At 38.5% G+C, this 60948-nt stretch overlaps 1 protein-coding gene across 1 annotated transcript; it reads left to right on the top strand.

The window, feature by feature from the left end:
• Positions 1-22044: 22044 nt before the first annotated feature.
• LOC107760444 (uncharacterized) lies at positions 22045-22785 on the top strand. Its single transcript, XM_016578489.2, has 2 exons — positions 22045-22395; positions 22477-22785. Exons 1-2 carry the CDS (start codon positions 22045-22047, stop codon positions 22783-22785), a joined length of 660 nt encoding a protein of 219 aa, XP_016433975.2.
• Positions 22786-60948: the final 38163 nt, after the last annotated feature.

Genomic DNA, 60948 nt, shown 5'->3' with positions numbered 1-60948 from the left:
TTTTTATCGATTCGATTTTTGTCGATTTTCGATTTTTTCGGTTATTTATCGTTTTTTAAAAATATGAGACATACTTTTCCAAACACATATTCTAGCGACTAGATTTTCAATGTAATACTATCAAACCAATTGATATTTGAAAAATCTATCATTTACCAAGATATATTGATGATAATTGAATTAAATAGTGATGAATAATTTAATTACTCAATTAAAAATTGATTATTTTTAACATGAAATAAATTCTTATACTTAGCAAATATACATACATACATACACACACACACACACACACACACACACACACACACATATATATATATATATATATATATATATATATATATATATATAAATTTAAATAGCTACTTTTATAGTCGGTTTGGTTCGGTTTTTTTCGATTATTTTTTGATTAAAACCAAAATCAAACCAAAATCAAACCAAACGTAAAAATATCAATTTTTTTGATCGGTTTGATTCGTTTTTTCGAATTTTTATGAACACCCATGTCCATAGAAAACTTGACATGAATTCCCTATCAGATATTATCTGCTAATGCAGTCACACCAAAAAGAAATTATTTTTTCTTTTCTTTTCTTTTATCGTTAGAAGACAAACCAAAATTATTTAACATGTTAAGTGGAGAGGGCAGTGCCAATTCAGCAAAACGAGTCTGTTGGTAGAAGTACAAGCAAAGAGGACAGTACTATAGTTATGTAAAAAACAATATTTAATTGCTTTTCACGTGGGAATTAACAGTTTTCAAAATTATTCAGTAAAATTACTGCTTATTAAAAAAAGACAAGTAGGCCATGATAACAATCTGTCACTCACTTATCTTTTACTTTTAGAAAAATATATTAATGGCTGGGGCATTGAATTAAGACACTCATTTTTAAGGTCTCCGGACAAATATGTCCCTTAATTTATATTTTCTTAATATATTTCAATTAAAAGGAAAATCCTTCTCAAATTTAAATGGATTTATCTTTTGCTGTGGAAACATATATTTTTTTAAAAAAATCTTCAGCATTCTGTTATGTCTCCCTTCTTATTTTTACCTTCACTTGCAAGAAAATGAAAGAGATGTGACAGAATGGAGATATTTACACGTGTTGTCCAAGAGATAATTAATTAGTAATTTAATAAATATATATATAATAATTAATCTAATATTACATATTAAAGTAAAAAGAATTTTTATAACTTTAAGTTCAATCTTTATAGCCCATGCATTAGCTTGATTCGATTTGACTTGAAAGCGGTCACACTTGCAATATTTTATTGTAAGCAATGCCTTCGCACTAGGCCATGGCCTCCACTTTCAGTAGTCAAACTTCCTTTCAAACTGACCACTATTTTTTCAAATTCACCATTATTCCATTAAATAATCTATACAACTTTTAAAAATCTTTTCGTGCTAATTTACATGTACTACACTAAAGAAGGGGTAATTCAATCAAATAACCCATATATTTTATATTGTTAAATGATTTTCTTTATGTGTGCTAAAACTTAAATAACATTTATTTTGGACTGGAGGTAATATCGAAGCAAAATTGTTTACACAAAATAGATAAACGAAGAAATATTGTATTTCCTTCATTTTCGTTTATACGATACACTTTCCATTTTGAGATATTTTAAAATATTTGATATAATTCCATTTTCAACATGCACAAATTTCATGAATTAAAATTTATAAAACTAATCAACTTCTAAACTTTGATTTTATGCTTTTTAATCAAATCAACTTACCAATTAAATATCTCTTCACTATCATTAATTGTATACGGTCGAAATAGATTTCGGCCTTCGTACGTTTGATCGAGTTCGAATGGCAAGCGATCTAAGTGAGAGCTCGAGACGAGTTCCGAGGATAGTACAAACAAGCCTCGAGCTCCAAGACTGATCGAGGAATCGACTCGGTATCATTATCGAGCCCATGACCAAATCGAACCGCAAGGCAACATGAAGGTTGTTGGAGATGCACAGACCGATTGACACTCACCTCAAATGTCGAACTCGAACCAAGGCCGAGGGCTCGACCCAATACCAAGCTCGAGCCAGTATCGAGCTCGCAGACAAGAGTCATTGCAACCGCACTAGGGGAGAGAATCTTGGTAGGAATCGAGGAAGAGACAATTTATCATGAGTTCTCTACTATATATTTTTATTATAAATAAAGTAAGATCCCTCTACTATAAAGGGGGAATCCTTGTAAGCACATGGGAGGTTCACACATTGTAAGAAAAAGGCTACTTCTATTTATTGAAGAATAAATCTCTTGAGCTTGTTTTACTCAGCATACTCACTCTTCTTGTTGAATAATTTATATCTCGTTTTTATAGCCAAGAATATAAACATCTCCACTTCTACGTACGATTTATGTCAACCTATATCACATATCCTTATAACTACTTATAAATTCATTTATATCCGACTTTTCGGGTAAACAGTTTGGCGCCCACTGTGGGGCTAAGGATAACAGTGGTTGTTTGATACAAATCCACAATACGCACCAGTTTACAACTCCGAATCAGCAATGGCAAACCCTCAATTGATGGCTTTACCTATCGACCACGAAGCCGCCCTTCAGGATGAAACCAAAAACTTAATACCCAGGGTCGGAAGGCCACTTAACTATGCCACTGAAGCTCGAGTCGAAGTACCTGAAATCTGAGCCAAAGTACCGCTAGATGTCAATTCACAAGTGGCTCTTGAGGCGAACCAACGTTCCAAACTAGAAAAAAACATTTAGGTCGGTACTCGATCGTAGCTCGAGACACCCATAACGTGGAGGAGATCAGAGTTAGCTTACGGATGATTTTCGAGATGTTATAGGCCCAACAAATAGAGATAGCTTAGTTGCAGAGCCAAACTCAGGTACAAAGCAGGTTGGAGCCCGATCCGCTTCGAGAAATCACCCACAGAACGGAGCCAACCATAGTGAAGTCAAACGAGCAAGAATCGGGGACTACTCCCGAAATTACTAAATTGCTCGAGGAACTCACAAAATGAGTCGAAGCCAACGATAAAAAAATAGAAACATATAATTCCAGGGTTGATAAGATCCCGGGAGCTCCACCAATGATAAAAGGGATGGATTCGAAAAAATTCATTCAAAAGCCTTTTCCCTCGAGTGCAGCCCCAAAACCAATCCCCAAAAAATTCCGTATGCCCAAAATTCCCAAATATAATGGTACGATCGATCCCAACGAACACGTCACCTCTTACACATGTGCCATCAAGGGTAACGATTTGGAAGACGATGAGATCAAATCCGTGTTATTGAAAAAATTCGGAGAGACCCTCTCGAAGGGAGCGATGATTTGGTATCATAATTTGCCACCAAATTCCTTCGATTCTTTTGCCATGTTAGTAGATTCATTTGTAAAGGCACATGTTGGTGCCATAAAGGTTGTAACAAGGAAATCAGACCTCTTCAAAGTAAAGCAAATGGGTAATGAAATGCTGAGGGAGTTCGTGTCCCGATTTCAAATGGAACGCATGGAATTGCCACCGGTCCTAGACGACTGAGCCGTCCAAGCTTTCACCCAAGGGTTGAACGAGCAAAGTTCAATAGCATCACGTCGGCTGAAGCAAAATTTGATCGAGTATCCAGCAGTAACTTGGGCGGATGTACACAACCGATATCAGTCAAACATTAGGGTTGAAGACGACCAGTTGGGAGCTTTTTCCGGATCCATGCATTAGAACATGACAACTATTAAAAACCAGAGGGACATCGACAGAGAGCAAAGGCCGAACAGAGACCGATATCAACCGTACGTCGCAGATCAAATGAACAACGGTTCAACGCGCAATGCCGTTCGAAATAATCGAAGGAGTGATCGAGGACAAAAATCTCGGGGGCTTATGAGCAAGAGTGGTTTTGATAAATATGCCGATCCTATAGAGGCACCTCGGCTATCGGAGTACAATTTCAGCGTCGACGCATCGGGTATTGTATCGACGATCGGAAGAATCAAAGATACTAGGTGGCCCAGACCCATGCTAACCGACCCTTCCCAAAGGAACCCGAATTCGATGTGCAAGTACCATGGTACGCATGGCCACAAGACCGAGGATTGCAGACAATTAAGAGAAGAGGTAGCCCGTCTATTCAATGAGGGCCACCTTCGAGAGTTCCTCAGTGACCGAGCCAAGAATCACTTCAGAAAAAGGGACGCCAGCAAAAAAGATAAACAAGAGGAACCTCTGCATATCATTCATATGATCATCGATGGGGTCGATACTCCACAGGGACCCGAGCTCAAATACGGCAAGATACCGGCCACAGGGGAAAAACGAACTCGAGGCTATATACCTGAGGGCACTTTATCATTCGGAATTGAAGAAGCCGAGGTATCTCTCAACCTCACAACGACGCTCTGGTAATTTATATCCTATTAAATAAAGTTCAAGTTAAGCGTGTCTTAGTAGATCTAGGTAGCTCTGCGAATATCATCCGATCTTGGGTAGTAGAGCAACTCGATTTGCAGAATCAAGTCATGCTCACAACTCGGTTTTTGAATGGCTTCAATATGGCCAGTGAAACGACTAAAGGGGAGATTACTCTACCAATGAATGTAGCTGGAACCATCCAAAATATCAAATTCCATGTAATCGAAGAAGATATGAGGTACAATGCCCTACTCGGAAGGCCTTGGATCCACAATATGAAGGCAGTACCTTCGACTCCCTACCAAGTAATGAAAATCCCTACGTCAGACGGCATGAGAATAGTATACGGGGAGCAATATGCTGCGAAGGAAATGTTTGCGGTCGATGAGGTAACATCGATACTAATGCTATCGGACTCGAAAAGATCGAGCACTAAAGATAGACGAGAAACCAAATAGCAATCACAGCTACCAGTCTCGACCGAATCGGTGGAACAGGAAATAGGACGAGGAAGAGTTTCTGACACCTCGAGCTTTCATCGTCCCCGATGACTCCGATGCCACAAGATCTACGATCGAAGAACTGGAGCAGGTTATATTAATCGAATATCTACCCGAGAGAAAGGTATACATTGGAACGAGATTGACCCCCGAACTGAAGAAAAAACTTATTCAATTTCTTATCGATAACATAGATTGTTTTGCTTGGTCCCATTGGCAGGGATCCCACCGTCGATAATAACGCACCAGCTGAGCTTGGACCCTAGGTTCAAACCGGTAAAGCGAAAAAAAGACCTCAGTCCGAGGTAAAACACACATTTGTAAAGGATGAGGTAACTAAACTTCTCAAAATAGGGTCAATTCGGGAAGTAAAATATCATGAGTGGTTAGCCAACATAGTTGTAGTCCATAAAAAGGGGAACAAACTTAGAATGTGCATAGATTATAAAGATCTAAACAAAGCATGCCCCAAAGATTCTTTTCCACTGCCTAGCATCGATCGCATGATCGATGCCACATCCGGCCACAAGATCCTTACTTTTCTCGACGCCTACTCTGGGTACAATCAAATTCGAATGAACTCGGAGGACTGGGAAAATACTTTATTTATCACCAAGTACAAAACCTATTGCTATAATGTAATGTCATTCGGGCTAAAAAATGCAGGAGCTACTTACCAACGCCTAGTGAATAAAATGTTCGAAGAACAAATATGTAAGTCGATGAAAGTTTACATTGATGACATGCTGGTTAAGTCCCTACGCATAGAGGATCATTTGACTCATTTGCAGGAAACGTTCAAGATCTTGAGGAAATACAACATGAAGCTCAACCCCGATAAATGTGCTTTCAGGGTTGGATCGGGCAAGTTCCTTGGTTTCATGGTATCGAATAGGGGAATCGAGATCAACCCTGACAAAATTAAGGCCATCGAAGACATCACCGTCGTGGATAGTGTGAAAGCAGTGCAAAGGCTAACCGGACGGATAACTGCCTTAGGCCGATTCATTTCGAGGTCATTAGATCGAAGTCACAAATTCTTCTCTCTACTCAAAAGGAAGAACGATTTTGCCTAGACCCCAGAATGCTAACAGGTACTAGAACAATTGAAGTGGTACCTATCGAGCCTACCACTACTTCACACTCCGTGGGCAGATGAGAATCTTTACTTATACTTGGAGGTATCGGAAATCGCGCTAAGTGGCGTCCTAATTCGAGAAGAGCAAGGTACACAGTTTCCTATTTATTATGTAAGTCGGACTTTAGGAGAAGCAGAGACTAGATACCCTCACTTAGAGAAATTAGCACGTGCACTAATAAGAGCCTCTAGAAAGTTAAGACCATACTTTCAATGTCACCCCATATGCGTTTTAACCACTTACCCACTTCGTAATATTTTGCACAAGCCCGAATTATCGGGTCAATTGGCCAAATAGGCCGTCAAACTCAATGGGTAAGATATCGCATATCAACCCCGTATGACCATCAAGTCCCAAATTTTAGAGGACTTCGTGGCCAATTTCATGCCAACCCTCGTACACCGAAGTTGAAAAGGAAGTCTTGTTAAAATCGGGTACGTCATCGGGGGTTTGGGCTCTATAAACAGATGGTGCTTCAAATGTGAAGGGATCCGGTATTGGCATCGTAGTGAAACCTCCCACATGTGGCATTATTAGGCAATCCATCAAAACCACAAAATTAACTAAAAATGAGGCCGAGTACGAGGCCATGATTGCAGGTCTTGAGCTAGCTAAAAGCCTGGGAGCAGAAGTCATTGACACCAAATGTGACTATTTACTAATGGTGAACCAAGTAAACAAAACTTTCGAGGTTCGAGAAGATAGGATGCAAAGGTATTTGGACAAATTACAGGTAACTCTACACCGTTTCAAAGAATGGACCCTACAACATGTGCCTCGAGAACAAAACTGTGAGGCCGACACACTCACAAATTTGGGGTCGTCGATCGAGGAAGATAAGATCAACTCGGGGACTATTGTTCAACTCTCGAGATCTGTAATCGAGGAGGGGCATGCCGAAATAAATTCCACGAGCTTAACCTGGATTGGAGGAATACGTATATTGAATACTTAAAGAACGAAAAACTCCCATCGAACCTTAAAGAATCGAGGGTTCTACGAACCAAGGCTGCTCGATTCACGCTGGTTGAAGATGGAACATTATACAGAATGAAGTTTGACGGACCACTGGTGGTATCTTTGGGACCAGGAGACACTGATTATGTTTTACGAGAGGTCCATGAAGGCACTTGTGGAAACCACTCTGGCGCCGAACCATTAATTCGCAAAATCATCAGAGCAGGGTACTACTGGGATAACATGGAGAAGGACACTAAGGAGTTCGTTCGAAAATATGATAAATGTCAAAGGTTTGCACCGATGATCCATCAACCCGGAGAGCAGCTTCATTCGGTCATTTCTCTATTGCCATTCATGAAATGGGGAATGGATATCGTCGTCCCTCTACCATCGGCCCTAGATAAAGCTAAATTCATTTTGTTTATGACTGACTATTTCTCTAAATGGGTTAAAGCACATGCGTTCGAAAAAGTGAGAGAAAAAGAGGTTATAAATTTCATCTGGGACCACATCGTGTGTCGATTTGGGATACCAACAGAAATAGCATGCGACAATGGTAAACAATTTATCGGCGGTAAAGTGAAAAAATTCCTCGATGATCATAAAATAAAAAGAATACTGTCCACACCATATCATCCTAGCGGGAACAGACAAGCCGAATCAACGAACAAGATTATCATCCAAAACATAAAGAAAATATTGAACGAAGCTAAAGGAAAGTGGAGAGAAATTTTGCCCGAAGTCCTTTGGGCATATCGGACAACATCTAAATCCAGTATATTAGCGACCCCATTTTCCTTAGTGTATGGCTCCGAAGCTTTAATTCTGGTCAAAGTCGGGGAACCAAGCACAAGGTTCCGACATATATCGGAAGAATCGAACTACGAGGTAATGAATACTAGCCTCGAATTATTAGATGAAAAACGAGAAGCGGCACTGGTTCGAATGGCTGCACAAAAACAACGAATCGAAAGGTTCTACAACAGAAGAAACAACCTCTGCCATTTCAAGACCGGGGACTTGGTCCTAAGGAATGTCACCGTCAACACTCGAGATCCTAATGAAGGGAAGCTCGGCCCAAATTGGAAAGGACCCTATCAAGTCCTCGATATAGTCGGAAAAAGGTCTTATAAACTTGGAGCAATGGATGGAAAACCATTACCAAATAATTGGAACATATCGCTTCTCAAACGATATTACTGTTAAGGTATGATTTTCTCTTCTCTATCGTCTATATACATATATTCGACACTAACTCATTGCAGGAATTCGAAAAAAACATCAAGACCTCTGGTTTCAAAGCACGCGTAAGTTCGGCTTTTATCCCAAACGGATTTTCCGACAAGGTTTTTAACGAGACAACAACTATGTGCTACCCAGGGACAAATTAATAGTATCCGAGGCTCCTTCGTAATCAACCTCGAATACTTGGGGGCTAACAATCGAATAAATCAAATTCGGCACAAGAAAGTTATTTCATATCAAACTCATGTCGAGCAGGGTCTCGATAGAGAAACGTATAAGGGCCAAATGGTCAAAACGAACTATGCCCACATAGTTTTGCTCGAACTCTGGCACATGATACAAACACATGTATAATGATTTATAAAGGAGAACTTCTTTTTTCAGATATCTCGCACTTTGAAAAGATCTTCCTACTTCATGATTCAAACAGGCTTAAAGGCCAACCACCATCAAAAGGATTTTTTGATGCAAACGATCATAAAAGGCCTGCGGGCTAAGATATTTTGAGTTCGAGTTCGAAACAATCACTCACTCAATTATTAAAGCCTAAGGGCTATCTTACTTCGAGTTCGAGCAATCACTCACTCTATCATAAAAAGCATACGAGCAAATATATTTTGAGTTCGAGTTCAAAACAATCACTCACTCAATTATTAAAGCCTAAGGGCTATCTTACTTCGAGTTCGAGCAATCATTCACTCGATCATAAAAGGCCTACGGGCTTAGATATTCTTAGTTCAAGTTCGAAACAATCACTCACTCAATTATTAAAGCCTAAGGGCTATCTTACTTCGAGTTTGAGCAATCACTCACTCGATCATAAAAATCCTACGGGCTAAGATATTTTGAGTACGAGTTCGAAACAATCACTCACTCAATTATTAAAGCCTAAGGGCTATCTTACTTCAAGTTCTAGCAATCACTCACTCGATCATAAAAGGCCTACGTGCTTAGATATTCTGAGTTCGAGTTCGAAACAATCACTCACTCAATTATTAAAGCCTAAGGGATATCTTACTTCGAGTTTGAGTAATCACTCACTCGATCATAAAAGGCCTACAGGCTTAGATATTTTGAGTTCGAGTTCGAAACAATCACTCACAATTATTAAAGCCTAAGGGCTATCTTACTTCGAGTTCGAGCAATCACTCACTCGATCATAAAAGGCCTACGGGCTTAGATATTCTGAGTTCGAGTTCAAAACAATCACTCACAATTATTAAAGCCTAAGGGCTATCTTACTTCGAGTTCGAGCAATCACTCACTCGATCATAAAAGGCCTACGGGCTTAGATATTCTGAGTTCGAGTTCAAAACAATCACTCACTCAATTATTAAAGCCTAAGGGCTATCTTACTTCGAGTTCGAGCAATCACTCACTTGATCATAAAAGGCCTACGAGCTTAGATATTCTGAGTTCAAGTTCGAAACAGTCACTCGCTCAATTATTAACGCCTAAGGGCTATCTTACTTCGAGTTCGAGCAATCACTCACTCTATCATAAAAAGCATACGAGCAAATATATTTTGAGTTCGAGTTCAAAACAATCACTCACTCAATTATTAAAGCCTAAGGGCTATCTTACTTCGAGTTCGAGCAATCATTCACTCGATCATAAAAGGCCTACGGGCTTAGATATTCTTAGTTCAAGTTCGAAACAATCACTCACTCAATTATTAAAGCCTAAGGGCTATCTTACTTCGAGTTTGAGCAATCACTCACTCGATCATAAAAATCCTACGGGCTAAGATATTTTGAGTACGAGTTCGAAACAATCACTCACTCAATTATTAAAGCCTAAGGGCTATCTTACTTCAAGTTCTAGCAATCACTCACTCGATCATAAAAGGCCTACGTGCTTAGATATTCTGAGTTCGAGTTCGAAACAATCACTCACTCAATTATTAAAGCCTAAGGGATATCTTACTTCGAGTTTGAGTAATCACTCACTCGATCATTAAAGGCCTACAGGCTTAGATATTTTGAGTTCGAGTTCGAAACAATCACTCACTCAATTATTAAAGCCTAAGGGATATCTTACTTCGAGTTTGAGTAATCACTCACTCGATCATAAAAGGCCTACATGCTTAGATATTTTGAGTTCGAGTTCGAAACAATCACTCACAATTATTAAAGCCTAAGGGCTATCTTACTTCGAGTTCGAGCAATCACTCACTCGATCATAAAAGGCCTACGGGCTTAGATATTCTAAGTTCAAGTTCAAAACAATCACTCACTAACGAGTTCTTTAGCCCTCGAGCGTGTATCTCCTCGAGGGTCTCCCTCCGAGACCGACACTTAGCATGTTCGGCAATCCAATATGCTCGAGTGTCGGCAGTATCCGCTGCCTCTCTTGCCTCCATTTGAGAAGCCTCGGCATCAGCCCGATACACGGCAATGGACTTGTCCTCCATGACTTTCGACGACTCAATCTCTGCCTTGGCCTCAACAAGCTTTATTTCAAGCTCCTCGATCCTCTTGGCCTGAGCCAAACCTTTTTGCTTGACGCTTCGAAGCTGAACATCGGCTGATAATAATTTGGCCAAGATGGTTTCTTTTTCTGCAGCCAGGCGGTCGATAGTCTCCTTCCACCGGTCACATTCGACCTTGATTTGATCGACTTTTTCCCAAAGAAACCCGCTCTTTTCAACCTTTTGCTGCAGCTGAGATAACAAAGGGTTAGCTTCCACAGTTGGGTCAAACCCATGCTCTAACAGAATGAGGCTCACCTGCTTATCTAGTTCGGCCTCTTCTTCACGAGCCTTAGCCAAATCTGCCTGGAGGTCCTTTATAACCTCGTCCTTTTGGCTGCAAAGAAGCCGCAGAGCATCTCTCTCCCCCGAGGCCTTCTGAAGCTCGACCTCACACTGGCTGAGGTCGACTCGAAACTTGCTAATGGCCTGCATAGTAGGAAAAAAACACAATTCAAGTTTAGAAAAGAACGAAGAAAACAAGCACAGTAAAATCATTACCCGAGAAATGAAACGTTGGGCCTCTTTTAGGAGAAGAGAAACGTCACTAATATCGGAGTCATCATCGACTCTAGTGAAGCAATCCCGAAAAGGGTCCCTTACACTAGAGCCTCCGCCCATATCGAGGGTCTTCAATTCTCGAGCTTCATTTAACGCCTCCTCAGAAAAGGTCGGAAGAGAAGGCAAATGACTCACTATCATAGTCCCGAGCGAATCGCTCGGGACGCTCTGATCAAGACTCAGGGTATCGGAACCGACCCCGACCGGTATAGCCGTCATCGGCTCAGAAGGTCTGGCGACCTCGATAGCTTTCGCAGATGGGATCACCAAAGCCGATTCATCATCATCATCATCATCATCATCATCATCTTCTTCTTCTTCTTCTTCTTCTTCTTCTTCATCATCATCATCTTCTTCTTCTTCTTCTTCTTCTTCTTCTTCTTCTTCTTCTTCTTCTTCTTCTTCTTCTTCTTCTTCTTCTTTCTCATCGTAGACATAATTATTTTATACCTTTTTTGCCATTCTAGTTTTGGGCTTGGGGTCCTCTGATCGAGAGATAACTTTTCGCTTTTTATCTTTCCCCGGTTCTGGGATCGGGGACTTAGTTCCTTCCTCACCACTCGAAAGCCTCAAAACGGCACCCTTGGTTACACCTGCATGAAAGGAAGCCGGTGATGAATGGAGAATAAAAAACATTTCGAAGAACATAAGAAGTGACCCTTACCGTGATTCTTGGCCTTCCATATACCTTTTACCAAATAACGCCAAGCGCGTTCGGCATAAGAGGAAGTCGAGGCTAACTTCTGAACCCAATCCTCGAGGTCGGGTACCGCTTGTGGCATCCAAGGGGCAGCTATATATCAGAGAAAGATATAAGATAGAATCAGAGAAAGATACGAAAAGCAACGCCTTATGAAAATCACTTACAGTCGAAATTTCATTCCTCGTGGAACAACATCTTCTCTTCCGGGATAAGGTCACGGGTCCTCATCCGAATATAACGGCACATCCAACCCCGATCCTTGTCTTCGTCGATGCTCGACATTAAAGCTTTCGATGCCCGACGATTAAGCCTGACTAGTCCTCGAAAGATTTGAGGCTGATACAATCATATGAGGTGATTTAGGGTGAAATCCAGCCCCCCGGCCTTGTTGGAGAAGAAGCGAAGTAAGGTTACTATGCATCATAGAGAAGGATGAATTTGACCGAGGGTGACCTAATATCTTTTGCAAAAATCAATGATCACTGGGTCGACGGGACCCAACGTGAAGGGGTAAGTATAAACACTTAAAACCCCTCCACATGAGTGATGACGCTCTCTTCGGGAGAGGGAATTTGCAATACAACCTCGGGACCCCAGTTGCAGTCTTTCTTCACAGCCTCAAGATGGCCCTCTGTTGTAGAGCACATGTACATCGACACATGCTCACCTTAACCCAGAACCGACGAAGGATTTTCAACCTTAAAATCGATCTTTAGAGTACACAGGCTAGGAATATATTCGTGGGGAGGCGGCTCCACTGGCGCCTTGTCACCGGACGACCGTGAAGAGGAAGCTTTCTCCTTCTGAGGAACGGTTTTTGAAAATTTTGCCATTGATGTAAGAGAAAGAAAAGCAAAGGAAGATGAAAGGTTGATGGTGCCAAATGTTGATGAAGATGGCTCTACAAGCGGCGAAATAGAGGGAGAAAGAGTAAGAAAATTTGAGAGATTGAAGATGTAAAAGTGGTAAATGATAAATGGAAAGGTTATTTATAGGTTTATACCATGGCGGTTCAGTATCAGCGGTGGCCGACCACCGTCTGACGTGCATTAAATACCTTGAAAGACTAAATCGACGGGACATCTATCACGTACGTCATGATCGAGCCCAGTAAAAACGTCAGCTTATAATCCGATCGAGCCGTCGAAAATCATATCGCTTCTCACCACATTCTTTCTGAGAAACGAGGGGACTATTTGTATACGGTCGAAATAGATTTCGGCCTCCGTACGTTTGATCGAGTTCGAATGGTAAGCGATCGAAGTGAGAGCTCGAGACGAGTTCCGAGGATAGTACAAACAAGCCTCGAGCTCCAAGGCCGATCGATGAATCGGCTCGGTATCATTATCGAGCCCATGACCAAATCGAACCGCAAGGCAATATGAAGGTTGTCGGAGATACACAGACCGATTGACACTCACCCCGAATGTCGAACTCGAATCAAGGCCGAGGGTTCGACCCAATACCGAGCTCGAGCCAGTATCGAGCTCGAAGACAAGAGTCGTTGCAACCGCACTAGGGGAGAGAATCTTGTCAAGAATCGAGGAAGAGACAATTTATCATGGGTTCTCCACTATATATTTTTTATTATAAATAAAGTAGATCCATCTACTATAAAGGGGGAATCCTTGTAAGCACATGGGAGGTTCACACATTGTAAGAAAAGACTACTTGTATTTATTGAAGAATAAATTTCTTGAGCTTGTTTTACTCAGCATACTCACTCTTCTTGTTCAATAATTTATATCCCGTTTTTATAGCCAAGAATCTAAATATCTCCACTTCTACGTACAATTTATGTCAAGCTATATCACATATTCTTAGAACTACTTATAAATTTAACTATATCCGGCTTTTCGGGTAAACAGTTTGGCGCCCACCGTGGGGCTAAGGGTAACAATGGTTGTTTGATACAAATCTGCAATACACACCAGTTTACAACTTCAAATCAACAATGGCAAACCCTCGATTGATGGCTTTACCTATCGACCATGAAGCCGGCCTTCAAGATGAAACTAACAACTTGATACCCAGGGCCGGAAGGCCACTTAACGATGTCACTGAAGCTCGAGTCGAAGTACCGCTAGATGTCAATTCACAAGTGGCTCTTGAGGCGAACCAACGTTCTGAACCGAAAAAAAGCATTCAGGGCTGTACTCGATCCGTAGCTCGAGACGCCCATAACGTGGAGGATATCGGAGTCAGCTTACGGATGATCTTCAAGATGTTACAAGCCCAACAAATAGCGATAGCTCAGTTGCAGAGCCAAACTCAGGTACAAAGCAGGCCGGAGCCCAATCCGTTTCGAGAAATCACCCACAGAACAGAGCCAGCCATATTGAAGTCAAACGAGTAAGAATCGGGGACTACTCCCGAAATTACTAAATTGCTCGAGGAACTCACAAAACGAGTCGATACCTATAATAAATTTTAAAATAAATGTGATTGCAGCCTTTTTCATAGAAAATTATCTCAAACACATAGTTCTGAAATACATGTCCAATGAGGATTATCAATAGTATAAAACCTATCATGATTCAACTGTCCATATAATAATACTAGTATAGATCGCAGGCAAAACCGACCGGGAGATCATCAAATCTCAAATATGCAGTACCTTGTGATATCCTGTCTGTTTCATTCGAAGAAATAAACACAATAATTAAAATGAATCATCTCAGAATAAACATAAAAATTACTTTATATGTTCCAATTTATATGGCAGAGCTCGGATTTCAAGAGTCAAAACTCTTAATTTTGACTGTGAATTCAAGCATAAAATCTTTAAATTTTTTGAAATAAACTATGTAAAAAATACTATAAGTCACAATAATTAACAATTCAGAATATCTAAAAATATATATGAAAACATCGTTATCAAAGAAAAACTCATTTGACTCTCAAAATCCAAACTCCGCCGTATAAATATGGATGGAGGGAGTAGCAGACAACGTCTATATTATAACTAGAGACGGTTCGGTGATTTTCATTTTATATTTATTGGTAACGAAGAAATAATGCATACAAGATCTATTAGTTACAGCTTCTTTACAGAAAACATGAAAGTACATTGAACTAAGACTGTTGCAAGCATCTTTTTTAAAATGGAAAAAGGCAAAGTGAACTGGAAAAAATTGGTTGTTGTAATGGATGAAGCTTCTACGAATAGGATTTTCTTCTTATTGATTTATTAATTTTATTATTTATGATTTTTTGGGCCCGTCTTAATTGATTGGATTGTGGTAGAGTACTTCTCATATATAGTTCATGTTTCTTCGTAGATTTAGTTGACTATTCTATGGTGAAAATTAAAGAATAACTACACCTTTCAATAAAATCCTATATGGGGTATTAACGAGCTATTTTTAAATACGTCCTTCTAAGAACAGATTGTTACGCGTTATTCACAAATATATATATATATATATATATATATATATATATATATATATATATATACCTTTCTTTCCACTTGCATGCATAGATTAAGCATGTCGCCAATGTTCTATTAATTATAGCTTTTTTCTTTATCCACAATAATAGTATCTTATAAACTTAATGGCTTTATGAACTTCTAATTGACCAAAATAAAAAAATAAAATAAAAAGTGCAACCTCCTAATTATAGTTGTAGAGGTTAAAGAGTCCGATTGTAAATAAACTATCTTGAATAATTTTAATTGGCTCATGTCAAGCCAATAAAGAGAGATATGTGATAAGGTTGTACATAGGGGTGTAATGGTTTGGTTCGATCGGTTATTTTATAAAATTTGTATCATACCAATTTTTCGGTTATTCTATTATGTATAACCCAAATTAGACTTTTCGAAACCGTCCCAATCATATCGGTTTCACTTCGGTATCGGTACGGTTCGGTTAATTTTCGGTATTTTTTAAAATGTCATGTAAAATTCACCAGTAGATAATATACGTTCTTTTATAGGACTTAGCAAAACTTTCTAGGCATTTTTAATGTTTAAAGGATGATGAATTAAAAAAAATATGAAAAATAGCTAGATTATAGATTCATCAACTATTCGACAACAATGTAAAAGGAAACCAAGTAAAAGCAAAGAAAATAAAAGATATTAATCAAGCTGAGACTCAAGAATAAAGTCTATATTAAATATTCAAAAAGATAAATCTAAATTATATGAAAGGAAACATATTCAATACATTGTAGTTTGCTACTCATAATCGCTAAAATACTTTGTGTCTTGCTAATAAAGATACTTGAAATAATTTAGTCTAAGTATAAGTAGCATAATAGGTACTAGGAATTAGTATTTTGAGTTTAATTACTTGTTGGCTTGTAACAATTTTCGTAATTCCAAGGCTCAATGAAAAATTTAATACTTTATTAGTTTTAAACTTACTATATAAATATTTCACATGTAAAATTTATTCGGTACGGTTCGGTATTTTTCGGTTTATTTTTATGAAATAAAAAACCTACCCTAATTATCGGTACAGTTATAGATTTATATAAAAACGTACGGTTTCTTTAAAAGAAACCTAAAAATCAGTTCAATGCGGTACGATTCGATCGATTTAGTCGATTTTCAAATATCCATTGACACCCATAGTTGTACACGATTTGTTAAACCATATCATTTAGATACTTGGAAGGTTTTGATTCAATGTCACTGACCATGCCATCACTTGAACAGGTAGTATTTTTTTATTTATTTATTTAGAATTTGACTAGACATACAATGTTGCTTGACATACATGAGCTTTATAGCCTGTTTGGCCAACCTTCTAAAATCTGTTTATTTTGAAAAGTACTTTTTCAAAAGTGTTTATCAAAAAAATACTTTTGGTGAGAATCAGTTTGTGTTTGGCTAATTAATTTGAAAAGCACTTTTGAGCAGTAATTAGTGTTTGGTCAAGCTTTTGAAAATTGCTTTTAAGTGTATTTTTCTCAAAAGTGCTTCTCAAAAAAGTGCTTTTGGAGAGAAACTATATTTTTCTGCATTTCAAAATTTACTTCGGCTTCTCCTCAAAAGCATTTTATTTCCTTCTAAAAGTTTGGCCAAATACCTCAATTTTTGGCAAAAAAGCACTTTTAGTCCAAAAAAAGGCTGGGCCAAACATACTATTAGCCTCAACATGTGTGGGCTTAGAACCAATAAATGGACTCATTTTGTTCCCGATGAAATTAGACTTTTACTTAAATTCAATACTCCGTATGTACTTTTTGTTGTAAAAATTACACGGGGCGCCCTATTTGATCGCCCTCATTTAACCTATAGCCACTTTAAAAAAACGTTTTAACTTGTACCCACTTTTTAAATAACTTCATGCCTCTTTCTCCTCCTCCTTCTCCTCCTTACGTTTTCTTCTTCTCCTTTTCCTCCTCCTCCTCCTCCTCCTCCTCCTCCTCCTTCTTCTTCTTCTTCTTCTTCTTCTTCTTCCAGTGACAATGAATTTATATGGTGGTTGTGAACATATTTTAATGTAGTTTATGCTGTTTTACAATGGTGAGCTGTTGTGACGCTTTATTTTTTACTATTGCTTAAGGTTTCTTCTTCTTCTTTTTCTTAATTGCAAAATGGGTTCATTAGATTTATTGTTGTTTTGAAAATTTGATGATCGTGGTTTGTTTCTTATGATATTTGGAGGTTATGTTTCAAATTTGAGCTCAATTGGAGTAGATTTAGATATTAAATCATATATTGGATTGTTATAATTCGAAGAACAAATTTCTGTTTCTCGGCAGTTTGCACTTCAATCCTATTTGGCCTTAAGTGCATAAAAATGATGGTTGCACTTCAGACCTTTTGGCCTTAAGTACATCTGAAGTGTTATTTTTCACTTCAGACTTATTGGCCGTAAGTGTAGCAAAGTGTTTGTTGCACTTTAGACCTTTTGGCCTTAAGTGCATCTGAAGTGTAATTTTTCACTTCAGATTTATTGGCATTAAGTACATCAGAAGTGTAATTTTTCACTTCAGACTTATTAGCCTTAAGTGCATGAAACCATTGGTTGCACTCCAGACCTATTTGGCCTTAAGCGCATTTGAAGTGCAATTTTTTCACTTTAGACTAATTTTTTTTTAACTTCAGACCCGATAAATCTGGAGTTGATCGTAAAGTGGGTACGCTTGCAAACGTTTTTGCAAAGTGGGTATATGTTTAATTGTAACCCCAAAACCGAGTATAGATGCAAAAGCCCCCTTATTGTTTGCTTGTGCCAATGTTTCATAAATTGAAAAATTGAGCCCAATTTTATGGATTTGATCCATTGAAATTAAGATGTCTACGGCATTTGATTTTGATAAATTACATAAATAGCCAAATTATCCATGACTTCTTCCTAGTACCTAGTTGAGCTTTGTTCAATGAGATCTTTACAGAAATAGCCAGCATATCCACGGTTTACTTTTTCTAGTCCTTATATAAAGACTATATACGGTTATGCATATATTATATATAATTATTACATATATATTATACACCCGTCAGTATGAATTGTGAGCACCTAATTTTTTATTATGCTTGAATTTTCTTTCACTCATCTCACCAATACCTCACTTCCACTCCATCATTTTCGCTCCCATTTTCCCTATGCGTGTCCCCGCTCTACTTTCCCACTCATTCCCCCACTATTTGTTCCACACTCATGTCCCTCACTCCTTGTCCCTCACTCACAACCCTTATATCCCCATTTCCTTCATGGACATATACACATTATTCATTCACTTTCTCTCATCTCTCTTATAAAATAAACTCTCTATATAGTTGCTAAAGAAAACAACCGAAGGAGGCCATGAAAATAAATCAAGAAAACAACTCTTTTTTCCAGCAAAAATCAATTGCGAAAATAGCCAAAAAAGCAACAAAAATCAGTTGAAATCAGCCCAAAAAACAGTCCGAAAATCAGCTCCAAAACACCATCGTTTTTAGCCCCGAAATCTAGTCAAAGCAGTCCCAAAAAACGTTCAAAAATAACAGCTCAAATTGCTGCCATTTTCGCTGAAAGACACAGTTGAAAACAACCGCAAATCAGCTGAAAAACAGTCCCCGAGTAGCTCCCAAAACACCCTTAAAGCACCCCAAAACCACCCCGTTTCAGCTTCCAAAGCTACTGCCAAAATGCAACATCCTTTACCCATTAAAACACGCAAGTTTTGGTCGATGTTGAGGGTCCCCAGTTCGTTTGTTCTGGTGTTGTTTTGAGTTTCTAGTTGCTAAATCAAAGCTCAAATTCATGTAAGGGTTCATTATTTATCTTATTCTTATTTGATATATAATTTTTAAAGTTTATGATGCCTATTTGAATGGAATAACAATGTTAGTAAGTATCTCTATGTATGTGATTTCTTGCATTGTTATTTCTCATTCGTATTTCATTCTCTATGGCTAGGATGCTAGAGATTTGGTAGATCTTGAACTTGACCTTAGCAGTTAAGGGTTGTGGACCATTTCATTTAAGTATTGGATTGTGGCTATGATGTATTGCTGAGTTGGTTTAGGCTCAAATGGAAGTTTAAGCCCAATGAAGAAGTATTGTGAGTAGGAGATATGGACTGCGGTATATCCAAGGCCCATTGCATAAAAGGAATGAAAGAGTGGAAATAACAATTGTGAGGGAGAGTGAGGCGAGTCGCGAATCAATTCAAAACTTGTTCTGAAAAGAAAGAAAAAAGAGTACAAAAATAGACAAAATAATTGTCTCGAATTTGTAAGAGATAAAGACATAAATGCCGCTAGTATGCTTTAGGTGCACTATTAATTAAATCAATCACCTTAATCATGTACACGTTCGCGTTACGATTTCTAAAATTAAAATCAAGGTATGCGTTGACTACTTGATCATTGGGTGATACCTAAAGCTTATCGAATATAACTTTTATATATATATATATATATATATATATATATATATATATATATATATAGACACACATACACATTGATAGTGTAAAATTCTTTTGTACAATATTAGGTTACTTTTTATATGTTGTAGGAGGTAATCTAGCTTTGATATTACCAATCTCACTTTTTATGTAAGGTCACATGTAGTATGTTGTCTAGCTCCGCCATAGATGTCTTTTACAACAATAACAGGCTGGAGTTTGAGGAGGGTTAAGTGTACGCAAATCTTATCCTTACCTTATGAGGATAAAAATACTATATTTGATAGACCATCGACTCAAGAAAAGATGAAAAAGAACAATCGTAGCAAGCGCCATAGAGTTAAACTGATCTTTTGAAAACCTAATAGTGCAAAAACATTTGATGACAAGATAAGTCACACGCTATAAAAAATAAAGCTAAAGCTAACATGATAGTGTGTGAATCTTTTTTGCCTTACCTCTATATATGAGTTAAACTCTTTAGAATATTCAAAAAATCGAAGGCGCCATATGCTTCCTTGTCTCAATCTTGAAAGAGAAATATTTAAGATGCAAAGAGCAAAGGTATATATTTCTCCTATTTTTTGCATTTGTGCTTTTGCGGTATCAAATGGCCTATTATTCATTTTCTAACCAATTGATAACCTGCAGTTTTCTCCCATGAATTAAAGGTACTTTGCCGTGCTCAAGCTGACGGTGACATCCCATTGGGTGGATACACCTTGCGACAACCCATATCACATAACAATGTTTCGTCGAAATATTTTATTAAATAAGTAAATATAGATAGTATATAAAATAAAATTATTAGGTATAAATATAAAAAAAATGATAATGCTTGTTATTATAGACATTTCTTTAAATATTGACACCGCTTACCAAAAATCCTATGTACGCCATTCTAGTATAGAGTTTTATGGCCACAACTGATCTGTTTGTAAGAGGATTTTTTAATCTCTTTCAACCTTTTGGAAACAGCTCATTAAGTACCATTTAATTTTAATGAAATACTAAAAATGATTTTTTCCCATTTCTTGAGTCAGTAAAGACAAAAAACGGAAGGTGTTTAATTTGTTTTCTCAACTTTTAGATACATCTTGAAGTACCATAGTTACTATGATCAGAGGCGGATTTAGGGTTCAGAAGAAGGTTCACTCGAACTCCTTTTGTCAGAATTGTACATGTAATGCAAAATTTATTTTGTGCCTCTATATATTATATTTTGAATCTCTTTGTCATAGCCCAGAAGCATAGTTTAATAGTTAAGGGCGTTCAAAACCTTTATAAGATAGCTAGTTCAATTTCCACTAGCCACATCCCTTTTTAATTTCTAACTTTATTTTTGTTTTGAACCCTTTAGTGGAAATACTGCCTCCGCCGTTGACGGTGTTGGAGCCGATAATGTACAGATCTGTTAATCAGATCTGTATATTTAACAATTATGGGCCAGTCGGATTTTGGGCCTAACTTGGGTCCTCAATGCATTTTGCATTGGGCCTAATTGCCCACAACCTACTTCTGGGTCTGCCCTTTGAGATGGTATATTCACATTGATGTGTATTATAATTATTTGCTCCATCCATGTACAACTTTATACATGTAATTTAATTATTTGCTCTATTCATGTATTTGTTTTAGGTATAACTTTGTACTAACTAACAGGACATTGCCACTTGGCAATGTAGAATGTAGCCCTAGATTCATTCATACTTGTATATAATCCAAGACATGTACTGCAAAATGAGATACTTAAAATACAAGAAAGAAAAACTTCAAATCATTCTTCTGATTGTACATGGTATCAGAGCAGGTTTGATTCTGCTATCATTTCTGCTTCCTCAGTCAGAAACCAGTTTTCACTTTTCTTCTTCCTTTTCTCTTAAGCTTGTTTGCTATGAGTTCTTCACCACACTCGGCTGAAACTCTAGCTTTTGGTACTCCCACCACCAATGTTCCTGCACATGGAGTTACCATTGCTTCAGGAGTGATTGACTCTACTCATCCTTACTACCTTCACCCTTCTGACTATCCAGGGATGAACTTTGTATCCTCATCTTTTGATGGAAAGGATATGGAGGTTGGAAAAGGGCAGTTATCATTGCCATGTCTGCAAAGAACAAGTTGGGATTTATTGATGGTTCTCTTATCTTCCCAAAAACTGATTCTGCAATCCAGCAAGCCTGAGCAAGATGTAATGATATGGTACTCTCATGGCTACTCAACTCCTTGTCCAAAGAGATAGCTGAGAGTGTTCTCTATTCACAGAGTGCAAATGATCTATGGAGTGACCTGGAAGATAGATTTGGTCAGGCAAATGGAGCAAAGTTCTTTCAATTACAAAAGGAATTAAGTTTAGTAGTACATGGAAATTCAAGTGTATCAACTTACTTCACCAAAATGAAGAGCCCATGGGATGAACTAGATGCACTCAACACTTTTTCTGTTTGTGTTTGTGAGTGTGAGTGTGGGAAAAAAGTGAAGAGCTTGAAGGCACATCAAGATGAGAGACTACTGCAGTTCCTAATGGGACTGAATGACATATTTATTGGGGTAAGGAGCAATATTTTATTATCATCACCTTTGCCTTCCATTGGACATGCAGACTCCCTTGTGATTCAAGATGAGAAATAGAGGGAGATACATGCTACCCCTGCATACCCAGGGGAGTCTGCCTCATTCATTGCTACAAACCAATCAGGACACTTCAGAAAGCTTAATGAAAACAGGATGCAGAAAACAAGTTTTGAATTTAAGAAAAATGCAGGAATTTGTTCCTATTGCAAGAAGCCTGGACATAGCATAGACAAGTGCTATAGGATTCATGGGTTTCCAGCTGACTTCAAGTTTACAAGGCAGAAAATTTTTCAGGTAGGTACCCAGGCAAACAATATTTTCCTCTCAAATGAGGATAGTGAACAGGGAGCAGAAAATACTATATGAGCTCAAAATCTCACCAAGGAAAATATGGCTGAGCTGTTGCAGCTTCTTTAGCAAATGAAGATAGGACAAAACAGTGCAGGAACCTCTGATGCTGCAGCAAAAGTGATCTGTGCTGGTATGCCCAACTTCTCTGAAGATATTGCCTGTTTAAATCAAATCAGTAGTGATTCTTGGATATTGGATAGTGGAGCAACAATGTCTTTCAACAAAGAATTTTTCACAAATTTAAAAACCTTGCCAAAACCTCTCATGGTCAAACTCCCTAACTCTTATAGAATTAAAGTCACTTATTCAGGAACTGTGCCCCTTTTGCCTAATCTATTTCTGCAGAATGTGCTCTATATTCCATCTTTTAAATATAATCTGTTGTCTGTGCACAAGTTGTGCAAACAACTCAAGCAATATGTCTTATTCACTCCCTTTTCTTGTTTCCTTCTACAAGGCCCTTCAATGAAGAGCCCACTGGAAATTGGTAAAGATAAATGAGGCCTCTACATTCTCAGATCCAGATATAGAGCAGCAGTGTCTAAGAGTTCACCTAAGTTTAGAAGAGTTTTCATTCCAAGAAGGAATTCTGTTTCCAATCATAGTTTACATTCATGTTTTAGTTTTTTTGATTCAACTGTAAAGGAAAAGCTGTGACACTACAGATTAGGTCTTATGCCCCCTAGCAATATGAAGAATGTTTCATCAGTTTCTATATCCAAGTGTTCCAAATTCTCCACTCCATGTGTTATTTGTCCTATGGAAAGGCAGTCCAAACTTTCTTTTCCTTCTAGTTCTACTTCTACTAAGAAATTATTTGAATTAATTCATGTGGATACCTGGGGACCATACAATAATACTACATATGATGGATTTAAGTATTTTCTCACAATTGTTGATGGTTTCAGTAGGGGCACAAGGACCTACCTATTAACCAACAAATCAAATGCATCATTCACTATTCTGAAAACATTCCTAGCCATGGTAGAGATGCAGTTTAACATCAAGGTAAAGACTATAAGGTCAGACAATGCTTTTGAATTAGGTAGTAAAAACATTCAATCAGAATTCTTTCAGTCACAAGGTATTGTTCATCAAACCACTTATATGTACATACCACGCCAAAATGGAGTTGTGGAGAGAAAGCACAAACATCTTTTATAGACATCCAGAGCCTTGTTATACCAATCACACCTACCTATATCATACTGGGGTGACTGACTTCTTACAACAACCTATTTGATCAACAGATTTCCAATAACTGTCTTAAAGCTTAAGACTCCATATGGAGTTCTTTTTACAAGCAAGCCAAATTACTCAAACCTTAGATACTTTGGATGTTTATGTTTTGCTTCAACTCTCTCAAATCTTAGAACTAAGTTTGAACCAAGGGCTATACCTTGTGTGTTCTTAGGTTATCCTCATGGAAAAAAGGGTTGCAAAGTATTGAACCTCAAGAATTTGAAACCCTTCATTTCTAGAGATGTTGTATTTCATGAAGAATTCTTTCCATTTGCTTCTATTAAGTCTAATTCTTCTTCTGCTATTTCTTTGCCCATTGCTAAAGTTACTCTAAGTAACCAAACTCTTAAAAATACACCTTTTTCTAGCAGATCTGACACTGAAGCTTCCCAAAGGCCTACTGAATCATCAATTGATTTATGTTCTTCTCCCATTTCTTCAATTCATCCCATCACACCTATTCCCTCTACCTCTTCTTCTAGGTTCTCTCCAGATTCTCCAGCATCATCTGGTCATCCACATACATATGCCCCAGTCTTTCCTTCTTTAGATTCTGATCCTATAATGGATGGTCTTATTAGGAAATCTACCAGACCACACACAACTCCATCTTATCTCAAGGATTATATCTGTAATGTACTCCAATTCATAAATGTTATCAACTCTTGCTTTCTCACACCTGTTATACCTATTTGTGTATCTTTCAGTGGACTTTCCTCTACTAATCAACATATGCTAAATACATTGTCCAATATACAAGAACCTACCAACTATTTACAGGCAATACATCACCCAGGATGGCAGGAAGCAATGGATAAAGAGATTGAGGCACTTGAACTTAATAAGACTTGGGAAGTGGTTCAATTACCACTTGGGAGAAAGGCTTTACCATACAAATGGGTATATAAAGTTAAGCAAAATTCAGATGGGAGTATAGAAAGACTATAGGCAAGATTGGTCATTAGAGGAGACATACAAAAAGAGGGGATAGACTTCAATGAAACTTTTTTACTTGTGGTGAAGATGACCACAATCAGATGCATATTGGCTACTGCAGTAAAGAAAGGATGGGGTCTATACCAGCTCGATGTGAATAACGCTTTCCTACATGGAGATCTAAAGGAAGAAGTGTACATGAAATTCTCACTTGGGGTTGTACCTCCTTCACTTACCCATGCTTGTAAGTTAAAGAAATCGATTTATGGGCTACGACAAGCATCTCGACAGTGGTACGCTAAACTTACAACTGCTTTGAACTTTAAGGGATTCACTCACTCGTTAAACGATTATTCCTTGTTCTTTAAAAAATCAGATTCTTCCATTTCTATAGTGGCAGTCTATGTGGATGACACACTCTTGACAGGGAATGACAATGCAGAACTACATACGTTAAAAGAATTTCTCAATCAAAAATTCAAAATAAAAGATCTCGGGAACTTACATTTTTTATAGGCATGGAAGTCATCCGAGAACGCGATGGACTCATCCTTTCTCAACGCAAATTCACTTTAGACCTTCTCCAAGAATTTGATTCCCTCAATTTGTCACATGTTTTTTCTTCACTTGACTCATTTACTCGTTTGTCTACTCACACAGAGGAACCAATAGAGGATCCCACCTTGTATCGCCATCTCCTTGGAAAACTTAACTACCTCACTCATACCCGACCAGACTTATCCTTCACTGTCCAGCACCTCAGCCAGTACATGCAGGACCCACGAAAGCCACATCTAGATGCAGCCTTCCGTGTGCTTCACTATCTGCTCAAAGACCCTGGACTTGGACTCTTTATATCTTCTTCCTCCTCTTTCAAGCTCCTCGCTTTTTGTGACTCTGATTGGGCCACCTGCCCGGACTCAAGGAAGTCGGTGAGTGGGTTTTACATCTCCCTTGGTACCTCTCCGATTTCTTGGAAATCCAAGAAGCAGACTTCCATCTCACTCAGTTCGGCCGAGGCAGAATATAGATCCATGCGGCGCGTGGTTGCAGAGCTTACATGGTTGGTCCGTCTTTTTGAGGATCTGTCGATTCCCATTTCTCTTCCCGTCACTCTTCACTCCGACAGCCAAACAACGATTCATATAGCAAAAAATCCTATTTTTCACGAACGGACCAAGCATGTTGAAATCGACTGTCATTTTGTGCGCGAACAATACCTCGTTGGGCTGATTTCGTTGTCTTTTGTTCGATCTTCTGCCCAATTGGCAGATCTCTTCACAAAACCACTCGCCGGACCTCTTCATCATGATCTCTTGGGCAAGTTAGGTGTGTTTTCTACCCCCTCCAACTTGGGGGGGGGGGGTGTTGGAGCCGATGATGTACAGAGACGATGATGTACAAATCTGTTAATCAGATCTTTATATTTAACAATTATGGGCCAGTCGGATTTTGGGCCTAACTTGGGTCCTCAATGCATTTTGCATTGGGCCTAATTGCCCACAACCCACTTCTGGGCCTGCCCTTTCAGATGGTATATTCATATTGTGCATAGCTTATGTGAATGTGTATTATAATTATTTGCTCCATCCATGTACAACTTTATACATGCAATTTAATTATTTGCTCCATCCATGTAGTTGTTTTAGGTACAACTTTGTACTAACTAATAGGATATTGCCACTTGGCAATGTAGAATGTAGCCCTAGATTCATTCATACTTGTATATAATCCAAGATATGTACTGCAAAATGAGATACTGAAAATACAAGGAAGAAAAACTTTAAATCATTCTTCTGATTTTACAGACGGTGACTATCTTGCACATATGAATATAGGTATATCAAGAGTGCAATGCGTTGGCTCATAATGCATCAGAGAATAATACTCCATCTGTCTCATATTATCAGTCATAATTATTAGAAATAGTTGTCTCAAATTATTTGTCACTTTAGAATTTCAAGACAAAATTGATAAACTTTTTCTTTTTTATTCGTAATAACATCCTTGAAGACTACAAACACCTCAATTATATGTGGATAACTTTATTAAAATACCAATGAAGAAAGATTAAATATTAAGACATGAATAAGCAGAGGCGGATTCAGGATTTAAATCCTATGGGTTCAATTTTAATGTTTTTAACATTTAACCCATTATATTTTTAAAGTTATGAGTTCACATCTACTATTTTTGCATTTTTAATGAAATTTTACATATAATTTTTTACTCCGTGTCCAAAGTTATGGGTTCACTACATCCTATTTTACTCTGTGAATAAGGGAAAAGTAGTCACAATTCCATTCTAATTAATTTTTTTAAGGGGCGTGTACATGAAGATCATGACAGATAATATGAGACGGAGAGAGTATATTTAATAGAATTTTGAGAGGCAAAATAGCAAAAACTGAAGAGGCACATGCATATTTAATGTGCAAGATTAGAGTCAAAGATTTAGTTAATCAGCAGCCTTTTCATTTACTAACGTCCACTGCTCAGTTACTAATAGTTGTACTCATAAATACTACTACTTCTAATTTTGTTCAAATATAAGACTTGAGTAAGCAATATATTGTTGGAAACGTGTCAGGTTAATAGAAGAAAAAATATTTGAAAGAGAAAAGCAATAAATTGCATAAGATAAAACAAGATAAGATTTACGTGGTTCGACAATTTTGCCTACTCCACGACCACATAAATAATACCTCTTTATTAATTGAAGAAAGAAAGAAGAAATTGAGGGATGATTTACAAATGAACATGGAGTAAAAGTCGCAAAATACGAACACCCATTCACTCCCGAGTTTACTTGTACCAAAATTGTTCAAATCCGATACCAAAATCTCGATCAAAACCCCAAAATTCAGCCTAAGAACATTTCTCAATTTCTCACCCCAAATCCGAAATTAAACGATGAATCCAAGCGTAGATTAGTGGAATATAACCATAAAGGAATTAAGAATACTTACCCAATCGATATCTCAGAAAATCCCTCAATCCCTCGTCCAAAATCCGAGCTCCCAACTCAAGTTTTTGATAAAAATGGCATAACCCCCGTTTTGGAAACTTTAATACTGCCCAGACGCGTCCTTCTTCGCGAACGCGGCCACACCCTCGCGTTCGCGAAGTACAATTTACTTCGGCCCAAAAATCCTCCATCGCGAACGCAATGAACATGTCGTGAACGCAAAGACCACTCAGCTTGACCCTTTGCGAACGCGGGATCTCCATCGCGAACGTGAAGCACGAAATCTCGCCTGTCTCTAGTTCTTCTTCGCGAACGCGAGGACCATATCGCGAACGCGTAGCTTCGAGGTTCCACACCTTCGCGAACGTGAGAAAGACATCGCGGACGTGAAGAGTAATTCAGCTGCCCTTCCCAGATACCTTACGCGAACGCGACGGCTCCCTCGCGAACGCGATGAAGAAAATGCCTGCAACCGAACACCAGAAATCTGCTATCTTTCAAAGTCCAAAAGTGATCCGTTAAGCATTCAAAACTCACCCAAGGCCCCCGGGACCTCAACCAAACATACCAACAAGTCCTAAAACACCTTACGAACTTAGTCGAGCTCTCAAATCACATCAAAAAAGATGCTAAATTCACGAATCACCTTCCAATTCAAACTTAAAGAACTTGAAACTTCAAAATTATACAACCGATGCCGAAACCTATCAAACCACGTCCGATTGACCCCAAATTTTGCACGCAAGTCATATTCAATATTACAGACCTATTCCAACTTCCGGAATTGGATTCCGACCCCGATATAAAAAATTCCACTACCGGCCCAAAACTCGAAAAATTCGTCTTTCGTCATTTCAAGCCTAAACGAGCTACGGACCTCCAAAACACAATCCAGACACGCCCCTAAATCCAAAATCACCTAACGGAGCTAACGGAACCGACAGAATTCCATTCTGGAGTCATCTTCATATAGTTCCGACTACGACCCAAGTCCTAAGGCTTAAGCTCTCATTTAGGGACTAAGTGTCCCAAAACACTCTGAAACTCAAAACGAATCATCCCGGCAAGTCACAATAGCAGAAATAGATATGGGAAAAGCAGTTAATAGGGGATTAGGGCTATTACTCTCAAAATAACCAGCCGGGTCGTTACAACAATCCCGCTGCCTTCGCAAATGCGAAGATTATGTCGCATTTGCGACAATTGGCCCTTCGCAATTACGAAGATAAACTCGCAATTGCGAGAACTGCTGGCCTAGGCTTTCTTCGCAATTGTGATAAAAATCTTGCTATTGCCATACCTATGTATACCCCTTTTATAGGCATTTAAATGCCCTGCCGAGGTAAGCGCTTACATCATAGGAATGCCGATGTAAACACTTATATCATACGAATGCCGCTGTAAGCGCATACATCATAAGAATGCCGATGTAAGCGCTTACATCATAAGTTCATCTCTTTTTAATTTTTCTTTTGTTTTGTCTATTTTTCTTTCTTTCACATACAACAACATGTTTGCTTATATATATACATTTTACACGACTTTTATAAGAAATCTATATCTATATATATCTATATTATTATAAAAGTATGAATACAATGTTGGTTTACAAAAATAACCTTATAGTATTAAGCATAATAACTCATAATAAAAGGATATAACCGAAATTATAGATATTAGCCTTATAATCCTATTAGTTCTAGGACATAATACTATACTTAGGAATCCTACACGATTACCTTTATGATTCTTATTAGTATAATTAATTTCGTGTTGTCTAATTCATATAAAATTGAACAAGTAAATACCTTTAGTCATGTAATCCTATTACTTGGATATACTTCTTAAAAACTCCTATTACTAATTTAATTTGAAAACGTATTATAATGTCCTATTACTAATTTATTTGAGAATGTATTATATTGTACAAATCCATTTAGAAAAATGAGAGCCTATATTATTATAAAATTATAAATACAATATTAATATATCGAAATAGCCCTAAAATATTAAATGGAAGAACTCATAGGGAAAGAACATAGCTACAATAACCTATTTTTTGGACTACAATATCTTCAATGCTAATTTTTAATATTTAAGATTTTAAAATTAATAAAATTTTGTCTATTAAATTCTCATTAAAAATATGTAGGAAGGTTTAATAAAATCAATTTCATAAGAATCCTCCATATTGGCAATACATTACCATTACATAATGTCCAATACGAAGAAAAACTAAAAGTAATATTAAATAGACTGCATAACTAGTTGAAATTGAGAAAAAAATACTCACACGATAATATATTTTTATATTATATTTGAACTATTTTCCTACTCAAATAATTTTTTTAATCAATTTTCCGTGTAATATTAAAAAATACCTAATTATTAAACAACAACTAAGAAAATATTTAAGAATATAAATGTGTGAGAAAGAGAGAAAAAATGGTTGGTAAGAGTCAATTAAATATTCAAAACAAGAGATGAACTAATATTAAGATTTGAATCAACATAAAATAAATTAATTTTTTTATGTTAAAGCCAAATAATTAAATCTTTTAACTAATTATTTAGAAAAAGAATCCAATTCAATTATTTTTTAAATTTATCATATGAGCAAAATTCTTATTCAAGTAAAAACAATCTTAGGGTATATAAATTAATTTTATAAAAAGAGCGTTAGAACACAAAGTAAAAAGGTTAGTATACTATTAAGAATGAAAATGTTATACAAGTGTATGAAGAAGCACAATCAAAGCTAAATCCTAAACAAGAACAAGCTTTCAAGATTATATTATAAAGAGTCTACTCTAGTATAACGTGATTATTCTTTGTAGATACCTCCGGCGGAATCGAAATAATATTTCTATGTCATGTCTTACTTGCAAATATCATATCAAGAGGCATGCCACTGTTAGCAATAATAGTAAGTGGTGTACCAACAACGATTTTATTATGAGACTACCTACTTTAGATTTTATATACCTCTTCATACAACTTAAATAATCATCACAAATATATCAAAGCACAACAATGATGCTAAATTTATATGGAAAGAAAAATAGATAATATGGGATGAAGCACCTATGGTTAAGTATCAAACGATCGAAATAATTGTCTAGAGTTCTAGAGATATATTGGATATCAATGAACTGTTTGGTGAAAAATTTATAGTTTGGGAGGTAATTTCTGTCAAGTACTACCAGTAGTTCCAAAATCGACAAAACCAAAGACTATAAAAGCTAGCTTGCCAATGTTATACTTCTGGCCTCGAACGAAAAAGATTCAACTGACAAGAAATATAAACTAAGAACAGATCCAGTATTCAGTGTCTTCTTGCTTCGTGTCGGAAATGAAGAAGAGCATCCAATAAAAGATGATTTGGTTCTTCCTGAACACTTGGTTATCAATCTCAATGGTAATAGTAGTACATTTAATAAGAGAAATATTTCTATCATTAGATTAAAACGCAATTTGTGCAAATCACATGATAGAATTTAAAAGATATCTTAGCTAGCAGAAATGAATATTTTGATCAACTTAATAAAAGGCTGATTGCAAAATTTTATAGTAAAAAAAAAATATTTTTCAGTTTTTGACTCAGCATAAAATGATACCAATAATTACTACCAAGAAGAATACTTAAATACTTTAATACCAAATGGCCTTTTACCACACATGTTTGTTGTCAAGTTTCTTATTTCTTACGTATGTTAGTGTCACCGTATATATAATAGACTAAGTTAAAATTGATCTTCCATTATATATAGGTTAATTTTGAAGAAAAATATGCCTGTCATGCTACTGAAAAGCTTAGATAAGCCGAATAACTTATGTAAAAGCACACATATGGTATATAGAAGTTTTGACAATAACGTCATACATGCAAAAATTATGATATTGGTTAATGTGTTTCTAAGTATATTCTTATCCCCGAATTCAACTTTCGTCTTCCGAAACTAAGGAATATCCTTTTAAATTTGTGTGAAAATAATTTTTAGTATGCTTATGTTTTGCAACTATAATAAATAAAGCATAAGGACAAACATCCTAAATATTGGACTATATTTACCGCAATATATTTTCTTGCACGAACAACTGTATGTTGCACTTTCAAGAGGGATATCAAGATCGACAACAAGAGTTCTCGTTAAGGCAGAGCAACCAACGAATTAAGAGGAAACATACATACAAAAAATATTATCCACAAAGAAGTGTTCGTTAAGATACCATCATAATAAATACTTTTAAACTATAATATATAATTGTCTAACTAACATGAAAAAATTGATCATTTGTGTAAGTTTTGAGGATGTCCTTTTATTTTAAATTCATGTATTTTTCTAATGTAATAATATTTTTCGGCATTTAGATGATTGTTGTATTATTATACATAAAATTTCTCTCATTAATTAAATTTTATTATTCCTTCATATAAATAAATATTTAAATCATCACGTGTCATTATTAACGTGCAACGCACGTTCATAGATACTAGTATATAATAAAAAAGGTTTTTTTTCTGTAAAAGTAAAATAAAACTCCAAAAACATATAACTAATTCTCTCAAATAAAACCATTCTCCAAATATAAAATTCAAAACACTCACAAACAAACAAAATTCAAACAAGGAAAACCCGATCTTTTTTCAATCGAAAGTAGGTTTATCGTCGCAGTACATGTAGATATTTGGCATGATAATTATTGGCGGCAAGGCTGGCTCAATAGAATTAAAGGCCTAAAGCCAAACGAGGTTTCAAGTTATGTTTTTTGGAGAGCTTTTTTCCTATTAATTATCTAACTCAACTAGTTTAATGGCTTGTCCATCTAAAGATCACTTTTCCATATTTTCTGAATTAGTTCTTGTGATGACCCAAAAGGTCATCTTATATTTTAGAACTCGAATATGCGCTCTTAAGTCTTAAAAATCTCATTTTTACCCTTCTCGATTTGCGTGCGCAGTCCGGACAGGTTTCGGAAAGCTTTTATGTTGAAAACTAATAAAAATAAGAATTTTTACCTTAAAAGTTGATTTTAGTTGATTTCGATCAACATTTTTGGTAAACGGGCCCGGATCCGTGCTTTGATGGTCCCGGTAGGTCTGTATCAAATTATGGGACCTAGGCATATGCCCGGAATCGAATTTGGAGGTCCCTAGCTTGAGTTATGAATTTTTGATGAAAATTAAAAGTTTGGAAATTATTTGTTTTTAAGATGTGATTGATATTTGGCATTATTAGTATCGGGTCCGTATTTTAGTTCCGGAGCCCGATATAGGTTCATTATGATATTTAAGACATATCTGTGAAATTTAGTGAGAAACGGAGTTGTTTTGACGTGATTCGGACGTCCAGTTGAGAAAATAGAAATTTTAAAGTGTTCTTGAGAATTTCATTTGAATTGGTGCTAAATTTAGAGTTCTAGGGTTATTTTGGTGATTTGATCGTGCGAGCAGGTCCGTATGATATTTTTAGACTTGTGTGTATATTTGGTTTGGAGCCCCGAGGGCTCGGGTGAGTTTCGAATAGGCCACAGGATGTTTTGGACTTTGGAAATCTGGTTTTTCTGCAAAATCTGTGTTCTGGCATGTCCTTCTTCGCGTTCGCGAATGTACTCTCGCGAACGTGAAGAGTAAACTGGGCAGCTGAGGATTTCTTCTTCACGAACGCGAAGCGATGGGGGCGTTACCCTTCGCGAATGCGACAAGCCCATCGCGAACGCGTAGCGTTAGGCACTGGGGAGGGGGAGTCAACCTTTTCTTCACCGCGAACGCGAGCAATGTCTCGCGAACGCGAAGACCAGGGAAGGGTAGCCTACGCGAACGCGAGCACTGCCTCGCGAATGCGAAGGCTTGGCAGACCATACACTTCGCGGATGCGACAGTGCTCTCGCGATGACCACTGTCGCCCAACACTTAACAGAATCCAAAACGGGATTTTTGCCAAAAAAACTCATTTTTCTCAAAAACCAAACAGTGAGGGGTGATTTTTCAAGAGTCATTCCTTCTCCAAATTGTTGGTAAGTTATTCTAAACCATTTTCTTTTAGTTACCCATTACATTTCTTGAACTTTCAACCTAAAATCTAGAGTTTTCATGGTCGAATTAGGGGTTAGGGTAGAAAATAGGGATTTCAGAAATTTGGGAATTTAGACCTCAATTTGAGGTCGGATTCCAAAACTAATTACATATTCAGGCTCGGGGGTGAATGGGTAAAAAGATTTTGGTCCGAACCTCGGGTTTTGACCAAGCGGGCCCAGGGTCGATTTTTCGACTTTTTGGAGGAAAAATTAGAAAATTTAATTTATGAAATATAATTGATTCCTTTAGCAATATTTGGTATTATTGAGTCATTTTTGAATAGATACGAGTGGTTTAGAGGTGAATTCCAAAGGAAAAGCTGTGATTGAGAATTAAGTGGCCTTCAGAGCGAGGTAAGTGTTGTGTCTAATCCTGACTTGAGAAAATTAGGAACCTTAGATTATTTGCTAAGTGAAATTCATGTGAGTGGCATATATGTGAGGTGACGAGTACTTATGCGCCGCCAATTTACTTGTTTTCTATGTTTCTCTATTTTTCTTATATTGTCTTATTCCTATGCCAAATTGCTACGTGTTATACTGGTGCTGTTCAAATTATCGTTCTTATCATGTTTACAGAATTTTCTGGTGATAATTGAGTTTTTATTTCAAAGTTGAGATTGATATTATGGAACCAAATATTGAAGTAAGGTTTGTACTTGTTATTCTATCTCCCTGTTGTTATTCATGCATTGCAATTATGATAATGCCGTGCCATATTATGAGTGTTAATGCATGAAGGGTGATGCCATGCCATATTGTGAGTGTTAATGCACGAAGGGTGATGCCGTGCCATGATATGAGAGTAAAAGCACGTAGGGTGATGCCATACCGTTTCTATTATTTTTATGGTGAGATTGAGAGTAAAAGCACGAAGGGTGATGTCGTGCATTTTTCTTTACTGTATTCATTAGTTCTGTTGATTCATGGTATATTGACTGCTCCGGTGATCATTCTGTTGTAGTTCTTTATCTGTATTCCCCTCAGTATGTCTCCCCTTCCGACATTTCCTGTTTAGTTCTTCATTCCTGTTATTTGCGTATACACTGTTAAATTGTACAAGTTGATTGTAGGTGCCTTGCCTTAGCCTCGTCACTACTTCGTCGAGGTTAGGCTCGACACGTACTAGTACATGGGGTTGGTTGTACTGATGCTGCACTCTGCACTTTCTGTGCAGATTTTGATACCGGCTCAGGTTGATCGAGATTTGCTGTTGGTCCGCTGTCCGGAGACTCAAGGTAGATCTGTCGGCATTCCCAGACCTTGAAGTCCCCGTCTATCTTTTTATGTCCTACTGTTTTCTTTCATTCAGACAGTTGTATTTCTTTCAGACTATTACTTGTAGTAAATTCTAGAATGCTCGTGAATTGTGACTCCAGATCCAGGTGGTAGTAATTAATACAGTTTTATGATATTCCGCACTTATTATATTTTATTTTAGTTAATTATTGTTATTTACTGAATGAAAATAAGGAATTGATTTAATGATTCTCTAACGTTGGTTTGCGTGACAAGTGAAATGTTAGGCGTCATCACGGTCCCGTCGGTGGGAAATTTCGGGTCGTGATAGTTGGTATCAAAGCCCTAGGTTACATAGGTCTCACGATTCACGAGCAAGCTTAGTAGAGTCTGGAGGATCGGTACGGAGACGTCTGTGCTTATCTTCCAGAGGATATGAAGTTTAGGAACAAGTTTTACTTCTATTCTTTTTTGTCGTGCAATTTTGCTTTCTCAACACTGATTGAACTCTTCTACTCTTATTCTCTCGCAGATGACGAGAACACGTACCGCTTCCTTAGCTGAGCAGCTGCCAGGGTCTCCAGTGATAGCTCTTACGCGGGGCAGAGGTCGAGGCCGAGGCCGAGGCAGGGGCAGGGGCAGGGCTCAGCCTAGGGCTCGAGCAGCAGCCCCAGCAGTGGAGCCTCAGATAGAGATTGACGAGGAGGTTCCAGCCCAGACTGTTCCTGTCGGACCAGCTCAGGTTCCGGAGGGGTTTATTGCTACCCCAGTACTTCAGGACGCTTTGGTCTGTTTGGTAGGCCTTATGGAGAGTGTGGCCCAGACTGGCGTATTTCCTATGGCACCAACAGTGTCTCAGGGTGGAGGAGGAGCCCAAACTCCTACTACTCCCGCTACGGAGCAGATAGCTCTCCAGTATCAGGCTCCAGCAGCTTAGCCAATCGGGTTAGTTCAACCGGTTATTGCGGCATAGGTCGGAGATGGGACAACTATGTCTTCTGAGGCTTTATGGAGATTGGACAGGTTTACCAAGCTCTTTCCTGTTCACTTCAGTGGTGCTCCTTCAGAGGACCCCCCAGAGTATCTTGACAGTTGTCACGAGGTTCTACGGAACATGGGTATAGTGGAGACCAATGGGGTCAATTTTGCTACATTTCAGATGACTGGTTCCGCCAAGAAATGGTGGAGGGATTACTTGTTGACCAGACCAGCTGGGTCGCCTGCTCTTACTTGGGACCAGTTCTCTCAGCTCTTCATAGAGAAGTTTCTGCCTATCACATTGAGAGAGGAGCGTCGCCGTCAGTTTGAGCGTCTCCAGCAAGGCAGTATAACTGTTACTCAGTATGAGACCCATTTTGTGGATTTGGCCCGTCATGCCATTATTCTGCTTCCCACCGAGAGAGAGAGGGTGGGGAGGTTTATTGATGGACTTGCTCAGCCTATCAGATTGCAGATGGCTAAGGAGACTGGGAGTGAGATTGTTTTTCAGGCGGCTGCTAATGTCGCCAGACGAGTCGAGATGGTTCTTACTCAGGTTGGTCAGGGGTCTGACAAGAGGCCTCGTCATTCCGGTGAGTTCAGCGGTGCCTCATCTGGAGGCAGGAGTACTTTTGGTAGAGGCCATCCTCCCAGGCTGTTTCATTCAGCGCTCCAGGCATCCCACGGTGCTTCAGGTGGTCGTGGCCCTCAGATGCATTATTCTGACCAGCTAGCCTACAGTGCACCACCAGCTCCTATTAGTGCACCTCAACTCCAGAGTTATCAAGGTGGTTATTCAGGTCGACAGGGTCAGTTTCAGGGTCAACAAGTCACAGCAGCCGAGGTTATGTTATACTTGTGGTGATCCGAGGCACATTGCTAGATTTTGCCCTTGGGCAACAGGCAGCTCACAACATTAGAGTTCTCGTCCCATAGTTCTGGCACCAGTTGCTGCACCACCTGCTCAGCCAGCTAGAGGCAGGGGTCAGGCAGCCAGAGGTTGGGTCCAGACAGTTAGAGGTGGAGGTCAGTCCGTTATAGGTGGAGACCAGCCAGCTAGAGGCCATCCCAGGGAAGTAGTTCAGGGTGGTGGGGCCCAACCCCGGTGTTATGCTTTCCCAGCCAGGCCTGAGGCTAAGTCATCTGACGCTATTATCACAAGTACTATTTCAGTTTGTAGTAGAGATGCTTCAGTTCTATTTGATCCGGGATCTACTTACTCCTATGTGTCTTCCTATTTTGCTTCCTATTTGGTTATGCCCTGTGATTCTTTGAGTCCTTCTGTGTATGTGTCCATACCAGTGGGAGATGCTATTGTTGTAGACCGTGTTTATCGTTTGTGTGTGGTCACCATTGGGAGTCTTGAGACTCGTGTAGATCTCCTACTTCTTGACATGGTTGATTTTGATGTCATACTGGATATGGATTGGCTGTCACCTTATCATGCTATATTAGATTGTCACGCCAAGACGGTGACCTTAGCCTTGCAGGGGTTGCCTCGATTAGAGTGGAGAGGGAATCTTGGCCATTCTACCAGCAGGGTTATCTCTTATCTGAAGGCTCGGCATATGGTCGAGAAGGGGTATCTAGCTTATTTGGCTTATATCCGCGATTCTAGTGCGGAGGTTCCTTCCATGGATTCAGTGCCAGTTGTTCGTGAGTTTCCAGAAGTGTTTCCTGCAGACCTGCCGGGGATGCCACCCAACAGGGATATTGATTTCTGCATTGATTTAGCTCCGGGCACTCAGCCCATTTCCATTCCATCATACCGCATGGCCCCGCCAGAGTTGAAAGAATTGAAGGAGCAGTTGCAAGATTTGCTTGATAAGGGCTTTATTAGACCAGTGTCTCGCCCTGGGGTGCACTTGTGTTGTTTGTGAATAAGAAAGATGGATCGATGAGGATGTGTATAGATTATCGGCAGTTGAACAAAGTCACCATTAAGAACAAGTATCCATTGCCGAGGATTGATGATTTATTTGATCAGCTTCAGGGTGCCAAGGTGTTTTCAAAGATTGATTTGAGATCTGGCTACCATCAGTTGAGGATTAGGGCATCCGATGTTCCTAAGACATCTTTTCGGACTTGGTATGTGCATTATGAGTTTCTAGTAATGTCATTTGGGCTGACAAATGCCCCAGCATCATTCATGGATTTGATGAACCGGGTGTTCAAACCCTACATGGATTCCTTTATGGTTGTGTTTATTGATGATATGTTGATCTACTCCCACAGTCGAGAGGAGCATGAGCAGCACCTTCAAATCGTTCTTCAGACTCTGAAAGACAGCCAGTTATATGCTAAGTTCTCAAAATATGAGTTTTGGTTGAGTTCAATTGCTTTCTTGGGTCACGTTGTATCAGCAGAGGGTATTCAGGTGGATCCTAAGAAGATTGAGGCAGTCCAGAATTGGCCTAGACCCACATCAGCTACAGAGATCCGTAGTCTCCTAGGTTTGGCGGGCTATTACCATCGATTTGTAGAGGGGTTTTCATCCATAGCAGCCCCGTTGACCAGATTGACCCAGAAGGGTGTCCCGTTCAGGTGGTCAGACGAGTGTGAAGCGAGCTTTCAGAAGCTCAAGACAGCTTTGACTATGGCACCAGTATTGGTATTACCCACAGGTTCAGGATCTTATACAATATATTGTGACGCATCTCGTATTGGTCTGGGTGCGGTATTGATGCAGGGTGGCAAGGTTATTGCATATGCTTCACGGCAACTGAAGGTTCACGAGAAGAATTACCCTGTTCATGATCTAGAGCTAGCAGCCATCGTTCACATGTTGAAGATTTGGAGGCACTATCTTTACGGCGTGCCATGTGAGGTATTCACTGATCATCAGAGCTTGCAGTATTTGTTCAAGCAGAAGGAACTCAATTTGAGGCAGAGGAGGTGGCTAGAGCTATTGAAAGACTATGATATCACCATATTGTATCATCCCGAGAAGGCCAATGTGGTGGCCGATGCTTTGAGTAGAAAGTCAGTCAGTATGGGTAGCCTTGCATATATTCTAGTTGGTGAGAGATCGCTTGCATTGGATGTTCAGGCCTTGGCCAACCAGTTCGTGAGGTTAGATATTTCTGAGCCCAGCCGTGTTCTAGCTTGTACATTCGCTCGGTCTTCCTTGTTTGAGTGCATCAGAGATCGGAAGGATAACAATCCGCATTTACTTGTCCTTAGAGACACAGTGCGGCACAGTGGTGCCAAGTAGGTTACTGTTGAAGATGACGGAGTTTTGAGGATGCAGGGTCGTATTTGTGTGCCTAATGTGGATGGACTTCGTAAGTTGATCCTTGAGGAGTCCCACAGTTCCCGGTATTCTATTCATCTGGGCGCCGCCAAGATGTATCAGGACTTGAGGTAGCATTATTGGTGGAGGCAAATAAAGAAGGACATAGTTGCCTATGTAGCTCGGTACCTAAATTTCCAGCAGGTAAATTGTGAGCATCAGAGACTTGGTGGTTTACTTCAGAGGTTAGATATTCCTGAGTGGAAGTGGGAGCGTATCACTATGGACTTTGTTGTTGGACTCCCACGGACTCAGAGGAAGTTCGATGCAGTTTGGGTCATTGTGGATAGGCTGACTAAATCAGCGCATTTCATTCATGTGGCAGTTACCTATTCCTCGGAGCGGTTGGCAGAGATTTATATTCGTGAGATCGTCCATCTTCACGGTGTGCCCGTGTCTATCATTTTTGATTAAGGTACGCAGTTTACCTCGCACTTTTGGAGGGCAGTTCAGCGTGAGTTGGGTAAGCGGGTTGAGTTGGACACAACATTTCATCCTCAGACGGACGGGCAGTCCGAGCGTACTATTCAGATTTTAGAGGATATGTTTCGCGCCTGTGTTATTGACTTTGGAGGTTCTTGGGATCAGTTTTTGCCGTTAGCGGAGTTTGCCTACAATAACAGCTACCAGTCGAGCATTCAGATGGCTCCCTATGAGGCATTATATGGTAGACGGTGTAGGTCTCCAGTTGGGTGGTTCGAGCCTGGAGAGTCTCTGTTATTGGGTACAAATTTAGTTCAGGAGGCCTTGGACAAGGTCAAGATTAATCAAGATCGACTTCGTACAGCTCAGTCCAGGAAAAAGAGTTATGCTGACAGTAAAGTTTGTGATATTGCATTCATGGTTGGAGAAAGAATATTGCTTCGGGTATCGCCCATGAAGGGTGTTATGAGATTTGGGAAGAAGGGCAAGTTGAGCCCTAGGTATATCGGGCCATTTGAGATCCTCGAGAGAGTGGGGGAGGTAGCTTATCGACTTGCGTTGCCTCCAGAGTTATCCTCAGTTCATCCGGTATTCCATGTGTCTATACTCCAGAAATATCATGGTGACCCGTCCTACGTGTTAGATTTCAGCTCTGTCCAGTTGGACAAGGATTTGACTTACGAGGAGGAGCCGATGGCCATTCTAGACCGACAGGTTTGTCAGTTGAGGTCAAAGAGTTACCCTTCAGTTCGAGTGCAGTGGAGAGGTCAGCCTATTGAGACAGCTACTTGGGAGTCCGAGTCCGATATACGAAGTAGATATCCCCACCTTTTCACCAGCCCAGGTATTTTTCTATGTCCGTTTGAGGACGAACGGTTGTTTTAGAGGTGGAGAATGTGATGACCCAAAAGGTCATCTTATGTTTTAGAACTCGAGTCTGCACTCTTAATCCTTAAAAATCTCATTTTTACCCTCTTCGATTTGCGTGCGCAGTCCGGACAGGTTTCCGAAAAGCTTTTATGTTGAAAACTAATAAAAATAAGAATTTTTTGCCTTAAAGTTGATTTTAATTGACTTTGGTCAATATTTTTGGTAAACGGGTCTGGATCCATGCTTTGACGGTCCCGGTAGGTCCGTATCGAATTATGGGACCTGGGCTTATGCCCAGAATCGAATTTGGAGGTCCCTAGCTTGAGTTATGAATTTTTGATGAAAATTAAAAGTTTGAAAATTATTTATTTTTAAGAATTGATTGATATTTGGCATTGTTTGTATCAGGTCCGTATTTTGGTTCCGGAGCCCGGTACAGGTTCATTATGATATTTAAGACATATCTATGAAATTTGGTGAGAAACAGAGTTGATTTGACGTGATTCGGACGTCCAGTTGAGAAAATAGAAATTTTAAAGTGTTCTTGAGAATTTCATTTAAATTGGTGCTAAATTTAGAGTTCTAGATGTTATTTTGGCGATTTTATCGTGCGAGCAGGTCCGTATGATATTTTTAGACTTGTGTGCATGTTTGGTTTGGAGCCCCGAGGGCTCGGGTGAGTTTCGGATAGGCCACGAGATGTTTTGGACTTTGGAAATCTGGTTTTTCTGCAGAATCTGTGTTCTGGCATGTCCTTTTTCGCGTTCGCGAAGGTACTCTCGCGAACGCGAAGAGTAAACTGGGCAGCTGAGGATTTCTTCTTCGCGAATGCGAAGGCTTGGTCGTGAACGCGAAGCGATGGGGGCGTTACCCTTCGCGAACGCGACAAGCCCATCGCGAACGCATAGTGTTAGGCATTGGGGAGGGGGAGTCAGCCTTTTCTTCATCGCGAATGCGAGCAATATCTCGCGAACGCGAAGACCAGGGAAGGGTAGCCTACGTGAACGCGAAGGCTTGGCAGGCCATACACTTCGCGAACTTGACAGTGCTCTCGCGATGAACACTGTCGCCCAACACTTAACAGAATCCAAAATGGGATTTTTGCCAAAAAACTCATTTTTCTCAAGAACCAAACGGTGAGGGGCAATTTTTCTAGAGTCATTCTTTCTCCAAATTATTGGTAAGTGATTCTAAACTATTTTCTTTTAGTTACCCATTACATTTCTTGAACTTTCAACCTAAAATTTAGAGTTTTCATGGTAGAATTAGGGGTTAGGGTAGAAAATAGGGATTTCGAAAATTTGGGGATTTAGACCTCAATTTGAAGTTGGATTCCAAAACTAATTACATATTCAGGCTCGGGGGTGAATGGGTAAAAAGATTTTGGTCCGAACCTCGAGTTTTGACCAAGCGGGCCCGAGGTCAATTTTTTGACTTTTTGGAGAAAAAATTGAAAAATTTAATTTATGAAATATAATTGATTCCTTTAGCAATATTTGATATTATTGAGTCATTTTTGAATAGATACGAGTGGTTTGGAGGTGAATTTCAAAGAAAAGCTGTGATTAAGAATTAAGTGGCCTTCGGAGCGAGGTAAGTGTTGTGTCTAACCCTGACTTGAGGAAATTAGGAACCTTAGATTATTTGCTAAGTGAAATTCATGTGAGCGGCGTATATGTGAGGTGACGAGTACTTATGCGCCGCCAATTTACTTATTTTTCATGTTTCTCTGTTTTTCTTATATTGTCTTATTCCTATGCCAAATTGCTACGTGTTATACTGGTGTTGTTCAAATTATCGTTCTTATCATGTTTACGAAATTTTCTGGTGATAATTGAGTTTTTATTTCAAAGTTGAGATTGATATTATGGAACCAAATGTTGAAGTAAGGTTTATACTTGTTATTCTATCTCCCTGTTGTTATTCATGCATTGCATTATGGTAAGGGAGAGTGTTAATGCACGGAGGGTGATGCCGTACTATATTGTTAGTGTTAATGCACGAAGGGTGATGCCGTGCCATATTGTGAGTGTTAATGCACGAAGGGTGATGCCGTGCCATGATATGAGAGTAAAAGCACAAAGGGTGATGCCGTACCGTTTCTATTAATTTTATGGTGAGATTGAGAGTAAAAGCACGAAGGGTGATGCCGTGCATTTTTTTTTACTGTATTCATTATTCCTGTTGATTCATGGTATATTGACTGCTCCGGTGATCATTCTGTTGTAGTTCTTTATCTGTATTCCCCTCAGTATGTCTCCCCTCCCGACATTTTCTGTTTAGTTCTTCATTCCTGTTATTTGCGTATACACTGTTAAATTGTACAAGTTGATTGTAGGTGCCTTGCCTTAGCCTCGTTACTACTTCATAGAGGTTAGGCTCGACACTTACGAGTACATGTGGTCGGTTGTACTGATGCTGCACTCTGCACTTTCTGTGCAGATTTTGATACCGGCTCAGGTTGATCGAGATTTGCTGTTGGTCCGCTGTCCGGAGACTCAAGGTAGATCTGTCGGCATTCACAGACCTTGAAGTCCCCATCTATCTTTTTATGTCCTACTGTTTTTTTTCATTCAGACAGTTGTATTTCTTTCAGACTATTACTTGTAGTAAATTCTAGAATGCTCGTGAATTGTGACTCCAGATCCAGATGGTAGTAATTAATACAGTTTTATGATATTCCGCACTTATTATATTTTATTTTAGTTAATTATTGTTATTTACTGAATGAAAATAAGGAATTGGTTTAATGATTCTCTAACGTTAGTTTGCGTGACAAGTGAAATGTTAGGCGTCATCACGGTCCCGTCGGTAAGAAATTTCGGGTCGTGACAGTCCTATTATTTGTTAAAAATTTATTAAGAGCTGTTATTTGAGATTGTGTTAAAGTTTCATTTCTTTTCCTTTTTCTTATTTGAGTTTTAAGTAATTTTGTCACATAAATTAAAACGAGAGAGTTCGCAAAAAACTGAAGATGAAATGGTTGAGAGGCTTTGCGGAAAGTTCGAGGAAGATCATTGGATTCTGCACTAACTGTTAAAAGGTTACTGTTTTGATGGCTGCCTCTCTTTGGCTTGCACTGTGGATTTATTGAAAAGATTTTTACCACTATGAACCAAACAATGTTAAATTATTAATATGATTTAAGATATAAATTAAAAATAAATAAATATGGAAATGGGTCAAAAATATTCCGGTAAATAATTTATATTTATAATTTGTCCACCTTTTCCAAAAATATGTACTTACAATATTATCTTTCGGACTAAAAATACTCCGACGAGTAATGACCCTTTTTAATACGTTGTTATCATTTCATTGGGACATGGCTCCCAGTTCGTACGTAAAAGTTGTATGTCAATCAACTATGGTTTTGTCCTCTTGAAATTTAGATTTTGTCTTCTTGGGCTTCTTGTTCATTTTTTTAAAAGATAAAAATAAGATATAGAATCTCTAAAATGGAGTTTAATATTTTTGAAATGATGAAATTTGTATCTTCTAATTTATTCAATGCTATGGTTACGAGCTTAATTGGTTCTCCGGTTGAACACAAACAGAATAAAGAGGAGTTTGTATTTTGAATATTTATTATTTTTATGAGCACTAATCGAATCTGAGCTTTTTCTATTACCGTAAACTATATTAAAACACATAATATTAGATTTACAATGTAAATGTTGTTTTAATACGACAAAACTAAGTCCGATTACAATATGACTGCCCAAAAAAGTTACTTGTAAAAATGAAGAAAAAAAGTGACTGCGCTAGAAAGTAAATTCAGCTATTCCTCATTTCCTCTAGTTACGTTCTTGACTGCTGCAGAAACAAGAAGTGAATTTCTCATGGATTAAATTATCGACTTAACTCTCCTTGTTAATACAAAGGACACATGCATCGTGTTTTATCATTCCGTGAGTTGTACCAAAAATAACTAGTCCACTAAAACAAAGTACATAAGAAGTTGTGAGATGTGTTATTTATTTAACTTTAGCCAATGATCTTGTCGCTGAGTGGCATTAAAATGAACATTAGTGTCAGAGGTATAGGATTAACCAGGTCTCGGGTTCGAGTTCTAACAATGAATAAAAATTTTGTTACGGAGCACTTAACATTACGTCGGATCAATTAAGACTCCAATATGAACATCGAATAAGTAACCGGTAAAAGAAATTGTCTAAGGGTACAACATTTTGATGCAAGACTAATTAAAGGGGCATGCAAATAAGCTATTGAGTTGTGTAATAACATCCTTTATGAATTATTTAATAATAACTTCTTCTTCATTTTTTGAGAAGCTTTAACCAATGATGAGAAAGACCGGAAGGCCCAAGATTTGAAAAAGAGAAGTATATCCTCAAAGTGGACCGTCTTAAATTTTTGTCTCAATCGTCCCAGCAGAACTGTAAGTTTAACAAGTGTTGTCTCTCGCTTGCCTCATAGGAAACACTTTTAATTTTTGACCTTAGAAATTCTGCCCATGAAACAAGCGAGGGTCAAAAGTTAAAAGCCGCTCCAAAGAGTGTCAGCTTTCCGCAATTTTTTGCTTAATTACAACGGTCCCGGTCCAATAATTCCCTAACGTAGAAAACCAGTAACATTTAGCATGGCTCAAAACAAAGAAGCTATGATACCTTGCGGAAAGAGATCCAAGTGTATCATGTAATGAGTAAGAATAATTCAAATGCGAGATTATACAAATAATCAATTGACAAAATTCACTGCCCAGATTAATCATTGTGAAAAAATATTAGTCATAACATAAGCAAGATACTAGAAAATACACTAACATTCGCATAAATAAAAAGGCGCCACGGATCAGACCAGCTCTAGAAGAGGGTGAGACATTTTTCTCTCTTTTTCATTAGGAGGTGAAGGGGCCAAAGATAGGGAAACAAACAATGCTACTGCTTCTTGTTCTTCTTTTTACCTTTCTTCCTCTCTCTCTTATTCTGCGGCTTGGGTCGGGATCTCTTTTTTGCAACTTTCTTGAATGGTTTCTTCTTAATTACCGAAATGTTTTGTTTGCTGTTTTTAGTTTCTCCATCATGTTGAAGCACAACTAATGGTGGCACTTGAGCTGTGAAGTCTTCTTCGCGAGAGATCTCACTCGTTGTCACAATAACTTGCACATCACCATTGTCATATGTTGTAGTCCCTTTTTAACAAGAAAGAAATATCAATACAAACGTTAATTTCCTAGTTCCTCATCCTGCTTAAACTGTTAATATAAGCCCCTACTGCTACATATATCCTTACTATCAAGTTAACTTTACGTTGTGACCGGATCGGAGGACAAACCCCTTACACAATACTATTTTTTTTTTGTGTCTCAGTCGCACATACCGGACCGGAGCCTTGGAGCAACGGTAAATTGTCTCAGTGTGACCTATAATTCACGGGTTCGAGTCATGGAATCAGGCATTGATACTTACATTAGGATAGACTGCCTACATCGCATCCCAATCCGCCAACGCTTATAATACAGAGTTCTTATTTTTTGCATAGAGGGAAGTAAAGCAGATACGTAATGTCATTTGGAGAGACCTGAGACGGTTGCATTAGGTTCATTTTCCTCTTCGTCGTCAAGTTCCTCATCAGGTTCATCGGTTGCACCACCTGAATCAGGTGGAGCTCCACCAAAGATGGCAAATTCTCCTTCCTCCTTTCTCTGTAATGGGAAGAGAAAAAGTAAGCTAGCCAACCATGACAATTTTGATTACATTAAGATGGCTATTAGTAAAAAAAGGAAAAAATATTTGAATGATCATGTTGGGAATAAACCCCTACAGAATAATATTCACGGTAATAAAAGCGGAATAATAACGTAGTACCAAGATATGGTAATTAACAAGAATAAAAGAGTGACAACGACACCGAGATTTTTACGTGGAAAACCCTTTTGAATAAGGAAAAAAATCACGGCCCCGAGACGAGCAACTGATATCACTATAGCAAGGAATTTTACGCTTTGCAGGTCCGAGTAAAATACTCCAAAGACCACTACAACACTCAACCTCTTTTGATATTCCCACCTCACTACAATATCGCTCTTTCTCTATTTTTCTCACAGACTATTTTCTTATACCTTGTCTGTGAAATCTCACTCTTTCTTTCTCTCTTTGTTGGTGTGTAGAAATGAGAGCCGAAGCTCTCCTTTTATAGCGGAAGCCTCACTCTCTAAAGCCTACTATATTTGACAATTTGTACACACTTTTCCTTCTTTTTCTTCAATGTTGACAATTCAACAAAGTTGGCTACCTAACCAAAGAAATTCAACAAAATTGGCTACCAAACTAAAGAAATTCAACAAAGTTGGCTACCAAAGCAAAGAAATTTTCCTTAGGCACATGCCTATTACTTTGGCTTTTGAATAAGATGGACCCCTTCAATCTCCCATCTAGTCTCATTCATCTGGAGGAGGTAGCACTGTCTTCTAGTTTGAGTGCATGCCGACAAGTTCTTTGCATAGCTCGAACTTGTCTCTTGGTACCACCTTGGTCAACATATCAGCAGGATTTTCACTCGTGTGAATTTTTTTTACCTGTAAAGATTCGTTCTCCACCTGCTCACGAATCCAATGATATCTCACATCTATATGCTTTGTTCTTGCATGGTACATGGAATTCTTGCTCAAGTCTATTGCACTTTGACTGTCACAATAGACGACATACTCTTTTTGATGCAATTCCAGCTCTTGAAGAAACCGCTTGAGCCATACCATCTCCTTGCCAGCTTCAGTAGCGGCAATATACTCCGCTTCGGTTGTAGAGAGTGCGACACACTTCTGCAACCTCAACTGCCATGATATAGCTTCCCCCGAAAATGTAAACAAATATCCAGTAGTGGATTTTCTGTTATCAATGTCACCTGTCATATCATCATCTGTATAGCCCTTCAAGATTGGATGAGATCCTCCAAAGTACAAACAGTCTCCCGTGGTACCTCTCAGGTAACTGAGTATCCACTTGACTGGTTCCGAGTGTTCTTTTCCAGGATTTTCAAGAAACCTACTGACAACACCAATTGCATGAGCAATATCAGGTCTGGTGCATACCATTGCATACATCAAGCTTCCGACTGCTGAAGAATAATGAACTCTAACCATGTTCCCTTTCTCCTCCACTGTTGTAGGATACATCTTCTTTCTCAACTTTAGATGACTAGCAAGAGGTGTGCTGACTGGCTTAGCATTCTTCACGTTGAAGTGTTCCAGTACACGTTAAATGTACTTCTCCTGAGGCAGCCACAACTTTCTGCTTGTTCGCTCTCGAACTATCTTTATACCCAAAATTTGTTGTGCTGGACCCAAGTCCTTCATATCAAATGACTTGGAAAAATCTCTCTTCAACTTTGCGATCAACCCCTTGTCTTTTCCTACAATTAACATGTCATCCACATACAACAACAAAATAGTAAAGTTATTGTCAAAAAAGCTTTTGAAGTATACACATGGATCAGAATATGTCTTTGTGTAAGTTTAACTTTTCATGAATGAGTCAAACTTCTTGTACCACTGCCTTGGTGCCTGCTTCAACCCATAAAGACTCTTATTCAGTTTGCACACCATGTGTTTCCTTTCAGCTACTTCAAATCCTTCTCGCTGCTCCATATAAATCTCCTCTTCTAAATCTCCATGAAGAAATGCACTTTTCACATCCAACTGCTCCACATCAAGATCTAAGTTAGCTGCTAAGCTCAAAATTGTTCGAATAGAAGTCATTTTGACAACATGTGAGAAAATTCCATCAAAATCAATACCTTTATTCTTTTCGAAGCCTTTTACCACCAATCGAGCTTTGTATCTGACCAGCTTGCCATTTCCATCTTTCTTGAGTTTAAAGACCCATTTGCATTTGAGTGGTCTTTTACCTTTTGAAAGTTCAATCAGCTTGTACGTGCCAAATTTTTGTAGAGATTTCATCTCTTCTTGCATGGCTTTCATTCACTGGTTCTTTTCTGGATGAGACAGCACCTCCTTAAGACTTTCTGGCCCCCTTTTATCACTGATGAGGACATGCTCTGTGGAAGGGTACTTGCATGACTCTACCCTTGGCCTCTCTGATCTCCTCAGAGGTTGAGGTTGTTCTTCTTCCTGAGTGGGGTGCTCCACTTGCTTGACACCATCAATAAGTTGCTCCTCCTGCTCAATAACCTCATCAGGTTGCTCCCCCTGCTCGACAACCTCGTCGATCGTACTTTCTGCACTTGTGGGATAGGTAGAAGAAAAAGGAATGGTAACAAGGTTAGGAATTATACCATTCTTGGCCTTCTCAAACATATCATCAGCAGTTCCAACTTCACTTTCTCGGAAGACTACATCTCTGCTTCTGAGACCTCCTTCTTTATAGGATCCCACAATCTGTATCCGAACTCTTCATCTCCGTATCCGATGAATATACATAGAACAAAATCATCTAGCTTTGTTCTATGCTCCTTTGGTACATGCGCAAAAGCTCTGTCATCGAACACTTTCAGATGCGAGTAGGACACCTCCTTGTTGGTCCAAATTCTCTCTAGGATGTTAAACACCAACGGAACTAATAGACTCCTATTGATCAGGTAACAAGCTGTCTGAACTGCTTTACCCCAGAATGACTTAGGCAGTTTAGCCATTCTAAGCATGCTTCTCACCTTCTCCACTATGGTGCGGTTCATCCTTTTGGCTACGCAATTGTGCTGTAGGGTTCCAGGAACTGTCTTTTCATGTCTGATCCCATGGCTCGAACAATACTCTTCAAATTTTCTTGAAGTGTACTCACCTCCATTGTCACTTCGGATACACTTTAGCTTTTGGCCTGTCTCCCTTTCCACCATAGCATGAAACTTCTGGAAAACTTGAAATACCAGATCTTTGGTTTTCAAAATATAAACCCATAATTTTAGTGAAACATCATCAATAAAAGTAACAAAAATTTGTTACCGCCCATCGATTCAATTTCCATTGGACCACAAATATTAGAATATACCAAATCAAGTATATTCAATTTTCTTTCAGACGATGTCTGAAATGAGGCTCTATTCTGCTTACCAAATAAATAGTAGTCACAAGGTTTTACCGTTGTACCTTTGGCATAAGAAATGAGTGATTTCTTGTCAAGAATTTGCAATCCCTTCTCGCTTATATGACCCATTCTTTTGTGCCACAAATCTGCAGAAATCTCATTTTATGCCACGTTCAATTTGCCTTGGCATACTTTGGCATTTGTCTTGTACAACGTGCCATGAGCAACTCCCTTTGCAATCACCAATGATCCCTTGGTGAGTCTCCACTTTTGATTTGTAAAATAGTTCTCGTATCCATCTTAGTCTAAAGAAATTCTCAATATCAAGTTTATACGCAAATCAGGTACATGTCGCACGTCCTTCAGAACCAATGTGCATCCGACATTTGTCTTGATACAAATGTCACCAATCCCCTCAATCTTTGAGTAACTTGTGTTACCCATTCTCACAAGGCCGAAATCACCTGCTACCTATCTGCAAAAAGATCTATTACCAGTGTGGCATGGTAAGATGCTACTGTATCAACCACCTATTCCGACTCTAGCCCTGATAAGTGCATGCATTCCTCTTCCTCGTTTATACCGAGGACAACAATATCATTGTTTTGCACCATGGCGGTTGTGTTGTCGTCATTCTTCTGGCCACTAGTTTCACCTTTTACCTTCCTTGAATTTGGGCAATCTCTTTTGAAGTGACCTGGTTGATCACAATTGTAGCAATTTCTAGCTCTTGATATGGATCGGTTCTTAGACTTTCCACGAGCTCCAGATCTATCATAGTTGCTCGAACTCCTTTGATAACTCCTGCCTCTACCTTCTGTGATGAGAGCATGTCCTTAATTTTTAGGATTCTTTCTCATCTTTTCATTGAGTAGAAGAGCTGGTGTGACATCTTTCAACTCAATGGTAGTCTTACCGTGCAGGATGGTTGTTGCCAGATTATCGTACGAAGATGGCAACGAGTTCAACAACAAGATGGCTTTATCTTCTTCCTCGATTTTCACTCCGAGATTGGCGAGCTGTGAGATTATTTCGTTAAACACATTTAAATATGACAAAAAATCATACCTTCACCCATGTGTAGGGCGTATAGCTGCTTCTTCAGGTACAATTTATTTGTTAGCGTTTTGGACATGTATAGGCTTTCCAACCTTGTCCAAATGCCACGTGAGGCGTCTTCATCAATGATGTTATTTACCACATCATCTGATATGTGCAACCTGATTGCACTAGCAGCCCCTTTATCCAAGTCAACCAAATTCTCAGCTTTCATGGTATCAGGCATTTTGGCATCAATATCTAGTATCTTGTGTAATCCTTGTTGGATGAGCAAATATCTCATCCTTCTTTGCCATGTTGAGAAACCGCTATCTCCATTAAATTTTTCTACCTCGTACTTTACTCCGGACATTTTTGGTTTTCACTAATTATAGTACTACCGATAGTGAATAGTATTTCCATGAACGAGCAGAACCTGTGCTCTGATACCAGTTATTGGGAATAAACCCCCTACATAAATAATATTCACGATAATAAAAGCGAAATAATAACGTAGCATCGAGATACAGTAATTAACAAGAATAAAAGAGTGACAACGACATCAAGAATTTTACGTGAAAAACCCTTTTGAATAAGGGAAAAAACCACGGCTCCAAGACGAGCAACTGATAATACTATAGAAAGGAATTTTACACTTTGTAAGTCAAAGTAAAATACTCCAAAGACCACTACAACACTCAAAAGAAATAACCCTCTTTTGATATTCTCACCTCACTACAATATCGCTCTTTCTTTATTTTTCTCACAGACTATTTTCTTATACCTTGTTTGTGAAATCTCACTCTTTCTTTCTCTCTTTGTTGGTGTGTAGAAATGAGAGCTGAATCTCTCCTTTTATAGCCGAAGCTTCACTCTCTAAAGTCTACTATATTTGATAATTTGCACACATTTTTTCTTCTTTTTCTTCAATGTTGACAATTCAATAAAGTTGGCTACCTAACCAAAGAAATTCAACAAAGTTGGCTACCAAACTAAAGAAATTCAACAAAGTTGGCTACCAAACCAAAGAAATTTTCCTTAGGCATATGCCTATTACTTTGCCTTTTGAATGAGATTGACCCCTTCAGATCACACTAACTGCACATTTGAACTAGAACCGAATGTAGTGCAATTGAGTCACAGAACCAGGCAGATCAAAAGGTGTTAATTCACTTTAGCCATAATCACAAAAATAACAACTATTAGAATATTTACCACTATGAAAGAAGCAAACAATAACAATAGTAACAACAACAAACCTAGTGAATTCCTACAAGTGGGATCTGAGGAGGATAAGATGTACGCAACCTTACACCTACCCTAGAAGGGCAAAGAGGTAGTTTCTGATATACTTTCGGCTAAAGAAAGGACTATGAAGGAAGCGAATTCAAGACAATTACTGAAACAACAAGGAAGTTCAAAAGCCATGAAGGTATTTAACCATAGCCTGGATTGTGCTAATCTCTAGAAGAAGAAAAGCAGAAAAATAAGTCAATTTTGAAATGTTTTGCTTCACACTGGTCCCCGTTGTTTATTTCTAGATGGGCTTGGCATTAAGATTGGTTGTTTACATGTTTATTATCACGACCCAAAATTCCACCACAGGCGTCGTGATGGTACCTAATATTAGGGACTAGGTAAGCCTAACATTAATTGAAACAACATTATTTAAATAACATCAAACAATTTGAAATAGAAATATCTTAAAACTTTACAATTTCCCAAAAACCCGGTAGTACAAGTCATAATCTCTACAGAGTGTTTGCTAGAAAGCTTCTAAATACAACTGTCCAGAAATAAGAATAAACAGTACAAAATAAAAACTTGAAGGTGACTCCGAAGCCTGCGAACGCAGCAACAGGTTTACCTTGAGTCTCCACAGCAACGACCCGCACAGCTACTAACGAACAATACCTGGATCTGCACAAAAATGTGCAGAAGTGTAGAATGAGCACACCACAGCGGTGCCCAGTAAGTATCAAGACTAACCTCAGTGGAGTAGTGACGAGGTACAGTCAAGAAACTCACTAGTAAAATAACCTGTGTCATACTAAAATAATCGAGAACAAATAGCAGTGATATAAACAGTAAGGCAGCAAGAACACCATAATTATTGCTTCGACAAATAAGAAAAAACACAGGTACAACCAATTTAACAAGTCTTTCACATAAGAACCCTTCAAATAAAATACCCTCCAAATATATATTTCCTTCAAATAAGTATCCTTCGAATATAAAACTCTTTCAAATAAATATCTTTAAAAATATAATTCTTCAATTTAAAAGTCACCCTGTGACATCTCATTTCATAATCATCAAATACAGGTCTCAACCCACCTTAATATTTCCACGGCACCTCGTGCCCACATTTCTATAATAACTGCACGAACTACTCACGTGCCAATAATATCAATGTATATAAGATCCACATGATCAATTTATTCCCAATAAGGTAAGTTTAAATTTTTTTAAAATCAAGTAGGAAGTCAACAAAAGAATGAATTTATTTTAAAAATTATTTGGGCGGAGAAAATGACATTTCAATTAAAATGAAGCATCCGATGACTACTAATTTAGATGTAAAATTTATTAAATTAAAACATAATAGCAATTTCTTTTATTCGAAACAACTCAATTCTCGAAAGCCAGTAAAAACCATAAACACAAAACTGCAGAGTCTTGTACAAAGAGCCAAAGACAACACAATACAACAAGGATACAAAATACATAATAAAATCAAATAATACATCACGGAAGAACACAAGAATTTACATATCACGTAAAACAAAATAACCAAAGACAAGTGCATCCATAGAAAAATATCAACAAAAGGGCACTCCCGATGTACCGCCTCGTAGTCCCAAAAGTAAATATGCAAACGGGGAGGGGGAGGGATCTCCTGAGGTACCAACTCGTAGTCCCAAAAGTAAATATTCAAGACATGGGGGATCTCCCTAGGTACCACCTCGTAGTCCCAAAAGTAAATATGCAAAACAGGAGGAATCTCCCGAGGTACCGCCTCGTAGTCCCAAAAGTAAATATGCAAGACAGAGGGATCTCACGGAATACCGTTCCGTAGTCCCAAAGTAAATATGCAGGGCAGGGGGGATCTCCCGGAATACCGTTCCATAGTCCCAAAGTAAATATGCAGGGCAGGGGGATCTCCCGGAATACCGTTCCGTAGTCCCAAAGTAAATATGATTTCAACAACTGCACATCAAGTGCTCACATATCACAAATGACTCATCAAGTGCTCAAATATTACAACATATATCACAAATTGCACATCAAATGCTCAAATATTTCAACATATCACAAATTGCACATCGAGTGCTCAAATATTTCAACTTGCCACAGAAATCAACAATACATCATTTTCCACAATAAGGATCCCATGGCTCGACCATAATGTGCACAAAATCTTAACAAAATATATTTCACATAAATTCAAGGTGGCAATCACACCAGATCATCATATAAAAATAATTTCAACAAACAAGGATCTAGGCATGACAAATAGAGGATTTAATAAGTGCTAATAATTTTTGACTTAATACATAAGGGCGTCTAAGAATTTTAACCAATGTAATTTGCACATATAAACCAAGTACGTACTTGTCACCTCGCGTACATAATTTTCAATTACACAATTTACACATAAGACTCAATGCCTAAGGGGTAATTTCCCCCACTCAAGGTTAGGCAAGATACTTATCTTTTTGAAGTTATGCCAATATTCCATAATCCCCTTCTTGCTTGAATTGACCTCTAAATGTCTCGAATCTAGCCACAAATAATTCGATTCAGTCAATAAAATTTATTGAAATTAATTCCATAAGAAAATACTATATTTTCCAACAAAAATCCAAAATTAGCTCAAAAATCGTTCGTGGGGCCCAAATATCGGAACCCGACAAAAGTTACAAAATCCGAAAGCTCATTCTACCACGAGTCTAACCATATCAATTTTACCAAAATCCGACCTCAACTCGACCCCCAAATCTTCAAATCTTATTTTCAAATCCCTATGTTCAAACCCCCGATTTACACCTTAAAAATATGTAATCTAGTCGGATTAGTCGATGATAATTCAATATTATGGAGTAGAAATGATCACAAGTGACTTACCTCAAGTTTCCCTTGAATTCTCTCTCAAAATCGCCCCAAAACCCGTGCTTGAAGGCCCAATATGGCAAAACTCGGAACCCCTCTGTTTTTAACATTCTGTTCAGGGTTTTCGCACCTGCGGTGATTTATTCGCACTTGCCGTCTTCGCACCCGCGGTGATTTCTTCGCACCTGCGGTCTTCGCACCCGCGATGATTTTTTCGCACCTGCGGTCTTTGCACCCGCAATGATTTCTTCGCGCCTGCGGTCTTTGCACCCGCGATGATTTCTTCGCACCCGCGATGCTTTCTTCGCACCCGCGGTGCCTGGCCAACCCATGCATTTTTGCTTCTGCGAATCACTCCTCGCATCCGCGAGCTCGCACTTGCGGCCCCTTTTCTCACAGGTGCAATCACAGCAGATGCCCAGCTGCTTCAGCTCCTTTTCCAAATCCAAATTCGATCCGTTAAGTATACGAAACTTACCCGAGGTCCTCGGGACCCCGTCCGAGCATACCAACACATTCCATAAGATAACACGGACCTACTCGAGGCCTCAAATCATATCAAACAACATCAAAATGACGAATCGTACCTCAAATCAAAATCTATAAACTTTGAACTTTCAAATTCTATATCTTGTGCCGAAACATATCAAATAAATTCGGAATGACTTCAAATTTTGCACACAAATAATAAATGACAAAACGAAGCTTTTCAAATTTACAGAATCAAATTTCGATCCCGATATCGAAAAGTCAACCCCCCTGTCAAACTTTCCAAAATTTAACTTTCGCCATTTAAAGCTTACTTCCACTACGGACCTCCAAATAATTTTTCGGACACGCTCCTAAGTCCAAAATTACCATACGGAGCTATTGACATCATCAAAATTTTATTCCGGAGTCGTTTACTCAAAAGTCAACTCTCCGGTCAACTCTTTTCATTTAAGCTTCCAAACAAGGATTGTTCTTTTAATTAAATTCTGAATCTTCAGTAAATCAAACTCGACCACACCCGCGGGTCATAAATATATGTTGCGAAGCTACTCGAGACCTTAAGTCCCTGAACGGAGCGTTAATTCTTAAAATGACAAGTCGGGTCGTTACATTCTCCACCTCTTAAACAAACGTTCGTCCTCGAACGTTCTAAGATTATTCTGAGGTTACCAAATTGATGATTTTACTTTTACACATATACTCACGGTTGATTCCACGCTACCGTAATTGAGATAAGCTTGACAACATCATCTCTTTTGAGTTTATTTCTTTTATCCATATTTATAAACTTTAAGATCAATTTCTTACACTCCAAACATTTCAAAAGGTTTGATTTTCACAACAATGCACGGTATTAGTTTCAACTGGCTATAGCAACTCGTGCTTATGCACACATCAACTTTCTTGATAGTGTTTAAGTACTTCAAAATTTTTCTGGGGTATTTCATTCTTCCCCGCTTAGGATCATTCGCCCTCAAACACACAACATAACTTATCTTTTCTTTCGCATGTTTCAATCCCCCAAATTTTACTAACTCCCAAATTTTTTAGAAAAATTTCGGCAGAGTCTCCCTTGTAATTCGGCCTAACCACCTGCCAGAGTAACACCAAAATAACTCCTACAACACATCCGCAATCCAACAAAACACCACAAGATATATATCAATAACACTAATCTCAGCATTGTATTATCATAATGATATCAGGACATGAAGCACATCATATGTATGCTCATCACCACATCTCTGGTTTTAAAAGCTGTTTATAATTAATTCCTACATCATCAATTAATCTCATATTAACCACCACTTCATTTCGAATTTTTACAACATTAACAACAGAATGCGAGGCATGAAGACGTCATGATTACTTACTCGGATTAATGAGTCACATTTAACGCCATCTGGGCACTCACCTCATAGGCTAAAACTCAATGTTTACAACATGAAAATGGCTGAATATGAACAGAACATATACAAGAGTTTTCAAATAAGCCTAACAGTCATGACTCCCTATTAATATTATTGTACAAATTAAATTTGACAAAGGGAGAATTTTAAACTCATAAATATTTCACCACAAGGACCTCGTCTTTATATAACTTCCACTACGGCTTGTAGCCCGGTTTAAATATTTCACATCATATAAAAATGCAAGGATCTCGTCCTCAACTCCGAATCACAAGTATTTTGCACATTGAGCCAACTGAAATTTTCAATTTCTTTTCTTCTGTTCAATATATTTCATAAACAGTTTTCACAACACATAATGAACTCTCATACCGGTAGAGCATACAATTCAGAAAAATTGGAATTAATTATTTTGAAACACATTAAACCCAACGTAATGAATAATAAAAATTACTTTTGGACTTATAGCCCTCAACGGTGCACAAAAATAAAAATGACAGACACGGACTCACATCTTCAAATCTCCCAACAGGGATAAACATATAAGTGGGTAACAAAATTATGAAGCTCACCCATAAGCGGAGCATAACAGGAGGACTAACCTCAATATTCGGATCCGAATCAAACTAAGGGAAAATATTCTTTTATAACCAATCGGGATCATACCTGTAACGATACCATCTAGTGTATCGGCCTCAGCCAAAACATATCGATTATATCAACGGGTCAGGCCTTCACCTCTTAGGCGCCCACTACCCGCCTGTCGTCCACCTCTAACTGACTGTGCATGTGGAGTATTAACTGGAATAAAGCTTGTAGCTGGAGTGCTCTGATGAAATCCACCCCTCCCATGTCTGGGACAATCTCTCATGATGTGCCTAGTGTCACCACACTCATAACAACCCATCTGAGGGTTCGGCTGCACATACTGAGTCTGTGTCGGATAACTAGAATAACCATTATAGGAATCTCGTGCCTGTGGTGAGTTGTAAGAACTTACTGGAGCACTACGAGTAATCTGATGTGCGGACTGAGCTGGCCGACTGCTCGAGCCTCCGCTTTAATGGGTCTTAGCTGAAGAGTAAAATCCACTAAGCCCTCCAGATGTTCGAGACCTTTTGGCCTCCTTAGACTCCCTTTCCTCGCCTAAAACACTCTCAATCTTCCTTGCAATCTCCACTACTTGTTGAAATGGAGCATCAGTTTGCAACTCTCGAGCCATGCATATTTTAATATCATAATCAAGCCCCTCAATGAATCTGCAGACCCGCTCTCTGATTGTAGGAACTAAGATAGGTGCATGACGGGCTAACTCACTGAACCTGATAGCATATTCTTACATTGTCATAGAGTTTTGACGCAACCATTCAAACTCTGTGCGCCACGCATATCTGAGAGTCTGGGGAACAAACTTTTTCAAGAATATTTCCGAAAATTGAGCCCAAGTTGGTGGTGTGGCATCGGCTGGTCTACCTTCTTCATAAATTTGCCACCACCGATACGCTGCGCCTGACAGTTGAAATATAGTAAAGGAAACTCCGCTCACTTCCACAATACCCATTGTGTGGAGAATACAGTGACAATTTTCCAGAAATCCTCGGGCATCCTCTGTAGCTGTGCCACTGAAAGTTGGTGGATTATATTTCTTAAATCTTTCAAGTCTCTTTTGTTCTTCTTCTGATGTCTCGGGCCTGACCTCAGGCTGAACCGGAATAACAGGTTCTACCAGTACTACACCCGGAACCTTACCAATGTGAACCTGCTGCTCTGGAGTTATTCTGGCTGCAGCACGTGCTCCTCGTCGGCCTCTGCCTCTGCCCCTAGCGACATCCGCTCCGGGGGTAACGTTATCAGCAACTATAGCTCGTGTCCTCACCATCTGTGAGAGAATGGAATGATAAAAGTTCAAACTTCGAGATCAATGAACTCGCACGATGGAATGAAAGAAGTGAGATTATACTAATAGTTCCGGAGCCTCTCGAAGATAAGTACAGACGTCTCCGTACCGATCCGCAAGACTCTACTAAACTCGCTTATGACTCGTAGCACCTATGAACCTAGAGCTCTGATACCAACTTGTCATGACCCCAAATCCCACCACAGGCGTCGTGATGGCACCTAGTCTTAGGGACTAGGTAAGCCTAACATTAATTGAAACAACATTATTTAAATAACATCAAACAATTTGAAATAGAAATATCTTAAAACTTTACAATTTCCAAAAATCCGGCAGTACAAGTCATAAGCTCTACAGAGTGTTTGCTAGAAAGCTTCTAAATACAATTATCCAGAAATAAGAATAAACAGTGCAAAATGAAAACTTGAAGGTGACTCCGAAGCCTACTAACACAACAACAGCTTTACCTTGAGTCTCCACAGCAACGACCCGCACAGCTACTAACGAACAATACCTGGATATGCACAAAAATGTGCAGAAGTGTAGAATGAGCACACCACAGCGGTGCCCAGTAAGTATCAAGACTAACCTCAATGGAGTAGTGACGAGGTACAATCAAGACACTCACTAGTAAAATAACCTGTGTCATACTAAAATAATCGAGAACAAATAGCAGTGATATAAACAGTAAGGCAGCAAGAACACCACAATTATTACTCCGACAAATAAGAAACAACACAAGTACAACCAATTAAACAAATCTTTCACATAAAAACCCTTCAAATAAAATACCCTCCAAATATATATTTCATTCAAATAAGTATCCTTCGAATATAAAACTCTTTCAAATAAATATCTTTAAAAATATAATTCTTCAATTTAAAAGTCACCTTGTGACATCTCATTTTATAATCATCAAATACGAGTCTCAACCCACCTTTATATTTTCACGGCACCTCGTGCCCACATTTCTATTACAACTGCATGGACTACTCACATGCCAATAATATCAATGTGTATAAGATCCATACGATTTCCCAATAAGGTAAGTTTAATTTTTTTAAAATCAAATAGGAAATCAACAAAAGAATGGATTTATTTTAGAAATCATTTGGGCGGAGAAAATGATATTTCAATTAAAATGATGCATCCGATGACTACTAATTTGGATGTAAAATTTATTAAATTAAAACATAATAGCAATTTCTTTTATTCGAAACAACTCAATTCTCGAAAGCCAGTAAAAACCATAAACACAAAAATGCAGTGTCTTGTACAAAGAGCCAAAGACAACACAATACAACAAGGAATACAAAACACATAATAAAATCAAATAATACATCACGGAAGAACACAAGAATTTACATATCACGGAAAAAAAATAACCAAAGGCAATTGCATCCAGAAAAAAATATCAAAAAAGGGCACTCCCGAAGTACTGCCTCGTAGTCCCAAAAGTAAATATGCAAAACAGGGGGGGATCTCCCGAGATACTGTCACGACCCAAAATACATAAAGGTCGTGATGGCGCTGGACACCGCTGTTAGACAAGCCAACAATAAATACTAAATAAATTCTCATTTTAATATTTTTGAAGTCATAGTTGTTCCCCTGAATTAAATAGCAGGAGATGAAGTTTACAAAATACGTACTAATATCTTTAAAATTTCCAATACAGTGCAACCCATAATCATCCCAAAACTCGGTGTCACAAGTGCATGAACATTTACTAGGGAATTAAAAAAATAAAATACAACATCTGTCCAGAATACAAATTAGAGACGAAAATATAATATTTCTGAAGGAGAATCTATTGGTTGCGGATCATAATACAGAATGCAGCTCACCTATGTCCCCACAATTATTAACCACACATCTGTGCCCACAAGGCCGCTAGATAAATATGTACCTGCACAATAAAATGTGTAGCAAGTGCAGCATGAGTACGAAAACAACGTGTACCAAGTAAGTATCAAGCCTAATCTCAAAGAGGTAGAGACGAGATGATCGACTTTGACACTCACTATGGGTCAATAATATTAAATAATCATGAAAATAGAAATATTTATATCAACGTGATTCACAGAGTTAACAATAATTTTATTGAACCAACATAAGTAATTAAATTCCTTCAATTCCAATAAATTTTCAGTTTATCAATTAGCCTCATTTACAGGAATAACAATAATTCCTTAACAAGT

Source organism: Nicotiana tabacum, chromosome 23 (assembly GCF_000715075.1).
Source record: "Nicotiana tabacum cultivar K326 chromosome 23, ASM71507v2, whole genome shotgun sequence".
Lineage (NCBI taxonomy): Eukaryota > Viridiplantae > Streptophyta > Magnoliopsida > Solanales > Solanaceae > Nicotiana > Nicotiana tabacum.
Note: the sequence above shows the minus strand (reverse complement) of the source record. Positions and strands in the feature narration are given on the sequence as shown.

Bases quoted from the DNA above. Each gene is read 5' to 3' on its own strand.
- LOC107760444 (XM_016578489.2), top strand. From the start codon at position 22,045: ATGGTACTCTCATGGCTACTCAACTCCTTGTCCAAAGAGATAGCTGAG. The intron at 22,396-22,476 runs GTAAGGAGCAAT...GATGAGAAATAG, and splicing joins TGAATGACATATTTATTGGG to AGGGAGATACATGCTACCCC.